Here is a 62,938-nt window from a genome sequence, read left to right on the forward strand (position 1 = left end):
AGTTGGAGATTGGGGCCTTTCCATCTCACTCCCTGGAGGATATTCGTGCTTTGCAGGAGGCTGACCCCCTCCTCAAGGATTTCTTGGTACACTGGAGGAGGCACACCCTGCCCTCTTCGGAGGAAAGGAATCAGCTCCCCAAACCAGTCATGGTTCTGCTGCGTCAGTGGGATCGTCTGGTGGAGAAGGATGGCATCCTTTATCGCCGTATTTTGCGTCCAGGTGGAGGTGAGGAAGCCCTCCAACTTGTTCTCCCAGAGGCTCTGAAGCCTGAGACCTTGAGGCAGCTGCACCAGGACCATGGGCACCAAGGTATTGAGCGCACCACTGAACTGGTCAGGCAGCGTTGCTATTGGCCCGGGATGTCCTCTGACATCAAGCAATGGGTTCAGCGTTGTGAACGCTGTCAGGTCGCAAAGGACTCAGGGTTGGGGCCTCATAGTTATATGGGTCACCTGTTGGCGTCTAGGCCAAATGAAATCCTGGCCATAGACTTCACGGTGTTGGAACCTTCCCGTAGTGGAGTTGAAAACGTCTTGGTTATGACTGACGTTTTTAGCAAATACACTGTTGCAGTCCCTACCCGGGACCAGCGGGCCTCTACTGTGGCCCAGGCCCTGTTAACAGAGTGGTTTTTTTTAAGTTTGGCATTCCAAGCCGCCTCCACTCTGACCAGGGTAGAAATTTTGAGAGTTTGGTGATGCAACAGTTATGCGAATTGTATCGGGTAGCCAAGTCCCGTACAACCCCTTACCACCCAGCGGGTAATGGGCAGTGCGAACGGTTTAACCGAACCCTCCATAACCTCCTCCGGACTCTGCCATCATCTCAGAAACGCGACTGGGCTGCATGCTTACCGCATGTGCTCTTTTGCTATAATAGCACGCCACATCAGGGCACCGGAGAGTCACCGTTTCTCTTGATGTTTGGCAGGGATCCTAGGCTGCCTATTGATTTCCTTCTAGGCCGCGTTCAGGACCCAGTGCCTGGAGAGGTACAGGACTGGGTGGCCGAGCACCAAGCCAGGTTAATGGTGGCTTTTGAGGGAGCTCGGGCACGGTTGTCGCTGGCCGCTGACCGCCGTAAGGAACGGCATGACCAGAGAGTCCACCCTGTTCCTTTAAAGGTCGGTCAGCTGGTGTATCTTCGAGATCATAGCACCCGGGGCCGGCACAAGATCCAGGACCTTTGGAGCTCTGTGGTCTATCAGGTGTTGAGGGCACCCCAAGAGAACGGGGCTGTTTATACCATTGCCCCCGTGGGAGACTTGGAGAAGGTTCGACATGTCCATCGTGACATGTTAAAGGCACAGGTCAGCCTAGGGCCACCTACACCTGGTCCACCGGTTCCACCCCCACCTGTACCCGCTGACTCAGAGCAGACCTCTCTGAGTGACGACGAGTTGTGGCTCCTTGTCCCTGAGGTACCCTCACACCCTGTCGCACCTGTGGTGTCACTTCCCGATGCCTCTAGAGTTCCATCGGTGGAGCTCAGGTCTACTCCCAGTGTGATTGTAGCACCCTCGACCTCTGCTCCCCCAGGTTCTTCCTCAGGCTCTGTTGAACAGTCTGAGGTGAGTGGGCCACATTTGCGGAGAACAGCACGTTCAACAGCTGGTCATCACTCAAATGTTTATCACTTGCCACGTCCTGTTGAATCTGCGTCAGTTGCTAATGCTCAGCTTGCCATATTCAGGCCATGGTGTTAGGTTCCTTGAGTTATTGTCGGGGCGCCAATACAAAAAAAGGGGGGTAGATGTAGCCAGATGGGCTACTCGCCTTCAGTTGTTTTTCTTCTCTCATTCTCTCTCTCTCTCGCTCGCTCTACCACCCTCGCTCTCTTTCCACTGCACTCGCTCCTTGTATCAGGTGATCGGGTTAATTGGGAACCCACCTGCACATTGATTGCAGGGTGGCGCTAGCCTGTATAAAGCTAAGCCGATGTCTTGTTGGATTAATTCCTCCCGAGCTTCTGGTACGATACAGCAGTAAATGCTGGCGTACTGCGACGGACTGATCAGCAAGAGCCGATTATATGACAGCTACAGCGCAGCAGTCTGTTTAATTCTGCCATTGCGGAGAGAGGTGTTCGTGGTATCTCCACCAATGAGAGTATAGTGCCTCCGGTCCTGGGGTAAGCTGTTAGAACTACTTTTATTAGCATTCATAGCTATAAGAGTTTAAGGTTACACTTATCTGTTTCAGGGTTCACTGCTGTACTCACCTCTCCATGGTAAATTGTCCAACCTAAATTGGAAGAGTGGACTGCCTTCTCAGTTGCTGTTGTGAACTCCTCCTTGGTGGAGTCTGCTGTCTTGTCTTGTTTTGTCTTATCTTGTTTTTATTAAGTAGGCTTACCTTTTTTTTTGGGTTCGCCTGGTGTTCTATTTTACCCTGGACTGTTGCTCGTACCCACACTTCTGTGATCGGGCTGAAGTGATTCTCTGCCCGAGTGTCGTGCTGGGACTCTAAATCGCCTGGGTGGCCGGTCTCAGCCGGTGGGGAGCCAGACCGGCCTACGCCTGAGAATAATTATTACCAGCACGAGTGGTAGTTTGACCCGTGGGGAATAAGCCTTTCCCGTGTGTGTGTGTGTGTGTGTGTGTGTGTGTGTGTGTGTGTGTGTGTGTGTGATTTCTTTTATTAAAGTGTGTTTTAGTCTTTTTATGATTTGTAGCGAGCCTGACGCTCAGTGTCCTTTTATTCTTTTAACATACTTTTCTGTGTTTTATTTCAGTGAAGGAGGACGAGCCAGTGGCCCCGGGACCTCAGGTGGTGGGTCGTTTTCACACTTTCTTTTGTACAGCACTGGGTGGTCTGCAGTGATTCTTTTGGTGTGATTTTCTTTTGGTTCCACGGCTGCTGGTAAGTCCAAGTTCCACGATTGTTTATTTTTACTGTAGGACACTGTCAATAATGACGCTACATCTTGACTTTTAATATTTTATTTATAAAATATTATTTATAATATTTTATTTCTATAAATAAAACTGTTTTAATATTGGAAGCCAACCTGCCTCAGTGTGCATCCTTGAATCTGTGCGGTCTTCTTTTATTCCTTTTATTTATTTTTCTTAAATATATTTCCTGGGGGTGTAATTCCCCTAGGTGGCGTTGTCAAGTTTATTTATTTTGTTCATAACCCTGCCGACCACTTGGTCACAGTAGTAATTCTAATAAACGTGAGCACAAGAGAGAGGGAGACACCCTACAATGAACTGAAACATTAACTTGTTATTTATTCCTGCTTAAAACAGATTATCATGGATTTTGAAATCTTATTTGATTTTCATTTGTACTTATTGTACAGGCCAAGTGTGTCGCCAACCCTCACACTTTATCCTGTTTTGTTTGCTTGTTAAGTTAGTATAAGATGTAATGACATGTGCTTTTGTATATTGTATATTCTGGTACTTTAGCACAAGAAATATCATTTAGTGTGCATATTAGGGTTTGTTTAAATGAAATGGACAGAAAAGGTTTTTTAAAAATGGAAACACAATAACGATGTAGACTGCGTTATGAACAAGGCAGGAACAACTTTGTGTCCTATTGTGTTTCAGCTGCTTTGTTTTCATTTCTGTTGCAATGCTTTCTGAAATTGTTTACACCTCAGGGTCATCGTATTACCGGCACACAATCGATAATGCGTCAGTGTGGTGTGACCCCCCCCCCCCCCCCCCCCCACATGAAAGGCTCACCCAGGAATATTTTATGGCAGGAAGCATAAACGCTGTTCCACCAGAAACATGTTTCTAAGGGAGGGGAGGCGGCCCTTAGATATAAACAGTGGAGTCATTCTGCTCATTTCCAGCTTCATATTTTTTATTTTTGGTCCTAGAGTAACTTTACATAATTTCCAGATCATTGACTCTTGGAGCAACCCTCAGTTCATCCTCTGTTTGGAAAAAAATGTTTTTTTAGCTCCTCCCCATTTTGGCCAACTTTCTTTTGATTGGCTTCCCCTCATAAGCAAAAGGTTTGAACAGCAGGTGGATAGGACTTAGCTGTGTCTGGTGTTCACATGTATCTGGTTGATGTTAATTTTCACTGCTAATTTTCCTGTGATTGTGTGGACTCTACAAGCCATTACACTAAAATACAGCCACTACGCATGTAGCCTTCAGACTGACTCTAAAGAGAAATTCAAAAAGTAAAACAGGAAGCTCTCCATTTCTGCAGCTGTATAATCCTGTACTTAGAGAGATCTGGTCTCAGTGACATCAAACAGAGCCACACTGACTAGGATAGAATAGAATAATCCTTTAATTGTCCCAAAGGGGGAAATTTGGAAATTTGACCACATGATTTGAAACTTGCTTTATGTTTCTTTCTACATTGAGAGTAAATAGAGAAAACTACGACATATCCCATGCAACGCTATTGAAAATTCACCCTAGAGACTGTGTGTTAGAAATTATCAAACTGACCTAACTTGAAACATTTTGTAACCGGGCAACACAAAAAAATCCCAACGTTTATTAAACTGAGACTTCAGTGGGTTGCAAAGATCTCCGAGATCCTTAAAATTAGAATATTAAGTCAGGCTGGTGCAGTTTTACATTTAAAATGATTGATACATGTCCACGAACGTATCAAGACTCAATATGTTCGTACTTTCATCAAAGAAATGTAATTCCCTAAAATATCTTTGATTTCAGTGATTTGTTTGAAATGCTTACAGAATAAGTCAGAGGTTCAGCCGGAAATTTGTAGATGCTCTGCCCTGAGCGTGTCTGCACCAGGCGGGAGGACACTGGAGAACAGATGGCAGCTTCAGTTAAAAACACGACTGAAGCAGGAGACTGATGGGAAGTGCTGGTAAATGTTGAATTCACTCTCTGCTGCCATAGTTGGTTTTGTTTTGTTTTCTTTACACAAATGACGTGTCCATCTTACATTGATGACGTATTAGGGGAAATTAATTGGTGCTCAAAATTTCCGTTTTATTTGTAGTACTCAGACTCAGTTTATCCTGCTGTTACATTTCTACCTTACGTGACCGCTGTCCGCACTGAGGGCGTCCACACATGGCTATTTAATTATTCTCAGCGGGGGCGGGAGCTGGGGGCGGGAGCTGGGGGAGGGTGGGGGGTTCATGCCCTGACAACCTGCTTCCCAGAGGACACGATGGCCTTTAAAAGCGTCTAAAGAACAGATGGTAGCCACTGAGGTGCATTATGGGGGTTGTAGTTTTTGAAACTTGGTCCAAATCACAGCGTATTATTTCTTTATCCTGTTTTTTCAGCTTTGGTTGATTCGCAGGTGTAGATTTTGGGCGGTGGGGGTGTTGTCTCAGCATTTAGACGCATGAAGCACATGAATCTACAGCTCCTCTCCCCTGTGAACGACGCAGAGGAATTACCGAAGAGACAAAGACTTTTTTTCATGCGTGGATAAAGACGCTTTCATGTCAATGCGGAAAATATGCAATAATTAATAAAATCAAGTGTCTGGCAATCACAGTTTCCTGGGAGATGGATCTACACCTATGGGTGCAAAGGTGCATTTCACTATAAAAAGCAAAAAGGGTGAAGCAGGATGAACAGATCCTGCGGAGCTGCTGTGGAGTCACTTTATAAAAACGATGCTCTCCTTTGATTCACTCAGAAACATTCAGGAGGTCCAAACCCAGCATCAAAGAACTCTGATTTTTTTTTTCCTTTCGATTTTTACACTTTGTGCTTCAAGGTAAATGTGGGACCAGTGAATTTTCCTCCTCCTTTGTGATGTTGTGAATGAGACCGTACTTTCTTAAAGTCAGAAGTAACTTTTCTCATAACCTCCCCCCCCCCCCCCCCCCCCCAGAGTTTATTTCATGTCTTTAAACATGTGCTGTTATCTCAGCTCTACCTGGGGGATATTTCTAATTTCTGAAATTAGTTAGAAATTAGAAATTACTGCATGTCAACTAATCTGCCCTGAAATCTGTTAAGATAAACCTTTACTAGTCCCACACGTGGGAAATTTGTTATTTTATGTTGTTAAATTTGTTGAAATCTTTTGAGTATTTGTTTTTCAGGTGGAAATCTATGTCCTCTTTGTAAAACAGTTATTAATTGTGTCTAAAAATGGCATTTGTTCAGTATATTTACTTGTTTCTTATAAAATAATTAAAATGAAAACGGAAAAAAACCCCTCTCAGTTCTAATAACATCTCCCGGAGCTGGTGGGCCATCCGTGGGTCTCGGGCCCGGGGACACGAGGCCTGTAGGGCCTCTCTCCCTCGGTCATCCACAGAAACTCAGTCAGAGCAGCGGAGGGCGGGGCCGGGCGGGCCGAGCAGCCGCTGACTGACACAAATTAATCACAAGGTGGAAAATCAGAACAAGAATTGCGGGGCTCGGCGTGTGCGGGACAAACACCGTGGACAAAGTGCGCGGGGCCTGCGGACTCTGAGTCTGGACACCCTCTTCGCCCCGTGAACGAGGCGACAAAATAAAGTCACGTGATCCAAAATGGGCAGTCCTCTGACGGTGCTGAAAAAAGCCATTTTCTGGCGCTGCTGCAAATTCTGTCCAAGTCCCAAATAACTGAGCCGCCCTGCGCCGCGAGGACGCGGACCCTCGGAGGAGAGACCAGGTAGGACCGCGCGTCGCGGATCGCTTTTGTTTATCGCGCTCATCGCGGCTCAGTTTGCTGAGGCGCAACGCGAGGCGCACGGTGTCACATTCGAGTCTCCCTTGTTCGCCTCCTGGTACAGCAGCCCTGTCAGTGGATTTAAGATGGCTGCTTTGTGTACCAGTGTGCTTTTCTGCGGCTCGGTGCCCCCCTCCGAGCCGCCGCTTTCGCCCGCGGTGCTGGGTTGAGGTGCGGGCTCGGACGGCGGAGCTCCGCGGGGAGGGGAAACGCTCTTTGTTGGGCTGGAGGAGATGAGCTGGTGCACGAGATGAGGCCACACAGGGGCGATCGAATAGCCCGCTGCCTGCCGTGTGCCCCTCACAGTCTGCGCTGAGCTGCTCGGCTCCTGCTCCCGGCTCGTCCCTGAACCCAGCACCGGGATTTGTGGGCTTTCGTCGGCTCCGTTTGTTGTGGTTTCGCGAGCCGCTGACGCGGTGCAGACAATGTGTGAGGAGATCCGGGCACAATGTGGGGGATGACCTGCAGTCTCCAGCAGTAAGCGCTCATAAAAACCCCCTCACGTTCTCTGCTTCTTCTGCAGATCAGCCCAGATGGATAAAATGCAGCCTAACCGGATCAAAATCACAGATCTGAACCCACACCTCACATGCCCTCTGTGCGCCGGCTACCTGATTGATGCTACGACCATCGTAGAGTGCCTGCACTCCTGTAAGTTCCTCACATGAATGCACCACCTTACATGCATGCACACCGTTTCCATCAGACCTCTGCTCATGATGATGTTGAAGGGAGGTGAACAGGCGTGATGTTGAGTCACACACTCCACCTCAATTAGGCCTGTAGGAGGTCCACTTCAGGGACCACACTTGCACAGCAGCACATGACTGCATCTTCTGGGTTGTGTTGAAACTGCTTGTGCTGGATGTTCATGTTAAACGTGGGCAAAGTTTCAACTGACGGTCAAGGAATCCCTGTGAGCCAAAACGCCAGGCTTCACACTGACAGACCTTTCTAATCTTGGATCTGTGTGATGTCACAGAGAGGGGATATCCCTAATATGGGTTTCAGGAACCCATCAGAGCTAATCTACGGAGAGCCATCAACTCCTTATTAATGCTGCTGTTCTGAAAATTGCTGCAGGTAGCCTCAATGAATAAGAGCAAATGGAGCTAAATGGCTAAAATAGGTTCTTACACCTGCTTCGAGAACACTGGTGGGAAGCCGGTTTCATTCAGAGAGCCGTACTTACTTAAATGATACAAAGGACTACGCAGAGCTGAAGCACTGTGCGCCACATTTGCTAAACTCCACCACTTTGGTAGACATAAGGATAAGAATGAGTCCCACAACTTTCTGACAGGTTGGTCACTCTGTGACCGTCTCGAGTACCACGACATAAAATAATCCACTGAAAAGCTGAATCAGTGTTTCCTTTTTATTTATATTCACCATCTGAGTAATAGACTAGGCCTGGTTTAGGTTTTCTTTCCGTATGTTTGAGGCCGGTTTGAGACAGAGGGCTGGCCTCCTCTGGGACTTATTTTGCTTTTTAAAGCCATCATTTTCTTTGTTTTTGTAAACGTGGTATCAGTTGTGTAAATGAATTTCAATGACTGCCCCTTTTCATTTAATTTTGCCTTTAAAAACACTCTCGTCATACTAGATATTCAGTCCAGGCTCATGTTCTCTGGATGCTGTTTGTTTATAAGCAATAATTAAATCAGACATTAAAAAAAGTAATTAAGAGGTTTCCGTGTGTGGATAAGAAGGAGCTGCTTGTGGTGGTTGATGGAGACGCTATCAGGAGGCTGCTGCTCGCTTCGTGCCTGAAATCAAAATGGCAGATGCCATAAAGCTGCTCATGGTGCTGTGATGTCACTAAAATTTACAGAAAGGTATTTTACTGCAATCAAAACCCATAAAAGAAACTCTTGATCATTGTCCTTATTTCTATTGTCACAGACACGAGAACCAGTGTTAAAACAAAAACCAAAGAAAAGCCGACTGCAAGCGCAAACGCACGGTTCCCACCCACCTGTGCAAGAGTAGCCAATCAAAAGAAAGATGGCTGGAAGGCAAACCGGCTTGTTTCAGACAGAGGAAGAACTGAGGGGATGCATGAAGGCTCAGAATAGGTAGATAGGGATTATTATGAATTGTGGTTCATGCAAAGCTGCTGTAGTAGAGTCAAAGAGTTAAACTATGAAGCAGAAATGTCTCGTTTCATTGTATGGCATCAAAAGCAGTCAAGAACCTGTGTTGACTCCTTATCACTGAGTAAATGAATAAAGAGAACGCCATCGGCACCAGGGAAGCGTGTCCTGGTATAGAGCGTCAGCCTGTTGCTATGCAGAAAACAGCACAAGCATAAAAACAATAATCATCATAAATTATTGTTATTTATTTACCCAGTCCTTTAGTCTCATCAGGAAGTGTCCCAAATCCTGGAAGTGACCCAGGAATGTCAGCTTAGCAGCTTTAATAAGACCTCTCTTGAATTCTCCAGATAGTAAGGAAAGGTGCTTCAATGCGTCCTTTGTTACCTCCTTTAGCAGAGGACACACCGGACCATCCTTTATGAAAGGGGAGGTGTTCACAGTTCATAGATGAGGCACCATCCAACAAACAGTCGGCGTGACTGACAGGTGCTGCAGAGCATCTATAAGTTTATACGTTTGTTTCCCAGTTCCTGGCTTTATCAACTGGTGCTAATCTTGGTTGAGGTGTTGCCTCACATGAAGTACATGTCTTTATATGAGCTCTGTCAAACTAGTTTGGAAGTTTTATTAAAGATGTCAAAGTGTGTTTAAGGTTCTGGATAATTAAGCTTGAATGCCTGTTGTCGTATCGCAGCCTTTCTAATTATCATGAAATCTTTTCTTTTTGTCTTTTGGCTCGCTGGAGGAAGTGATGGATGGAGTGATTTAGACAAAGATGAGGAAAAGAAAGATTACTCTGAAATGTGTTTTATTTTATAGGTTTTATGTTCTGTTTTTTTATAATGAAGAGATATTTTTCACTGGTGGCTCTGCTTTAGATGACCTGCATGAGGCAGCGTGGTGAGAAAACAGGGGGTAGTGTGATGTGTGTTTTGTAGCAGCAGACATCCTCCATCAGGCTGGTTAGCAGTCCGGTGTGAGCGCAGATGGATTCTCTGAGCATCCAGCTTCTGTGCCTGAATCCTTCGCACTTCTGCTTGACCTCGTCACACTGAGGTCACGGAAACAGAGGCTGGACTGCATCAACGCAGGGAATTTTCCTTTGTTAATGAATTTTAGGGCAAAGTCTGCAAACATTTAAGCATATTTTCAAAATCAGATGTCCTGTTGAACGTGCACATTACATTTTAAAGTAAATTGAATTCATATTATGCTTCCAGATGGCTGTCGAGTGGCGAGATCTTTTATTTACTTTATCGCGCACATACACCTGTGGAGATGTTGGGTTAATTTTGGGTGCTGTGGACACCAAACACACACAAACACACAGCTCTATGTAAGTGCTTTTTCACTCGAGCACTCACTGAATTTGGTTCAGGATCTTCCCAAAGGACACTTCTGTGTGCAGACTGAAGGAGTCGGGGATTGAACCACAGACCCATGGGGCCTGTTCAATCTCCTGAGCCTTAGCTGTTAAAGAGGCCTCTAATGACACAAAAAACCCTTTAAAATAGACAAACGCATAAAAGAAGCGACATTACTAAAACTGTATGCTTTGCACAGAGTCTTCATCCTGAGGGTAAAGGAGGAGAGTGTTCTGGTCTTTCTGCTGCTCGTCCTCTAACAGCTTGTTCTCTCTCCACATGTAGTTTGTAAAACATGCATCGTTGCCTTCCTCGAGACAAATAAGTTCTGTCCTCGATGTGACGTCCAGGTCCACAAGACGTGTCCACAGCTCAGCATCAGGTAATCCAGTCTGCTTCATGTCAGTTTTTTTTCCTAACCTCTCCAAATTCATGATGTTTCATATCTGACACGAATGTTTTTCTTTTCTGTTTTTCATTCCAGAGCAGACAAAACTCTGCAAGACATCGTTTATAAGCTCGTTCCGGGGTTATTCAAAGGTAATGACCACAGTTTTGGGAGGCAGCGAAGGCTTAGTCATATCTTTGTCATAGATTTCAGTTTCACGATGCGCGTGGCTTTCCCGCAGATGAGATGAAACGGAGGCGGGACTTCTACGCAGAGAATCGTGTGCTGGAACCGGGGGAAGTGGTGGAGACGTTCAACATAGCAGAGGATGAAATTATCAGTCTGTCCATACAGTTCTACGAGAGGAACAAGTGAGTCAGTCATTTCCTCCTTATTTTTATTTTACTCGAGAATAAGAGCGAGAACCGTTAATCTGTGGTCTGTCGCACTAAAAGCTACTGCTGAGAGAACAGCGAGTTCGCCTGCGTGTGTCCTCTGTTATATTTGCTCTTATTTAGCTATTTATGTGCATGTATAGATGGAGAAGATTTACTTCATCCTCAAATTTTGTCAATTATTTTTGTTACAGCAGCCAGAAGTGGAAAAACAACTTGGCTCAATAAAAACGTAGATTTAAAATAAAAAATCTATCTATAGATATCTAGATAGAGAGATAGATACAGATATATATCACTTATTAAATATTATAATTCATGTATAATGGGCAGCTTAGTAAGTAAAATCTTCCTTTAATGAGATAAATGAGAAAAGCCTGTGAGTGGTGCAGAGGGCGTCTCAGGTCATTTGTCATCTATGGGTATGCACAGACATTTGGATGAGCTCTGTTCAGCTGAATCCAAACAGTGTGCTGATTCAAACTGAAATCATTCACCAATGAAGGAGGAAAATTCCCCCAGCAGCTCATATGGACTCAGTCAGACAGCTGCGAGTTCAATATTCAGGCCACACAAGCAGCCAGACCAGACTTCCACCGCTCTTCCTTCACAAACTGGACATTCCCTCCACATTCCTGCTTACTGCTCAAATTAATATCTGTTTGCCCAGAAGTCCCAAAACCAGGTACGGTCAGATCAGTGCAGGCTCAGCTACGTTTCACTGCAACCGAGTGGTTCTTTTTGTCCAAACACCGCATGTTCTCCACGATGACAGCTGGATGAAATGGTTTATATTTCCTCATCTAAGATTTCCATTTAGCTTTAGCTCTGAAATCCTGTGTCCTGCTCTGCAGCTCCTCCAGGGTTGCAGGCCTCGCTCCCATCAGCGCAGTCAGCTGAAGACTCTCCATTGCTGAGAGCGTAAAAAGAAGGAAAACCACACGTAGGCATGCAGAACCTGATTTGACAAGACTTTTAAAACAACAAGTAGTCATTTCACCTCTACATAAAACACAATCTACCACAAAATATGACTTTATCTGTGAATAACGTTGTTAAAATCAGAAATAAAATGAGTTGAGTGAACAGCACAATGCAAACAGTTATGTAGAAGTCCATAAAATACTTTAAAATACTATAAATACTAATACAGTATTTATATGAATCCCACAGCTGTTAGTTAATATTAAAATAACAATATTATCAGAACAGTTTTTTCTTCTCGCTTCAATGTGTTTGTAACTGGAAGCTTTTGATCATGAAGCGAACAGAAGCAGCTTCCAGCCGGGTCCCAGATTTGTCCAGGCACAATTTATCTGCAGCTCTACGTGGAGTTTTGTTTTTGTTCCACCAGCTGCAGTCTGATTCCTGCGAAAAACTCGTAAATATCATTAAAATGTAAAGAAATTTAATTATTGTTTAACTGCTTTTTAATTTCCCCCTGCAGAAATAATGAGAGGCAGCATTCAGAGATGGAAGGAGACAAGGTAAAGCAAAGATGTTTAAAAGCGGCAGCTGAAGTTAGCCGGTGTAATTATGGTTTTCTGGTCCTCATCCTGGATTAATGCATCCCTCTCTGCTCTTCTCTTTGTTCTCAGTCCAACGGTAAACGCTTCCTGCAGTGCCCGGCAGCCATGTCCGTCATGCACTTAGCGAAGTTCCTCCGCAGCAAGATGGATATACCCAACAACTATCGGGTAATTGGACACACCGCAGCCCCGCACAGTAACGTTTGCAGTATCGATTCTGCAGACAACTTCAAGGCTGAGGTGCAAAAATATAAACGCTTTGTTGTTCCACAGTAGCTGCTACAACGGCGAGGTCATATTGGGTTGCATTTGTGGGCTATAAAAGAGTTCTGGCAATCATCGCGCTGATATGTGAGCTTTCGGTGCAACGTGATAACGAGCAGACGCTTACCTGAAGTGACACTGCTCCGAAAACTGCAAAATTATTAATGCTGCTTTCATTTTTTTATGGAAGCAATAGATCAAATGAAGTCAAAGGAAACCCACAAGCGAATTACAACCCAGCTTCACACGATTCACCTTTTTTTCGGGGTGGTCTACATGTATGTAGATCCCTTAGCTCAGATTAGCACAGTATATCTGGCTATTCAGAGCCCTGCTTTATAGGTGTGGAGGAGTTGTTCCTCACTCGTGTGGGTTTAGTATTCCAGGTATGTGCCACTTGATAATAAAGTCAGGCGGCTTGAAAGACATTTTTAAAAACACATTTTCTCCACAAAAAGCTGCTTTGATTTCTGCTTGAAGAGGAAGATGAGCCAGGCTGAAGGATTTCACACACAAGTCAAATATGTGCAACTTAATCCTATTTGTATGAAACGGTACGTGATTAAAACTGTAGAGCGACGTGGAAAAAACAAAGCTGCGCCTCAACCTCTTTGTTTTCAGAAACACGGGTGAAGTAAACCGTCAGGAGCATAAACTGGCCTAGACACAGATTCACGTAAAGCTTGGAGTCTGTTTAAATCCAGAATTATCTTATTTGTACGCAGGGAAACAAACCTTTCGCCGTGGTCGTTTATGTCGGTACAAACTTCAAACAGCTCGCCTGGCAGAGGACGTTTTCCCCCGCTAACGTGTTAAATGGGTTTCACGGTGTGTTACAGGTGGAGGTGCTGTATGGGGACGAACCCTTAAAGGACTACTACACACTAATGGATATCGCTTACTTCTACGAGTGGAGACGAGTGAGTGAAACCTTTCATGTCTTTGACTTTGAAACAAACATCAGCAGCTTGATTTGAAATGAGGAGAGTACAAAATGTATTTATTTTTTTTATTTTTTTAAGGGTCTGTTTGGATTCAATCAATATATATATATTTAAAAAATGCATTTAGGCTTGTAGACATGGTCGAGACAGTCTGCTGAAATACAACTCGAGTATCAGGATTAGGGCTGCCACGATTAGTCGACTAGTAACGATTACGTCGACTATTAAAATCGTCGATGACTAATTTAATAGTCGACACGTCGTTTGAAGCTTTGTAAGATCCCAAAAGACGCAGGAATAAGTAGTAGGATTTAAGAGTGTAATAACGGACTGAAACAGAAGATGGCAGCACTGCATGTACAAGGATGCCAGCTGCCGTTAAACCCCGAAGAAGAAGAAGTAAGTAAGTAAAAGTAAAGTAAAACTTTATTTATATAGCACCTTTCAAGATAAAAATCACAAAGTGCTTCACAGAAGCTAAAACCTAAAAATAAAAATCAACTAAAAGCAAGTTTAAAAAGATGGGTTTTTAGCTGTTTTTTAAAAGCGACCACTGAGTCCACAGATCTCAGGCTCAAAGGGAGAGAGTTCCACAATCTGGGGGCCACAGTTCCAAAAGCTTTGTCGCCTTTTGTTTTCAGCCTCGTGTGCTGGACAGCAAGCAAGCCCTGGTCACATGACCTCAGGGACCTGCTGGGAATGTATGGATGCAAAAGTTCACTTATATACGTTGGTGCTTGTCCATGCAGGGCCCTGAAAGTCAAGGTCAAAACCTTAAACTGGATCCTGAATTTAACGGGGAGCCAGTGCAGCTGAATCAGCAGGGGTGTGACATGGGAAAACTTGGAGGACTTGGTCAGAAGCTTTGCAGCAGCATTCTGAACAACTTGCAGACGATCCAAAGAGGCTTTACATAAACAAGTAAACAAAGAATTACAGTAGTCCAGACGAGATGAAACAAATGCATGAATGACAATTTCTAATTCGGAGCGCGATACAATGGGACTCAGCTTAGCAATGTTTCTCAAATGATAAAAACAGGAGCGAACCAAAGAAGCTGTGTCCCAGAATTCATAGCGCGGCCCAGCTAAGTTGTCAACAATGGCGGCAGCTAGTTAGTTTTAATGTTACTCTTATTATTCTTTCTGGGTCACAAAATAAACGTTTAACATATTTTCAGGTGCGAATGTAGCTGTGTAAACCTCAAATATCTGCTCAGTTTATCAAGACACCACATATTTTCAAAAGCGCTCCGACGTTTTCAGAGACGTCTGTTACCCACCGCTAGCTCGATAGCTAGCCGGGGGCAAGGCTAACTAGAGCCGTGAGAACACCGGACTCCCGGCAAACAGTTTTCAAACCCACCGCCGTCTTTCGCTACTCAGGTTAAACATGATATATAAGTCACTTAGATAACTTAAAAATGTTGTTGTTTGCCTTTTTTTAAAGTATTTTATTGGTTCCTGATTAAATCGGTTTGGCTGAGATTAAAGTTAAGAGTTTTTACACAGCTGAATAAATGTCAAGCAGATTAAACTCCATCGAAACAATCTGCAAATGTCATTAAAATTTAATAAACTCTCATCTTGTCTTTATTTTTAGTTAGCACATACCTTAAAAACTTAAAGCTGTAAGCTAATGATAGTTATATAAGAGCAGATGCTGCTGGTGCAATAAGCTGTATGTTTTACATCCAATGGATGCATGATCTGATTAGTCGACTAATCGCAAAAATAATCGGTGACTAGTCGACTATCAAAATAATCGTTTGTGGCAGCCCTAATCAGGATAAGGAGGAAAGGTGATTTAAGTGACTTTGGATGTGTTGTGGTTGTTGGTGCCGGGCGGGTTGGTCTGAGTAGAAACGGCTGATCTTCTAGAATTTCCCCTCCCAGCAATCTCCAGGGTTTACAAAGAATGGTCTGAAAAACAGAAACTGCCAGCAGTCGTCTGACCTGTGGCTTTAACAGGGTGTTTTTGCCCAGAGGAGAATAAGCAGAATTGGGGGAAAAAAAGATTTCCCAGAGGTAACCGAAGCCGCTGTATCCGCTGTCCTCACTTCAAAGTCACCAGACTTGTTTTGTTAATCTGGGACTTTTTGGTTTGAACAAATCCTCACTCACTACTTTCGCTAACTACTTTTACTCCCCTGTCCCGTAAGTTAAAGTTCTTGAATCCAAAGGTGTCTGGTGATTTGAGGAGAGGACTATACCAGCTTCATTTCCCCGACTGTAAGGGAAAAATTGTAGAAATGTTTTAAATGTAGTTTAAATTGTATGCATTAATCTTACAATTTAAACAAGTCTGCATCTCCCAACAAAGGGCTGTGCCGACGGCCGTCTGCTGTCTGTAATAACCGACTCTACCAAAGAGTACCTCGCATAATCCCATTTCAAAAAAAATCCAAGTAAATCCTTTGAGAAATTAAAAAAACAAGGCAGACTAAAGTCTGATGTGATGGATTACTGTCCTGAATAAACTTCAAGTCCTTACAGGCTGAACTGGTATAAACTGTAAAGCAAAACCAGGAACTGCTGGGAAGGAAACAGACGCTCCTAAAAGAACAAGCTCAAACAGGATGACTGTGTGGCCACGATGACTGTGCTTCATCAGGCTTGGGTCGAGTGGTTTGGAGAGAAAGTTAGAGAGGCAAGGCTGAGGTGGTTTGGACACGTCCAGAGGAGGGCTGGACAAAGGATGCTGAAGATGGAGCTTCCTTGAGCAGGGAAAGAGTAAGAGCACAAAGATTCATGGATGGAGGGCATGCAGAGGGGAGGCCCGGGATCAGGTGAGATGGAGGGAGATGATCTGCTGTAGTGACGCCCGAGGCAAAGCTTTTCCCAGCGACAGCAACAGTTTACTACTTTAATCAGATGCAGTGAAATCTGACTGAGCTGTTTTCAAACACATATCGCAGCCCTCCACGCTTCAAGCGACTGTGTCAGACTCGCTCACATCAAATGCTTAAGCCACCAGTTTCCCAGGTGGGGTCACAAAGCGAGCAGACACCCTCACCCCCTCGTTCCCAGTAGAGGGGAAGATCTGATGTCCAAATCTCTCTTTCAGGGTTTATTTTCCCGCACATTAAACGTTTTGGTCTTCTACCAAAGAAATGATCACTTGATGACCTCATCGAGCACAGCAACGGCATCCAGATTAAAAATTGCAACATCGCAAAAGAGGGACTTCAATTAGAGATTTGTTCTATTATGTCTTTACTAACTGTGAAACCTGCATCTCAGTTAGCATGGTTTATCCTGCTTTTCACTGCAACTAGGACCATCGTTTACAAAGTGAACTTTATGATGATTTTTAAGACAGTAAAGTCTTCAGCAAAGTGTTTCCAGAGGGAGCAAACATCTTTTTGCAACTACAGATATCACCCCCTGCTGGTCGTTAGAAAGAATGACAATCTGAGGCGTTTTTAGATATTGACGTCACTTTCTTTGAATCCAGAAGCTGTGTACATCTTTTATATACAGTCTGTAATTGTAGGCTGGAATATACAACAGTCATTTATCTGTGTTGACTGTCTTTGTGAGCAGCTGGGTGAAGCATTGCTTTGAATTTATCTTTGAAATGATCAGATCAGTCAGCCCTCTGCTGATGGAGGTAGTAAAAGATGCACTTGTTTTTTTGGGTTAGTATTTTGAGGATTTCAGCTTTTATTTCAGCTGCTGCGTCATTGATCCTGTCCTAAACAAAAGTGGTGCCCAGATTAGCAGAGTAGCTGTTGGGTTCCTAGCTATCAGAGGACAAATACCCTTTTGTTGGTTTAGTGTTTATTGTACGTGTGGGACTAGTTTAAAAATGGACTCTGTGTTTTTAAGGGATTTCTTAAGGTCCTGTACACTCCTGTAAACACATTTTCGCTCTGTCTCTCTGCGTCCGTGCAGACTGGACCCATCCCTCTGCAGTATCTGGTCAAACCCACCCGGAAACGCCGGAGGCCGTCCCAGTCTGCTGCTCAGGGCCACTCCGACGGCGTCAACACCAGCCCAACGTCGGAGAGCGACTCTCAGAGCGACAAAGTCCACAGTCCCGCTGCCGCTCAGCCGGCCCGAGCCTCCTCTCAATCCAGCCCGGCGTCCCACAACCTCTCTCCCGCCATCCAAAGCTCCAACGGTACCACTGTGACCAACAACGCTCAGCGACACGCCCTCTCCTCCAAACAGGCCGCTCGGAAGGTGACTGTCAACGGCACGAGCTCCGGGGCCAGCAAAGAGGAGGCGAGGGGGGGCGACAAAAGCGGCCTGCCTCCCACGACCTAACGCGCGCGCACACGGCGGCGAGGAGGACACTGTTTGAATTGCTTCCTTGTTTCTTTGTGCAGAGCAAAGACAGCTCGGGCCTTCGTCCTTCTGGAAATGCGGGAGGCAGATTTGTGTTATCTTCCAGCAGGACAGACTGAAACGTGCAGCCAAATAGACACTTGTATGTATGTGCGTGTGCGTGCGTGTTTATGTGTGTTAGACTAGAACAGTGCACACATACAAACTGTACAGTATGTATCAAATGTGAGCATGTGTGCGTACATATGTATAAACTTATCTTTTATACAAGATATTGTAATCGTTTTGTATTGTACACGCAGTGGGTCTGTTTCATTTCCATAAGCATCGATTTGGCCTCCGTGAAACTTGAGACAAAATGCTGAAAGGCATTGCAGTGCGGCTCACTGCTGAAGCTGGATGTAAAGACGAGGAAGAGAAACTCTTGCTTTAAACAGTCAGACGTGTCAATAACTGCTGTATAAGTGTCCAGTATAAGCAACAGCTCATCAGGTAACACATGCTCATTAAATTGTTGATGCACTTTGTTACGGTCACTTCACACAAACCGACAAGTATTTTCCCGACAGGAGAAGCATTAATATTTACAGAAGCACTACCAAGCTGTTTGTCAGCGTTCTTTCCTTCATGGCAGTCGAAGAACTCAAAAGGGATTTTTGAATATTTGGCCATGTATGTTGTAGTTCCATGCATTCCAAGCATTCCTTTGATTTTTTTTTTTTCTTCTTCTTTCCGTTCAACAATGATGCTTTGTTTTTGTTTTTTTCCAATTACAAAAAAGCAGCCATATGTGCATGTTTTAGGTCAATAAAATGTTTACTTACTAGGTTTTTCTGACCCGAGTGTCCTGTTTATGCTCCAAACAAATGTTTGCTTGACATCCATCCCGCCGACTCGTTCTCATCGTCCTCCTGAGAAGAATCAGACCGCCTTCCTTCATTTTAACGTGGTGTGAATTAAATGTTTGGCACAGCTGCATTATAAACAACTACAGCTGTATTTTATAATCTGAGATGTAACAGTGCTCATTAATTTTTTTTTTTTTTTCAAAATATTTAGGGCGACTTCTAATTAAATTCACAACATGGTGCAAAGTGGCAGGACAGTTTTTTGTTTGTTTTGTTTGCTGTATTTAATCATTGCTTTGAATGCAGGTCCTTTCTGTGTCTGAGTGGGTACTCTGGCTTCCTCCCACAGTCCAGAGACGAGCAGTTCGTGGGGTTAGGCCAGGGGTGGGCAACTCCAGGCCTCGAGGGCCGGTGTTCCTGCAGGTTTTAGATGTGTCCTTGAACCAACACAGCTGATTTAAATGGCTAAATTACCTCCTCAACATGTCCTGAAGTTCTCCAGAGGCCTGGTAATGAACTAATCATGTGATTCAGATGTGTTGACCCAAGGTGAGATCTAAAACCTGCAGGACACCGGCCCTCGAGGCCTGGAATTGCCCACCCCTGGGTTAGGCTCACTGGTGATTATAAATTGCCCGCAGGTGTGAATGTGAGTGTGATGTCTCGTTGTGTTAACCCTGAGGTTAACAGGAGAAGATGAATGGATGGATGGATGGATGACAGCTGTGGAAATGAAAGCAACACTCGATCATCTCAGTATAACACAAGGTCAGTTACACTTTAGGATCGACAGTCTGTCCAGTAGGAAGGATCAACTTTTGTGAGTCTTTGTCACTATTGGTAGCAGGAGACAATGTCTGAGCATGCTCCTGGATGGACAGTGCTATTTGGTAGCATCAGATGCATAACATCTGAGAAGTACTCAGTTAAATTCAGGACTGGGGACCTGATCCCATTCTCCTGGAGTCTGATCAGAAACGTGTATGAGCAGCTTGCTGTAGGTCACTTTGTAAAGCTCTGGTAGTGCTCCTCGTTAGCAGATACCAGTCCTGCTGCTGGGTTGAAGCTCTTCTACATCGCTCCTCGCATCTGTTTACTGGTATCTCCTTCATTGTCTTGAAACTGTGCTGGAGACATCAAACCCCATGATGGCTCGTTTAGATGTGCTATCATGGAGCAGCTGGAAAACCTGTGCAACCCGAATTGAGTGCAGGTACTGTCTCATGCTACAAGTAGTCAGAAGGACCCCAGCAAAATGCAAAACCAGAGAAAAATTAGGAGGGATGACCAGATGGCAGTGATCTGTGAGCCTTAAGTGGCTCATCTTGTTCTTGCCTCTTCAGTGGAATGTGTTCTAACTGGAGAAACTGATATCCTGAAGGGGCAGGACATGGGGCCAGAGCTGCTTTAGCAAAAGTCCTGTTAAACAGATTTCCCAGCTAGAGCCATGAGAATGACATTTGTATTATTATTTAAAACCTTAAAGACATCAGCTCAGAGTACAGACTGCCCTGTTTATTTTTACTTTACATACACCATTCAAAAGTTCAGTGGAAAGAAGAGAGTGACTTGTCTCTGTGGAGTGAGCAGTGTGGGCTAATGACTGTCACAGCCTGCCACCAACTCTTATTTCATCTCATGGACATAAAACTGGAGCTTCAAAATCAAGGCCAGCATAGCACTGCATCCCAACTTCTTCATGGAGCGCCTGCCGGGTTGTTTCCGCAGGAATCTTCGATTCGCTAAATACCCCCAGTATAAACTGCTCGCTGTTTTACCGTAAAGTCATCCTAATGTGACTGCAACAGTGTCTTTGTCATGAAAGTCGAACTGATGAAAACACTGATGGGAAACGCACCCCCCTCCACCCTCAGGACTCTGCTGGTTCATGTAGCGGAGCAGACACAATGAAGTGCTCCTTGTGCGTGCCGTCGCAGTAGGGCGGGTTGCGTGTGTGTTTGCATCCACACAACCAAACCGAGGCGTCTTTCTCTGGGACAAAGCGTAGCGGGAAGAGGCCCTGGGCTTGGGTTTTGTGGCTTCCATCACAGAAAGGCTGAAAGAAATCAAAAATTAAACGCTCATTTAAACAAGAAACAATGTGTAATGTGTAAAACTGTTTTAAATTTTTATATGCTACAGAAAAAAGCTTTCAGCGTTATAAATGGATCGGATTGTTTTGGAATTATGAAACCAATAGATCTGAAAATAATCTGAAACTTTACTCTTTAAAATGTTATAATTTATTTTTTCTTAATTTATTAAACAAAAAAACAAAGCAACATTTATGTTTACGATGCTGAGATAATGACTGAATAAAACACCCGTGAAGCTGCCATAGGCTCCAGCGTGAACCCTGAATTTGACCAACAAAAGAAAGCGAATGATTGTGTAGGGCAGGGGTGTCCAACTCCAGTCCGTGAGAGCTTCTGTCTTGTAGCTTTTAGATGCATCCCTACTCCAACAAAGCTGGATCAAATTATTGGATTACCTCTTCAGCATGCTATCACGTTTGGCAACAGCCTGGTAACAAGCCATTCATTTGATTCAGGTGTGTCGCAACAAGGATGCATCTAAAAGCGGCAGGACCTGGAGTTGGGCACCCCTGGTGTAGGGATTCACCTGCTTCCTGCTGTGCCCACAGGTGCACCACGAGTAACGCTTCCCACCAACCAGCTCCACCTTGAAAGGCTTCTTAGCTGGGATGACTGGTTCAGGAGGACGTGTGGACAGCTTGACCTGAGGAAGAGGCAAACTTCTTTTAAAATACATTAAGCCAGTTTATTAGGAATACCATCCAATGTGGTGGGGGCTTGATTTTCACTGTCTCTGTGTTAGTTTGTTTCCTCCTCATCAGCCTTGGCTTCAGCTATCCTTCCTGGGTACACTTATGCATTCACACATATAAAATCTCCACTTACATAAACAAGCAAGCTCTCATACTGATATTACTGAAGTTCATAGAAGGCTACAGGCCTTGAGGGTACATACAATACTGCTCAAAATTCATATTAAACCTACAGTTCCCCACGTGATTTCTATGTTAGTGTAAGAATGCCTGTAGACTAATTAAAATCTAACCAATGAGGCCTCTAACCTCCATTAAAGCAGCTGGAGGAGCTGCGATGTCAAACATCTGTTTTCTATTTCCAGTTTGGGGAAAATAAAAATACAAACTTGGCTCTGCGTGAGTTGGTTAGCTTAAATGTGGTACAGTTTCTCCAGTGCATTACTTTTTAATGTGTGTGAAAACAAATGGCCCGTTAACAGTGCAGCAGCAGTCTGCATCACATTTAGAGAGGCTAACATGTGCAGCGGTTACCTTGGAGACTGCCGTAGCGGCTAACCAAGGGTGCCTGAAGGTGAAACTGATCCATTTGGGCTCTAATTTGGTCACCACCGTGTTCATGTTTCCTCTGACAGCTGAAGGAAGATCAGCTTCTGACACCAGCTGACCAGCAACAATTTAAGAATCACGCGACAAACGTTGGAGACAAGTACCGCAAGCAAGGAGAGTCAAACGGAGACAGAAAAGCAAAACATAAACTCGGAGACGCAAGACAGCTAACTGAAGCTGCTAGCGTCCTCAACAGTCACGTGTTAATAGCTCAACCAATCACCGGGCACATGTCGGAGAAAGGCAGACTGAATGGAACTGATTTGGACATATGGAGGACCAAAATTGAAGTATAATGTATAGATTTATACATTATTTTACCAATATTTATAAGTCACAAGCTTTGAAAATATGAGCTATGCTGTAAGTATGTAACAAAATTTTAAAAACAGCAGAGAATAGGATGTATTTTTTACTCTCTTGAATGAAATCCTTCTGTGATTCAATGAAACACACAGAAAAAGATGAAATACGACAATAACACGTACAAACAACTAAATTTCTTTGGGGACAGAAGAAAGAAGCTAACACAATCAATAATATCAATTTAACCTATATACAAAATAAAGACTAAAAAAATACATGCTACTATGTGGTAAGTGCATTTTGTTTTTACTCTCGTTATCTTTGACTAATATTAAAATGTGTTTGATCTGAAACTTTAAGTGTGACAAAAATGCGAAACACTAAGACGTCGAGAAGGGAACGACTGCTCCGCATCCATCCTGATATTTTATAACTCCAGTGCGTGCACGTGAGGGGGACCAAGCCCTCACGTGCTGTACCTGCAGGTTGACTCTCACAGAGCATCGGGGCTAAAGGTGACTGAAGGAGGGCGCATCAGGTTGTTTGTTTGCACAGAAAAAAAAGAAGAAAGAAATCGGGAAATGTCGGCAGTCTGCTCCGTGGATGTCCCACCGTGACTCAGCATTCTTTAAATACGGCCGCAGCAGCAACGAGAGCAACACGAACAGCTGATAACACAATAATTAACACGAACACTCGGCAGGCAGACTCACTGTGGGAGAATAAGCAGCCAGGAGGAGCTGAGGTCGTCGGAAGGTCTGCGCACCTCCTCTGCGCATGGCGACTACAAACCGGGCTGTGTTCATGCTGCTGCGGGCCGCTTGTACTCCAGCTCCTGATGCTCCTTTAGAGGAAATCCGCGCACAGCTGGTTCACAAAACTTGAACCGACTTCAGTAAAAGTTACTGCAAGCTGATTGGGCTGTAAAAGCCTCCCCGCGATGAGGACACGCCCCCTGTCTCACCGCTCCTCCTCCTCAACTTCCTCCCACGCGCTGCATCCATCGTTATATCGCTCATAGCTGCAATAAATAATAATGTACACACCAGTCGTTAATGAATGACTGACTGCTTCATTACTCAGATATCAACCCTGAATGCGTGGAAGTCCACTAGCGCATTTTTTTAAAAGAACACACATGAATGACTTAAACTAGTGAAGAAATCACATATGTGAAGATGACATCAAAAGCTTTTTATTTCCAAGTGAAAACGAGATTCCACATTAATGAGAGTAAATTTGTTTTTTGTTCTTTTAAAATACATACATTTCAGGGATTTTTTCTGCACTTAAATAATTTTCATTAAAAACGTGTTTTTAATGTGGGGGACATCAGTCATATAACCATAATTTATATTTTCGTTTATCTATGGGCAGAAAAAATAGAAAAAGTAAGCACGTAAGTAGTAAGCTAACACAGACTTGGATCAGTCATGTTTAGTGACCCCCCACATCCTGATGGGCTTTCCTCAACTTAAAGCAAGAAAGTCAGTATTAGTAAATATTTTATTAACGTTCACAAACCATTATGTTACATGACCCTTATGAAGTCTAAAGCTTGCCTTATTAAACAGATATAAAAAAGGTTATTCAGTATGTCAAAATGACATAATAACTTTATATAATTGTTTTCACGGTCTGATAATAGCATCATGATGATGCAGTGCTTATGTTGGTGTGTATGTGCATGTTCTCCCTATAAATATGATACGTATTATGAGATTAATAAAGGATGAATCCTCACATAGACCCAATGAAAGGGGAAACATTTTCAGACTAAGAGTAATAAATAAATAAAATAAAAAAGTTTTAAAAGCCACGCAGAGGTCACCAGACTTACTTTCCAAACGTTGCCTGAGGTGAAAAAAAATTCAATATTTTTGAACAACGTAAACGTCATTAAATTGGAGCCTAAAATCACGTGGTGCTGATGAAACCACGCAAGGTTCGATTTCCGATCCCTTTTTATTTCTTGTTTGCTTTTCTGGTAAAACTTTACAGACTCGGTGTCCTTTCACAACGCCGACGATAAACAAACCTTCCCGTGAGGTCCGGTAGAGCCTCAGTGATGCTGGACATCACGACTGGTTCAGAAAGCAACAGCTTGGAGTCTTACTGGTTCAACAGATGACACCACATAAACCTGGGCCCTCATTTTACCACTGGTATTAATCAAATGGCCAACTGGGTGTAACCCCAAACTTCATACCAGGACTGCTGACCCCTTAAGAGTCAAACCCACATCCTTAGATCCTCATGCAGGGCCCTTCTGACTGCAAGCTTAGTCTAATTTTGCCATCAGGACTCATCGAACTGAGGACATGAGGCTCGCAGAAACCCTAAAATCCTTTAAAGCACGTCTTGAAAGTCATTTTAATTGTCTTCCCATTTTAACATGAATAAATCAGTTCATTTCTAATAAACCTCCAAAAAAGGTGAACCTTTCATAAACTTTACAGCACGTAAGATAGAAAGCATTTTTCTTCACTTTCTGTATTTCTCATAGTGGTGTAAAGTCAATGTGTTCACTTTACCTGAAGTCGATTCCTTTACGGTGAGTAAAATACACCCACAGTTAAATCACTCGACATCCAAGAGAAAATGTCAAAGAACTCAGTAAAATACATTTATTGACAAAAAAAAGTTGTCTTAATCTGTCCTTTTAATTTTACACACAAAAATATCAAAATACTTTACAGGGATTTTAATCTGAATATCGTCAAATTTGCTTCAATCGATTCTCTCAAACAAATACACTGTACAATGACAACGTGCTTGTCCTTTTAAATTCAGTGCTCATTTCATTTCCTTTTTTTTTCTCTTCAGGGAACAATGCATTTAAAATTATGCATAGCTATTACTTGGTATTTAGCGATACATTTGAGAGACATCACTGCATTTCATGCAATTCATATCCCGATAGTTAACTTTGCCGTCCATCAGACGTCACTCGGAGCCAGGTGCTTAAATGTTGCAATACATAAAAGATACACAGTACGACATTCATAACATGAATTATCTTTACCCAAACTTCAAAGCTTAAAAGAATGAATGTGTTTTTACACAAACATATTAAAGTATACAACTCGGATCTCAAAAAAACAAACAAACAAACAAAAAAAAACATTTTACAATTGGGCCAAAGCGCCCCAGTGCAACATGAGAAAGAAACTGTTTCAGAAATCCCTCGCGCCGCTCTGCACGCGATCGTGTGGTCGCGCTGGTCATACTTGGTAAATTGCAGACCTCCCAGCAGGAGTCACGTTGGCTCATGTCTTTGTCAACATTCTCCTTCTGTCATTGCTACAGTATTTATCACCAACCATTGAGCTGCGTGAAGCTTCTGATGTCTACATGAGCTGCTAACAACATAAAATAAAATAAAATAAAAATAGATATCACATGTATGGGAGTTCATGTTCAAGACTCCAAACAGAGTGACAAATGAAGGAAGGAGGAGATTAAATAATCCCTTCATTTGAGGGCGAAAAAGGTGAAATGGTGACGAGCCTTTGTTAGTAAAACTGAGCTAAGCGGAGGTGTCGCCTCATAAAGTGGAAGGAAAAGCTTATTAGGGGAGACCAGGGACACCTGTAACACCCAACGCTAATGTATCCAATCAGAAAGCTAGGGCGACGACACGCCGGCAGGATTAACGAGCTCGTGTCCAAATTGTTGCCTTTTGTCTATTTTAATGCTGCGCAGAAAGAGGAAACGCAGATCGTTCAGTCATGCTACATTAGAGCATCATTTTGACACAGAAGGAATGAAAGCTAGAAGATGAAGTTTTAAAAGTCTTCTCAAAAAACATATCAAACGTCTAGTTTCTGCTCGTCTACACCACAGACGATAAACTGGTGCAGTTTTAATTGAAACTGCAACATATGTCATGTTTTTGATGCAACTATTTTGTGAGTTGTGAAAGAAAATGTAAAAAACCCAAAATGCCACAGCTGCCCCCGGTCGCCCTGCAGCCTCCCTGTTTCCTACATCGATTCTGTTTCTGCAGCACTTTCATTACGAGCGGTTCAAACTGCTGTGCAGATTCTCTACAAGTCCTTTTTCTCAGGTCTCTGAAGCACAAACAACTCAAAAACATTCCAACACAAAACGCACAATAGAAAATGCTTTGACACTTTAGTCACCACTATACGCTTCACACGTTTTTCCACTGTTGAAATTATCAGTCAGCTATCAAAAGTATATAAATGGGCTTAGGAAGAGTGCTTTCGTCGGACAACGCGACCCTCCGTGTACCCGCAATAAAAAAAAACACGTTATCAAAGAAAGACGAGAAGAGAGTGAGCCTTTGGGCTCGTGGTTTCCTCTGTAAATCTAACATCATTAAGGCATTATCTATCCAGTATTGCTAAAAGAACAGCTAGTTGGTGGACATGAAAGGAATATCTATGTATGACAGTAAAAGACCGACACTTCAGGACAGGAGTGCAAAATACTCAGAAAAATCAAAAACCTGTTAGTCCCTAGCGACCTATGAAGTACCGAGCATCCTTTAGAAGGTACTGTGTTGATGGCTAATTTGCTCTGTTAGCTACTAACATGCAAAGTGCACACTTGTTTAGGAAAAAACTATTAATTTCTTACTTACAATTTCCAAATGTTTGGTTTCGTCCGCTTAATCTCGACAGCAACTAGAAGGATATAAAAGTCTTGAGAAACTCTGGTGGTGGTCTGGAACAAAACCCGGCGCTCGCCCGCAGACGATGGCGGCTTTCTGGACACGCAGGTGCTGTGTCATTTTTACATTTACATGAGTTAATACCTTAGAGCAAACACCAAGATATCTTTTTGGTGGGCATTTTATATCCAGTGAAGGCTATTGTGGTAATGAGTCTGCACAAAAGTCAACAATGAAAAATACAAAGTCTGAGGTAATAACTAGCTTAATGTCAAAATGCCACTAACCACACATCAAAAATGATTGTATGTTGACCCTTTACATAATAAGTGCCCGTGAGAGGCTTCACATATAGAAGATCTGGATGAAATTGAGTGGGGTGAACACAAAGGGAAGACACAATATCGAGGAAGACAGTTGAGGTTGCAGGAAGTGGCAGAAGTCCGCTTTTTTTTTTTTTTCTTGCTTTTTTTCCTCGCTGACGCACTGAATGGAAACTCTGGAGGGAATTCATGAACAGTCAGTGCTTGGGAGGTCAGAGAAGAGAGACTCAGACCTTCGGTTCATGAACTCTGCCTTCATCAGCAGCCCCATTGGTCTAGCTAACAAATTAGTGCAATTTAAGAAGAGACCACTGTATTCATGCTCTCTGAAAGCTGCCTACACACAAAAAAAACCCTATGAGAAGAACCTCTGATATCAAGAATTTCAAAACACGAAAAACTTCACCTTGACATTAAAGTCCATCCTGTTGTACATTCATAAAAGAGGGCTTAAGATAAAGACGACAGAGAAGGAGAAAGTCCTGGAAATTTGACCTCTTCAAGGCGGCACGTCATGCCTGATGTTTTCATCGGAGCTGCTCGCGTGTTGTGGAGAAACATCAGCCATTCTTGTCTCCACCTTTCTCTCCAGTAGCCTGAAAACACAGAGAGCAGAGGGTTTCCAGCACATCTTCACCTTCATCTGAAGTATAACAGGACGTCCAGATATGGGCGAAATAAATGTGGACTTGAGGCCACTACACCCCGAGCGCGTAGCTACATGAAATTCAGAGTTTTTCAGATGCGAGCTTGTTGCGTAAGCGCCTTCACACACTGAAAAGTCTGTATGAGGTTTCGTGGTTTGATCCAGGAGCTGAATCTGTATCACGGCCGCTTTCATATGTATTTCATGATGTCAGCGGGTCAGTTCGAGTTGGGATCACGTCTGAGGAGGCAGAGAAATGATTTCAGAGAGCCGACTGACCGGAGCAGCATGGAGCTGTGTGTTAAACTGTACTATTTAACCACACGTAGTAAAGTATATACAGCACCAGTGCACGTTTTGAGCTGCACTGCTAAATGGAGTGCTTTGATTGGTCAGATCTTTTTATTCACATATGAAAAATCGAGCTTTGATATAAATGCAGAAAATTTGTGAGTGTGAATGTAGGGTAGGAATAGGACAAATATTTGTAAAGACATAAAATATTCGCATGGATTTTAAGCGGATTTTAAGGACTTGTGGGACGTGTTACCGAGGTGGGTGGAACATTTTAGATTTCAGCTTCTCTTCATTAGCTCCAGAGCTGGATCTAAGGCTACGTTCACACTGCAGGTGTTAATGCTCAATTCCGATTTTTTGATCAAATCCGATTTTTGTGTCTGCTTGTTCACACTACAAATAAAATGCGACAGCAAACGCGCTCTAGTGTGAACGCTCAAAGCGGCCCGCATGCGCAAAAGAAGACGTCACACGTCACACACAACACGCTCTGTACACCCAGAGCAAACCATATTGTTTGACTGATGGGCCTTAATATAAAGACTTCGGACTTTAGAATTAAACTAATCAGATTATACAGTACATAAAATATACGTGAAAGTAAAATGTTCACGTTTCCCCAACGTTGTCTTCCCAACAGTTTCACTAACATCTACACTTATTGGCCAGGAAGCGTTCGCGATGTCTTCTCCAGAACTGATAATTGGCGTCTGTCTTGTGTCAGTGACGTAAAAGACGGATTTAATGCGACATGACCGTTCAAACAGCAGTCGCTTTCTAAAACATCGGATATGTATCGGAATCAGTACCACATACGAAAGTGACCCAGATCGGATTTGAAAATATCGAATTTGTGCCGTTCACACTGTCATACCATGATCGGATATGGGTCGCATAGGGTCCAAAAAATCGGATTTGATGCGCTTTCGCCTGCAGTGTGAACGTAGCCTAAACGGCTCCATCTTATCTTAAAGACCTCGTGGTATCGTATCACCCCAACAGAGCACTTTGCCCTCAGACTGCAGCTTACGTGTAGCTCTTTCTAAAAGGAGGATCTGAGGTAGAGCCTTCAGCTTTCAGGCACTCTTCTGAGGAACCAGCTACCAGTTTCCTATGAAGCTTGAAAAGGAAAGCGACTGGACTTCTTCAAGTTCTGCTCCGTAAATTACCTGGATGACTGAGAACCTACACAGACACAGCTCCCAGTTTGGATTTAGGAGACAGGCACCCTGTCTACTTTTAAGACCAGGCTTGAACCTTTTTGATAAAGCAGATCGTTAGAGCTGCATCAGGTGACCCTGAACCTTCCCTTAGATATGCTACAATACGCTAAGGCTGCTGGAGGACTTTCCCATGATGCACTGAGTGTTTCTCCTCTTCTGCCCATGTGTTTATATGGCACTACTTCATGTCATTAACTTTTATCTACTCTCTTGTCAATGATTGATAAAAGCTCTTGGAAGTCAGCTGTTGAGTTTCTTGGTTCCTGGAGTTTTTCAGGAGGACAATCACGAGTATTACTCACTCCGGGTTTGTGAAGCGTGTTCTCCTGCAGCCCGAAGAGCCCGCCTCCTTGGCCTCCCTGCAGGGGGGAGGCTGTAGCTGAGGACAGCAGGTTGGGTGACTGGGCAATCATGGGTGAGTTGGGGGTGGAGGTGAGAGCTCCTGTCAGCGTGAGGCGCTGCAGCTCCCGCTGACACTGCTGCTGCAACATCTGGCACACCAAGGCCTGCTGCTCCTGGAGGAGGATGAGAGGAGAGCGGCTTTAAGGGACGAGCAGAGAAAAGGCGCTGATGGGGGTTTGTGTGGGGGCTGACAGTGCTGGGAGTCTGTAAACGCCGAGCAGAAGCGGCAGACCGTCACCAGGGGGCAGTGTTGGACACAATGCTACTCTTGTTCACCTGTGTGTATTTGCCGGTCATGTAGCTCCTGCTGGGAATGACAGCGTGGACAAAGAGCGTCTCTATGTTCAAACTGACTGTTAAAAACAATGAAAACTGTCCCCTGGAGCCACTGCGTGTTTGTGATCTTTGATGGGGTTTTGCATCTTCTCCTCAATGACCTCCGCTGTTACTCCCTTTCCTGTTTGAGCCATCTGGCCTTCATCACCCTTGAGTTACATGCTTTTAGGCCTTGTAGAGGAGAGCCTCACAAGTGTTTTTCCTTTGAACTGCATTCAAGGATTTCCAGGAAATGCCAGTTTCTGTTTAAGTTTGGGGATATTTGTATAAAACAATCGTACTTTGAACAATCACGCTGCCATAACTGAGCAGCACTCCTCTGTCAGGTTTCCTGGCACCCTCATCTGCTCTGGGTTCTTTAAAGCAGCTTCCATCAAAAATAGCAGAACAGAGCACCCCGACACTTAGAAGAAGTGAAATGCTGAGGCATGTCTGGAAGAGTCCAGCTCAGGTGTCTGGGCGAGGATGCACCTGCGCTTGTCGAATTCAGGGTCAAGTAGTCTAAGCTAACTTAAGAGCAGTGGAGAGCACCCGGGGACAGGAGTGGCAGCGAGTGATTTTTACAGGGTTCCTGCCAGAAGGACAAACAGCTACAGAGGCGAGTGCACTGCCTCGCTCTGCTGTTACTGGATTGGCGTTAGTAACAGACTGATAACTGATAACACACCTTATCTCAGGGAAACCTGGAGCAGTTCACATTGACCGTACTTCATGTGTGTGAGTGGGAACTCTCACAAGTACGTTTATTTTCAAACTGCACGTGTTTTATTTTATTTTTTAAAAATTGGACGTAAAAACTGTAAACAAATGTTCAGTCGTTCTGTTTCACTGTCGCCTCGTCTAACAGAAAAGTGAAAGTATCCAGTTCCCCGCTGTCTTTAGTCTATTATATCAAAGTACTTATAGTTTACAGTCAAACAGGAAACCCACTGGTTCCTATATTTACAGTGCCTGACTGGTTTGCACCCCACCAAGCTTTCCTCACTTTGCATGTCAAATAAGGGCGGCTGGTTCACTTCGACACAAAACATTATTGTTGGTACAATCTCTTTCTTAACTAACATAATTGAATCGGTTAGTATCTCTATATGAGGTCTTGCTAATGGTTAATATCACAGTATTAATCTCCCAACTTCAAAATGTGTTACAGCAAGTTCCTGAGTTACAGACAGTAATAAATTCTTTGTAAAAAGTTAGTTTTTACTGAACAGGATTTCTGAATGAGTCTAAAAATAACGCGTGAGATTGCCCCTGATGTTAGCGCTTATTCAAATAGCCCTGATTTGCTCGGTGTTCCCGTCACGACCAAACATCAGAGAGCTGCTCCGTTTCTGAGGCATGAGCGAGAAAATATTCTGTTCCTTTTCTGATCCTAAATCAATTTAAGCCCTCGGTTAAAAGCTTTTGCAGCACAGATTTTATCGCTGTGATGGTTCAGTGAGCTAATGAAAGTGTTTATTAATGAGTCGAACCAAGCAGCAAACACCGGAAAAACTGCAGTTCCTCTAATGGCCACTTGATTTCAGCTTACACTCCCAAGTAAGTATGACCGACTTTACAGCATGCGAGTTTTTATTTAAGCATAAAGTTTGCATCTTTAGGGGAATGGCTGCTTTGACTGACAAATTGATGCAATTGGATGAAGCTGCAATAATCAGGCAAATAATATATCTTACTATGTGCTTATACGTACAAACAGACCATCCAAGAAATCTGTGGTTCAGTTTTCACCAGACGAATTCTAGCTTTACTTTGACATTTCTTTATACGTGCCATTTAATTATCAGGTACACGGGTCTGTGCCACGCGCCTCGCTAAACAAGCTTTAGCTGATATGCTTGTTTATCTGTTTCATGACATCATCACACCACGAGTCAGAAACATGTGGATAGAGAAAAATGTCAGAGAAGCTGTGAGAAAATGTAAAAATCAGAGAGAACGACAGAGCGACGAGGCGAGTGTCCTTACAGGTGTGAAGTTCTGCGAGGTGAGGAACTGCTGCAGCTGCTGCTGCTCGAGAAGAAGCTGCTTCTGCTGCTCTGACAGGAACGGCGACCTGAAACAGATGTTGACATGTGGAAGCACACCTGTCAGAGAGCGCCACCGAGTTTAAATGTTTCTCACAGATTTAGATTTTGGGGTCAGTGGGCAGGCACACATGTTCTCGCTAATCTATTAATAAACAGTGTTTATAATCTCCGACGGAGCAAAGACGTGATCATAAATAACTGACGAAACAAATATAGTGGGTCTTTCTTCCTGCCAATCAATTTCAGCTGGCGGTGGTTCTGCTGCAGCCTCGTCACGCTCGCTGTGGCGGCACATGAACCTGCTCCTCTCCACCTGCTGCAAACCTGGGGGTGGAGTGGTCGTCCATCTCACCACAGCTCCTCAGAGCAGGAGAAGAACCACCGACAGCTGCAGTCCATGACAGTCCGCTACGTCCTACTATGGGGAAGACAAGAACGTGGCCAGCTGGTGGCAGAAACACTAAAATTTAAAAATAGGAGTGAGGGGATTCTGCGCTTCAAAAGGATAGAAAAAGAAAAGAAAAAGAAATCACTGAATGCTAAAAAAATCTGAAACAACCAAAGTTAGTTAATTCATTTAGAGGCTCTTGTTTTCTTCTTCTGTGGTTTTTACAGACAGATTTTTTACGTACGGACTCGCACTCTTGGGAAGCTGAAAGCCTTGAGCCAGCGCCAGGGGGTTGAGGGGTGGAGGTTGGGGTCGCAGGGCCGGGAGCGCGGGCTGAGGAGCGTTCTGCACAGGCGACTGGATCACTCCGTTCAGACTGCCGAGCACGCCGTTCACGGCCAGCTGAGGACTTCCCGCGATAGACGCCATGAGTCCGCCCACCACGGGCAGTGCGGAGCCGCCGGCCTGAGCGATCGCCCCCAAACCGTCGTTCAACCCTCGATTCAAGCCGTTCAGCAGCGGCTGCCCGAAGGAGGCGGGGCTCTGCTGAGGAGGGGGGGTGCTCTGGAAGGAAAGAGACGAGCTGCTTCGGGACGGACTACCGGAGTGCAGCTCCTGGAACAAACACAAGAGAGCAAGCGAGGAGCTTTTTACTGAGTTTACCGTAAAATTGAGAAAATCTACAAAGAGGCTTAAAAAAGACAAATATACTTGCTAATGGTGCCTGACGGGATTGCACGGTGATTTTGAGACACAAAAGGAACTAAAGTTTCTCACCTCAGACGAGGTAACAAAGGAGGTGTCATTCAGGAAGCAGCTTTTGGGCAGGGGACTCTTATTGGTGCTCAGGGGGTCTAAGGAATGAGAGCCACAATCACAGGGTGAAAACTACCAGGTTTGCACTGAACACCATTTTCTGTACTATCAAAACTGTTCCTACGGTTAATTAACATCAATAAATCATCCGTGTGAGCGGGTGGGGCTGCAAAGGGAGGATGAAGGAATGCAGCTTAAAAAAATAAAAGAAGGCGATGGGATTTATGTGCCCTGAAGTTCGCTTATGAAAGTGGACAGAGGAGCTTAATCTGACCTTGGGTGGATGACAGGAAGTTGATCTGGGCGGACGTGTGCATGGAGCCCTGGGTGGAGTGAAGCTGTGGAGGGAAAGGCACGGCCAGCTCCGTGTTGAGCAGCTGCAGTCGCTCCTTCTTGGCCGTCAGGCTGAGGATCTGGTCCTGGAGCCGCTGGTTCTCCTGCTGCAGGGAGTGCAGCGACTGGAGCATCTCCATAACTGAGGGGACAAGAGGACACGCCACACTTCAGTCCAGTGTTTCCCACCATCTTCAAAGAGGCACACACTATTTTAAATTAATTATTAAATAATGGAGCTGGTGATGCTAGTCTGCATTCTGCGCTGCAGCCTCTGTGAGCTCAGTGCAGAATTTGGTTACGGTGGTCTTCCTGCTCAAAGATCTGCACAGTAAAAGAGGGACGACTGCCCTCAACAGGCACATTTTAAACTGAGAGTTTCTGGAGAGGCAGCTGAAACATATCAGACCCTCCCTGGCCTCTGTGATCACCTCCACTGATTCTCTCACTCTGTGGAAGATTTCTCTCTCTGCCATCTGGGGCTCCAGCAGGTGATCGCGCTCTTTTTTCTATTCAGCTATAATGCACCACGTGGGAAACGGCACCACAATACCACAACGCCCCAGCAGCGCATTTCACTATCAGAGTTCAGTATCGCCTCAACATAGCATCAATGTATGACTCACAAATGTCGTCAGATTCCCGGAGAGATGGCTGAAATTATCGGTCCGGATGTGAAAAACAATTGAGCAGGGACCAAGGACGCAAAAAAAGTCCCAGCACTTTATTTTATTTTTTTATTTACAATATAGTAACTCAGGCATAATGCAGCACACACTTACGTAGGTCAGATTGTGGGCGCTACAAAGGTTCCCCGCGCGAGTCTAAATCAGGCATCGCTCGTTTTCAACAGTCCAGCCTGAGGCTGAGCCTTCAGCTTCCAGGCCCCTCTCCTGAGGAACCAGCTCCCAGTTTGGGCTCTGGAGAATGACTCCCTCTCAACTTCAAACTTTTAGTTTTGATAGTTAGAGCTGCATCCAGTGAACCTGAACCATCCCTCAGTCGTGCTATTTTAGGCTCAGGCTGCTGGAAGACTTCCCATGATGCACTGGGACTCCCACTTCTCTCTTTCGCTCGCTATTGCATGTCAGTGGGTTTTGAGTTCTCTCGCTTCCTGACCCCATTTTGTAAGTATTTCTGGGTTAGGAACTCCAGCTGTCATCATTACTGTAAGCATTATTACGATTACTGCCTGAGAAGTTTTAGGATTGGCTCGGGTTGGTTGTTTTATCATTTTTAGCGGGCGATGGGTGGATCGGCACGAAAGGGATCCAGGAATATCAGTTAAAATTGGACCTTTCACATCACAAACACAGATGAACACTGGAGGAGTTCTGCTCTCGGTATTATTATCATAATTATTGTATTTACTGTAACAACCAGCTGGTGGTGCTCAAACAAAAAATAAGTACTAGCATTGGATGTTTCCTGCCTCTCTGCTCTCCTCTCACCCCAGCCGGTGGGGGCAGATGGCCGCCCACCCAGAGACCGTTTCTGTCAGCAAGCGCTTGATCAAATTAAACTCGCTTTGCTGGAAGAGCTGCTCAATACAATCAAGGGCACAGAGCAGTTGATGGGCGTACAGTTTTCATGTATTGCGAACAGTTAAACTTGCACATCGACCCAAAGCAAACCTTCTGTTTTTGTGTAGTTAAACATCAACACGCTGATTTACTGGACGTACTGGGATAAACTAGTCACGGCTAAACGATCGGAGATATGTTTGACAAGAGTGGACCCAGCAACCTGCACTGTGCTTTTTTTTAAAGTCCTGCACTGTCTCACAGGTGTTTCCAATTATTCTGGCAGTTCGGGCCCCCGCTTGGGTTGAAGTCGGGCAGAGTTATGCTGGAAAATATTAGAGGTCACAAAACAAAGGCTGGGTCCTGAAACATGCCACATTTTGAGCCTTTTGCACTCAAGTTAAGTCACTTATTTTTATACAACACTTTGCTGTTTAAGTAGAAATGAGTGTGTTTATTTTGAGAGTATGTCACAAGTTACTAGTTAGGCTCAAAAAAAGAAACGCACACAGAAAAATCTGCAAAATAAATGTTACGCTTTCTCATGCAGATAAATATAATTAAGGTGAGGACTGTGGGGGTATTTCCTTTTAGAGAAATACACCTAGCTGAGCGCGATGAGACCAAAAAGAGAAGAGCAGCAACCATGGAAATAAAAAGCCGTGTGCATGCAAGCGTGAGCCAAAAGCACTGACAGTGCTGGGTGTAGGAAGAAAAAAAATGAGCAAATAATAGATTTGAAAGCAAGTGTCAGCTGATGATGTCCCTGGAGAAAAAGTGAGTCAGAGCAAAAGGCGGTGAGCAATCTGGTTCAGCGGAGAGACGAGCAGAAATACAACGGCAGAAACAAAGCAGCTGCTGGAGCAGCTTTCAGAACCGAGAGCACATCTGATCTCTTGCTGAGCTTTTTTTTGTCCTCACACAGGTACATTCATCATCTGACGACAGCACGAGGCACACACAGAGGCCGGCAGCGTCTACGTGTAAGGTTCCCAACATTTCTGGCTTAAAATGAAGTGAAAGGTTCAAGCAAAGAGTCCTTTCTGTTTCTCAGATCTGTTTTTGAAGGATTCTGAGAGGCTCAAAGATCTTAGCACTGAGCAAAGTAGTACTAAAACAACCCTGCAGTTCCTCTGATGGCCACTTGAGGCTCCTGTGTTAAAATGCCCAGTTTACATCTCACTGCAGGAAATGGTCTGTAGACATGGTCCATAACAGCTTCATGCTGGAAGAAACATTTTCTTAAGTCACCTGGTTTGATTTTTTTTAATTGATAAAGTTGGTGGCGTGGCTACTCTGACTGGCCAACAACCGATTCTTACAAATAATACGACTGGCCGTGCGGCTAACTGTACAGCACGCCACACGCCATGTTAACAGACCACTCAAAGAAGCACACGCCTCACAAGTCTGTGCTCCAGCCTGCTGAGTAAAGTTCGAATATTTTACGCACTCCTGCAGTTTATGAGGCAACTTGTACATATCACTCTGTTTATGTCCGTCCTTTATGCACAGAATACACTTGCTGGCCACTTCATTAGGTACACCAGTTCAGCAACTCGATGCATTAAGGTCAAGGCGAGCAGCTGAGGTTCAACCTGAGCATCAGCATGGGGAAGAAATGTGATTAAGGTGACTTTGTTGATACCAGGCAGGCTGGCCTGAGTATTTCAGACTGCTGATCTTCCCTCATAAGCATCTCCAGGGTTCACAAAGACTGATAAAGAAAAGGAAAATATCTGTCCAGCAGCTCCCTGGGAGAAAATGCTTTGTTTACACCAGAGGTCAAAGGAGAACGACCAGACTGCTTTGAGTTGACAGGAAGGCAACAGTAACTCAAATAACTCCTGGTTACAACCAAAGCATGCAGAAGAGCACCTCGGTTGCTCTTCTGCACCTCAGAAAATTAGAAAAACGATTCCTGCTCTGATGAGTCTCGATATTTGCTGTGAATTCAGACGGTAGTCTCAGACTTTGGCGTGAACAACATGAAAATAGGGATCTATCCATGGTTCAGTAACTGAGAACTGTTCTTGACCATGTCCATCCTTTTATGAGCACAGCGATCCCGGTACCGGTCCGTGAGTTGTTTCGTACCGCGCCGCGAGAGTTGAGGCTCGGGTGTGAAATTTACGGTTTTCGGGGTTTTTATCGTTAACTTGGTTTCCCCGGGTCTTTTCCCGTGTTGTAGTTGTGTGTCTTATTTTGAAAGAAATATTTACGTGTTACCATAGCGACCAGAGAGCATTAAGGGGCAGAGAGGAGGATGTTACTCTCAGTGTTGTTGGCGCATTTCAGGAGGACGCTGCTCATAAAGTTACACAGTGAATTCGTGTTTATTATTAGTTTTTTAGTATTTTTTATTTTGTTGTATTTCTCCGCGACACCTTAAAGGCCGGTCCGTGAAAATATTGTTGGACATTAAACCTTTGGGATGTGGTGGAAAGGCTGATTCTCATCATGGATGTGCAGCAACTGCATGAAGTTATCCTGTGAATATGGACCAAAATCTCTGTTTGCATGGCACCTCGCTGAATCTTTGCTACGAAACAAGTTCTGAAGGCAAAAAGGGGTCGAACACAGTACCAGCACAGTAACTGCAGGTCCATCAAGTATATTTGCCATTTCATTCATCTTATAAACACTTTTCAATATCTAGTCCCACTGGCCTTACTTACTGTTGACTCCCATCTCTCCGTTGCTGTGTTTCTCCAGCAGCAGATCAATGTGAGAGCTGGCTGGAGGGACGTTCTCAGGACGGGCTCTGACTCCGGCGCCCAGCCCGTCCCTCTGGTCGAACAGAAGAGGAAGACAGCTCATCGGAGACCTGGGCGTGGAAGAGGATAAAGTCAACAGGAAGTCAGAAGCGACATGTCACAGCTTCTGCAGCCAAGCTGGGAAACTACCAATCATCCTCTGTGGCTGTGGTTTGTGTTTTTATCCACATAGACGCTTTGATTGTTAACCAGCTGGTATTTTCCTGTTGCTGGTAATAAAAATGACAAAGGGAAAAATCAACCAAGTGATGATTTGAACAGATGAATGATGCGTCACCAGTGGTTTGTGCATCTCTACTTGCTGACTCATTTCAGTCAGTAAATCTGAAGTGTAAGAATGATGTATTGTTTTCAGGATTTGACACTAAAAAATAACAATAAAGACAAAAAAGCAAAGACTCACTGCGAGGAAAGACTCTCTCTCGGTGAGTTCCCCTGACATGGGAAGCGACAGTCATCGAGGTCAGACTCTGAGAAAAGGAACAGACATTAATTTCATGTGCGCTCACATTTACTGAAAGGCAGCGTCATCAAAGCGCCGTGTTTACTGCGCAACAACAGCACGTTTAATGTTGGATTTCTGAAAGAGGATTTGAGCCAGAGCAAGGTTTTTTTGTGAAGCTTATCTAAAGCCAACATTCGTTTCTCAAGAAGTGCTTCCTGTCACCTGGCAGTGAGGTCTGGGCTTGGCTCAGTAGTGGCGGCAGTGTCAGGGCTGTGGAGAGACAGCTGGTGAAAGGCTGAGTGGAGGTCAGGCTGTAGGAGGCGCTGGAACCTGGATTCACCTATAAGACAGCGAACGTCAACATCTGGCTGACAAAGAAAGCATGGAGATAATCACGAAAGGATTTTAGTTTAAAAAAAACAACTCAAAACTGATCTTATTGTGAAGAAAACATCCATCTACTGGAAACGTAACACACATCTATCAAAAATAACTCGAGAATGAATTGTGCTTCCAGATTCTTCATGACTTCCACATCTGTCCGCTCATCATTGTTTATGAACACACTCACTTTCTTTCAGCTTGTCCCAGCCGTCATAGGCTACAGGGTACCTGCACAGGTCAACCAGACACACTCGCATTCACACATACATGCACATTAGAACCCAACATGCATGTCTCTGGACGCGAGGTGAAAGTATCCGCACCGCTGTGCATGATTACGCTGCTGCACTCAGTTTTGGTACAACACTCCACTTCTTTTCTTATAAAGCAGACACACCCTGTTCCACCCTGAACTGTGTATTTCAGTTCGAGCCAAGACAACTAAAAGAGAGACTTTGATGACAACTAAGGGAGTACAAGTGAAGACGTGTGGAAGGACTTTGGTGTCTGTCTGCAGCTGCTTTTGTCTCAGGATCATTCGGGGGCTCTTGCGGTCGGCTTTTGGTGCCGGGTGTCAGCTTTGACTCTGCAGCACCACCTCTCTTTACCCCAGTTGCACCCAGTGACTGTAATGAGTCATTGACCTGCACCCACAGAGATGCTGCAGTGGAGGCAGGCTGGCACCAGCTCTACAAGTAAAAACACCTGCTAGTCAGAGGCTAACTCCTCCGTTGCTGCTTACTGTAAATCGTGATTATGAATTTTCCTATAATCCTCAGGCCTGAAACTTCATGTGTCATTTAATTTTGTTGAAATGTTGTTTGCTGACACAGACGCAAACAGCACACGTCCTCTCTTTGTGACGTACCTGTGTGTTTGACACAGCGTTGACTGGTGGAAGAGACAGCGAGGAGTGGGATGGAAGGAGTCCTGAGGAGAGAGGGGTGCTACACATGCCCCCTCCCAGGGACAAGGAGGTGCTACACACCCCTCCACCCAGGGAAAGGGGGGTACTGCAGACACCCCCGCCCAGTGTGAGAGGGTCCTTGAGACTGGAGTAGATGCCTGAGAGACATAAAAGAAAGAAAGGAATAAGGTGTTTGTCGTTTTCATCTTAGAAGTCGTATGACTGCAGAAAGAGGAACACGTGAGCCAATCAAATGGAAAGTAGGGCAGGAAATGCACTACAGACACGTGCGGCGCACACAAAAACACCATGTAGGACAATATCACTGCCTCGCACAGATTACACAAACGTTCTGAAAGAGATTTAACAAATATTTTAAAAGTGGTGCCAAGAAACAGTCGACTTATTCCGTTCATTCTTAATTCCAGGAGTTTTTTTCGCTGCGCTTCTGATACAGAGATAAGCTGCTGCGTGCAATGGAAACGCACCAAAGTGCAAAGAGATAGCGCTTCAGTTTTTTTCCTTCACCACACACAGGAAGCTAGAGGGCTACCGCACACGCCCACTCGCTCAGACTCACCAGAGCCGAGCAGCGAGTTGCCGCGGCCTGTAGAAAAACTACCAGTGGAGGACGAGGAGGAGGAGAAAGTGGAAGAGGTGGCGGTGGGAGGCAGCGTCGAGGAGAAGGTGGGGTGGGGGATGGAGGACGGGCTCGGATAGAGCGACGAGGTTAAGGCTAGGGGAGGCGGCGCTGTGTGGTGATGGTGGTGGTGGTGCTCCTCCTCCCCCCTCCTCTCTCGGTTCTTGCTCCCCCGCGGGCGCCCCGGGCCGTGGCGGCTCTTCTTGTTGCCACGGTGCCTCCTCTCTCGAGGCAGCGGCGGTGGAAGCGTGACTTTGTCCTCCGGGTCGGCCTCCTCCAGGATGGGCGGCGTGCTCAGCTGGGATGGCTTGCAGAGGGATTTGGAGGGTTTGTAGTCGCTCGACGAGGAGATCTTTCGGATCTTGCTGCTGCTGCCGAGCCCCGACGACGACGTGATGCGCATGATGGACCCGAAGGTGGAGATGGTGACTTTGTTCTCGAAAGGGCTGGAGTTGCCTTCTGGCCTGTCGTGACCTTGCGACCCTGCTAGCGGGCCCTCAGCGGGGGTCAGTGCTGGTGGCTTGTGGTATTTACAGTCCTCCTCCTCCTCTTCCTCCTCCTCGTCTTTTTCCTCTTCCTTTACATCCTCCTCCTCCTCCTCCTCCGCCTGGACTGCCGGTCTCCTGTGACGCTCCTTGCGCTCCTCTCCGCTGTGGTCGTCACCTCCTCGGTCATGTTCACGCTCCAGGCGGGAAGAAGATAAGAACTGATGAAACTCCTGAGCAGACGACAGGGAACCACCTGAAGGAGAAAAACAAAGAGTTAAAGTCAGACACAAACGGCCACACGACCTCCCTCCGTCTCCAGGGTTCAACAGAACCCAGTAGAAGCTAACTGGTCATGCACAGGGCAATGACGGTGCTTCCACCAATTCCAGTTAGAAGTTTACCTGTGAAACAAACTGGCTTAAGTGAAAGCTTCACTAATGACAGTGTTTTTTAGTACGAGGCCACTGAAAGAAAACCAACTGGTGCAGGACTCTACAGAGCGAGCGTTTCTCTCATATTCGAGACAGAAATGGATCCGTGCTGAACGTAAATTGAATTTAGGGGCACGTGTGTGGATGAAAAACCCAGCGAGCTTCTGTTTTTCTCAACAACACAACAGCAGCCAAGATGATGCAATCACCCCTGTTACATCTTAAAGTGGAGCAGCAGCCTCTCCTCCCACAGAGGCAGCCAGCAGAAGTCCTGCATAACTCCACCTCATCCACAAGTTCCCAGCCGCTCTGTTCGTCCTACAGAACCACAGCACGGCTGGATGAAGATCAAACTAAAACTCTATTTGCTTTACGTTTGTTGGTCTGTATTTGCCGGGGACGATGTAGAGCAGGCAGGAAGACGACGTGGGGCACACTCAAACTTTTACTACAAATGATACTGTAATTATAAAATATCATTCGGCTAGTGTATACAAATAATTCAAACTGTGCTGTCGATGTACCGGGCTGCATGGGCATCGATCACATCTGAACTCGAGAAGAAATCGAGCGCTGACCCTTCATGTGGTACCTGTGTTGAATGGACTGGAGGAGCAGGACGATGAGGAGCAGCTCTTGCCGGTGCTTCCGGTCTTCTTGCTCCGATGACTGTGACCGTGCGAGCTCAGCTTCTTGGACTTTCCCTCGCCGTCCTTGCTGCTGTGGTGACTTGAGGAAATCTGTCCCAACACAGACGGGTCAAAACCATTAAAGCACTGACTGAGACATCGCGGCGTCTCTCAATCACTGTGTGGTGTCCTCGGATACCTTTTCTATGCCGCTGGATGTCACAGCGGAGCTCAGGTTGTCGCTCGACTTTTTGTGGCGCTCCTTTTGCCGAATCTTGTCTTTATGACTCTGAAAAAAACAACAACACACACATACAAATACACAAGCTTGAGCCTAGAATCAAGGCTGCAGAGTCAACACTGGCACATTACACAAACGCAGCGAGTGGAATATAAGCGAATCACATTTGCTACAGTCAACCAGCTTCAACAACAATGTCTGCAGGGATACGCTAACAGCACAGTCAAATCCGTTTGTGCATCACTGTAACTGCATTTGATGAAGATTATTCTGAATAAAAGCGTCTGGCTTTCTGTCACAGCAAAAACTACTGATTTATTTTTTTATATCAGAATATCCCAGACAGCCTTTTTTATCATATCAGACTAAAATCAATGATTACAAGCGAGCCTGCGATCAGTATGACTCAGTGCCACTAGCTAAATGATAAGAAATACTGGTCTCTTCTATCTGCTACTGGCTTAAAAGCAGGGTGTTAGATTCAGTTTCACAGTGGGTTATACTGAAAATGGCATCATGTAGCGCCAGACGTTGACTGAAAATATATGCTTCACACAGCCGTCTCACACACGCTACTGTGTCAGTCTAAAACCTACAACCGAAAAAGTGCAAACAAGTGTATTCCTGCAAAATTCTGTTCATAGCAACAAGACAACCGCACAGCCAACTTTTAACAGCCTGAATCCGCCAGCTGCCGCCAACATCTACGCGACACTAGATCATATATTTAACCAGTCCAAGGTTGCCATAAAACCGAGCTTTCTGCAACAAAACCTGCTTTTACAGCTCAGCTGAGATTTGACTGGAAGAAACACGCTTTTCTTCTTCATCTCTTTTTCAGTTCAACAACTGCGTGAAGCGTCCGCTCCCTGACTGTGGAGCCATATCTCTGCCAGAACATCAAAACGATAACAACGATGACATTCTTTGAAGACCGGAATTGTCTGGTGGCGAAAAAATATGCGGGTCTCTTTTTACACTTGACAAAGAGCTGCTCAGCTGGAACCGTGTGCCGTCAGCACTATCTTTCCTGTCTGCTGAATTCTCTGCTAGCTAGTCTGTTAGCTTGCAGGGGCTTTGAAGGTGCACCTGTCTGCTTAGTTTTGCATGCGTGTGATGGGGTCACGTGCACGTGAGCACCGCACCTTCACAGAGTTAACTCGGCCCATCTGAGAAGTGCACGTTAGGTTAATTGTTTATTCGAGTGCACAGAATAAAGCGCTGTATGAATGTGTGTGGAGGAGGTAAATGTGGCGTGCAGTGTGGAGAGCTTTAAGTGGTCAAAACGACGAGAGAAGTGTTACATGAATGCCGGCCTATTTGATTTCAAGTGTTTGAGGCTGAGAGGATGTAATGGCGCAGAGAGATCATGATGTTATTTCATGATATGTATTTTATAATATGGTTTTTTATGTCTTTATGACCAGAGGCAGGGTACGCCTAAATGCGTTAGCTTTTGTTTAGCCAGGCTGTACCTCCAGGTATCTCTCTGAGCTCATAGTTTGTATTCAGATTAGAGTTTGACGTCAAGGGGTCGAGCTTATCACTGCCTGAAATGATGACACCCGGAAATCGGGAGTGATGACTGAACGTTCCCCAGGAGCCAACAGATGGAAGCTGTGAGGTTGAAAGCGTAGGACAACTGGGTGTGTCTGGTGTATGTCTGTGTGAGGCGTGCTTACACAGTGTAGCTCAGCTTGCTCACGCCCATGCAATAAAATCTAAATTAGCTCTCTGCTTATTTGATGATTTTATCAGGAAGAAAATGCATTAAAATTCATCCTTTTCTTCTTTGCCAATTCTGCTGTTATTCAATCGTTTCAAAATAAAAGAGTCTGTGTGCCAAGCTGGTCTGGATCAGACTGGCTGGTCTTATTAATCTGACGATGAATAGACAAAGTCTATTTTTAACTCTTACTTTTGGTTTTGTAGTGTACAGTTATCCACTAATATTAGCAAGCTGCAGACACAAACTGCGCAAATACATCCTGTTAATCCTGTTAATTAGTGCTACAAAATTATTAAATCCTAGCATTTCCCAGTTCCAAACAGTAAAACCTTATTATTTGTCTGATAATTCAATAAAATGCTCCAAAATGATTTCTTTCTAATCACAATCACAACAACATGTCACCTAAAGTCACTTCATATTGTAAAAAGACCCTATAGTAATACAGGGAATACCACAGCAATAGATGACCCCCTATGAGCAAGCACTTGGCAATAGTGGGGAGGAAAAACGCCCTTTCAACAGGAAGGAACATCTGGGTGACGTAAGCTCGGGGAAGGGCAGCCATCGACCAAAAGATGCCAACAGAACAAAAATAGTCAGCAGGTGTCTAGTTAGCGGCTCTAGTTAGCTGAGGTGAGGCCTAGCTTGCAGCCAGCGCCTACATGGCGCCTGACTGGTTGTGCCACAATTTTCTCCAGCTAAACAAAAACAAAACTGAGGTAATAGTCTTTGGCGCCAAAGAAAAACGATTACAGGTCACCAGAGAACTTCAATCTATAGATCTAAAAACCACAAACCAGGCGAGAAATTTGGGTGTAGTGACGGATGCAGACCTAAACTTAGAAAAACACATTAAGACAATAACAAAGTCAGCTTACTATCACCTCAAGAATATATCAAGGATAAAAGATCTGATGTCTCAACAGGACCTGGAAAAACTAGTCCATGCATTCATCTTTAGTAGGCTTGATTACTGTAACAGCATCTTTACAGGTCTACCTAAAAAACCAGTCAGACAACTACAGCTCATTCAGAACTCTGCTGCTCGAGTCCTCACTAAGACCAAAAAAGTGGACCACATCAGTCCAGCTCTGAGGTCCTTACACTGGCTGCCTGTCCGTCAGAGGATAGACTTTAAAGTTCTGATGCTGGCCTATAAAGCTCTGAATGGTTTAGGACCAAAATACATCAGTGACCTCCTGACCCAGTATGAACCTTCCAGATCCCTCAGGTCATCTGGATCCGGTCTTTTATCAGTTCCCAGAGTCAGAACCAGACACGGAGAAGCTGCATTCAGCTTTTATGCTCCTTATATCTGGAACAAACTCCCAGAAAGCCTCAGATCAGCTGAAACACTCAGTTTATTTAAATCCAGGTTGAAGACTCACCTGTTCTCAGCTGCATTTGAATAAAGCACCAAATCCACACTTTAAGCTTAAATTTCAAAACTTACATTTAACTACTGATTTTATCTACTGTTCTGATTTTATCTGTTTTGATTTTATATACTGTTGTTTGTTTGTTTAGTTAGTTAGTTAGTTAGTTTATTTGCTTGTTTTATTCAATTTTAAATCATGCTTTTTATTTGTTCTTGTTTCTAATGTCTCTGTAAAGCACTTTGAATCACCTTGTTGTTGAATTGTGCTATACAAATAAACTTGCCTTGCCTTGCCTTACATCTGACTGAGTCCCTTTTTTAACAGCCTCAAGTGGACATTAGAGGAACTGCAGCTTTTGGTAGTTTTCAGCTCTGGAGACTGCCTTCTGATCTGACCACAGCTGTGCTTACCTTCCTCTGTCTGTGGTGGTGGTGCTGTTTTTCCTGTGACGGAGAGCTGGAGCGCCCCCTGGAATGACTGAAGGAGCTACTTGTATTTTCACTAGAACGCAACTTCTTCTGCTGTAAAGTCCAAAAGAAGGAACAGCAAACAAAAAGTTAACAGCTGCTAATTTCAAAGCAACAGTTTGACATTTAAAAGGTTCTCTACAAGCACTTCCAATGACTTAACAGGAGGTTTATCTCCTGAATTATTTATTTTGGTTGGGTGTATTCCAAGAATCATTTAGCTGCCTTGAGCTGAGTTAGAGGAAAAAAAACAGCCGGGCACAGAAGCCCTTATCAATCATGTTAGCTGTTAACTGTGCAGTGCAGTAAGAAAGGCTTTTCTGGGGTACAATGTCATTGTGTTCTTTACCATTTTGTTGTAGTGATGCTTGCAGTAGCCACAATACTTCACGTTATCAGCTTCTGGTCCTTCCTCCTCACACAGCAGACCAGCCATCTGAGCACTACAGCGCAGGGTGTCGGAGGGTCGGAAAGGAGATGAAACACGAGAGCCAAGTTAGCACACGTGCACGGACTGAGACGGCAACACCTGGCCGAGTCACCTGAGAGCTTCAGTCACCGATCGTCGCCAGATTGATCGAATGTCACATTAAAATCTGAGCCTGTCAGTGTCTCGGGATTTACTTCTAAATAAATCATCTTTCTCTTGTAGTAGGAAACAAAATAAAGGCAAAAAGCAAGATGAGCAGCATGAAAGGTAAAAGACTGTAAATGAAGAAAAACCAACTGTAGCCCAGAATGTCTGTGTGAGTAAACTAAGGCTGTAGCCAAATACACATAACATATGAGCACGTATTCAATCTTGGCAATTGGAGACGGAATTTCTTTTCTATTCTTGGCCTTATTTTCAAAAATGATATGACACAGGAAACAAGACAAACGTTAACCTGCTTCGATTAGCACACAAAGTAATCACCATTCATGATATCCAAGTTAGGGTGTGAGGCGGGGTCCCTGCGAACGGGTTGCTAACGCAGACAGACGACCATTCACACTCACGTCATTCCTATGGCCAATTTAGCGTCACCAGCTAATATGCATCTCTCTGGACTGTGGAAAGAAGCTTGAGTGCCCAAAAAGGCTAGGACCTCCTTGGTGTTTGCCAACCATCACAGTCCTGCCCACAATATTAATCATATGCTGAGCAAAAAAAAGTGCCACCAGTGGAGATGTGCCCTAAACTTGCATTCTTTCTAACGGGCAGCAGGGGGCGACCCTTCAGCCTGCAAAAAAAGAGTCCAGTGGTGCAAAATCTATGAAGAGATTACTCGGTGGATCGCCTGATCTGTGACTTCAATAAAGACTTTACTGATGACTTTATGGTCTCACCTGATAGTTTTAGGTCGTATTGAAAATAACACAGTGCTGTTTTTTATGATTTCTTTTTTAAACTTCGTCATAGTTTTTTCAGGTTGTTTCTTTTCCAGGTTTAAACATGGTTAACGGGAACAGTCGGCTAACTAAAAATAACCCTTAATAAAAGTTTTTGCCCTTGAACTGCTTCTTATCACACTCGGTCCTCACGCACTGTTCATTCATGTTGATGTCCCCACACTTTCACATAGGCGCACACACACACACACACACACACACACACACACACACACACACACACAATTTAACACTGACCAGGTGACGTGGAACGCTTGTCTGCAGCCCTGTCTGTTGCAGGTCATGCACGCGCCGCAGGCGGCCTTGCTCTCCCTCCCGTGGTCCTCGCAGATATAACAAGTCTGTTGAAAGAGCACAAACGGAGAGTACAGGAGATGCAGGGACTCAAACACATCAGTCATCATTATTATTATCAACAACAGGTGCCGGGATTGCTTTTCCATCTGTCGCACGAGCAAAGCAAGCCGTCCCGTCTGACGGCCATTAAAATGAACTATTGTGATTGCGGCGCAGCAGAGATGAAACACTCCTCGACTCGAGTCCAGCTGCAGCTGCAGTGCAGATGATTAGGAAGTTTTTCTTGTCAAGACAACAGATGAGGTTTTCAAACAGAGCACAGCTTCTACAGAGAAACTGTTGACCAGATGTTTGGGGATGTTGTAAAGAAAGTTGACACAGATCGGCCTGCAAACTGCTCTGAATCTGCTTCGAAACAGACGCTACGCTTGGAGTTTTCAGCCTCCCGTTAATCTTTTTCTTTGCACCAAAGTGAGGTGGTTTCTAACGAACTTCAGGGTGCCACGGAGCATACGCTGACACGACAAAAGACTCATATCAGCCCGTCTCCAAAAGACATGTAAGCATACACACTCGAGCCCCCGAAAGCAAACAATCGCATGCACGAACACACACGCCGCTTTTGTACTTCTTGTTCAGCTTTGCTCAGCGAGCAGGCCCGACTGGTGGGGGGTAGAAGAGGCCTAGCAACAGGTGCGGGACAAAGGAACAGCAGGCTCTTTACCTTTTCACTTCGGCCCTCTCTGTTTCACCTTTTTCTCTCCCTTTCTCCTTCTCTCCATATCCTACTCAGCTCTCTGTTTCCCTTCAGAGGATGTCTGCTGTGCAATGAAAGGCCGGAGACATAACTGCACCGGGCATGTAAAAGGAAGAGTGGCTTCTTGAGTTTTCAGTGTCCATTGTAACGTTGTCTAGGAATGCGGGCAGCAAAGTCTGAATGAATGGCCCTGACGGGGGAAGGCTGCATGCAATTTACTGTAGCTGACACAGTAATATGAAACCGGGCCCTCAAACACTCACACATGTACATTTATATGCAGGCATGCACACACACACACACACACAGAGCATCTAAACGACGCACAATGCAAGATGCTCAGTCCATGAATCAAATATTGATTTCTTTGTAATGTGCTTTGCTTTGAAAGGCTTGCTCTGCTGCACACACTGCAGATGTCTTCTGAACAGTTTTTGTAACTTTGAAAACAACTGCAGTGTTGTGCAATCAAACAACCAAGATGTGATACAAGTTCAGACTTTCATCTTTAATTCAAGGAAGTTAACAAAAGTATTGCATAAGCTCTTGAGGAATTGCATACATTTTTATTGACATTCATCAATTTTCAGAGGATCAAAATTAATTGGACAAATGACAAATTTACAAGTGTTGCAGCTGTTCATTGATCCAGCGAAACGTGGCTGCAAGTAAAGGAGGCCCTGAAAAATAAACCTATCTAAGGGGTAGCAAAAGCTTTAGGAGTGGTCAAAGCAACAATCTGGTGCTTTCTTATTAAAACAGGAATGCAATGGCCAGCTCAGCAACACCAAACAGCCTGAAAGACCACAGAAGACTAAAGTGGACAAGAAAAACTTCAGACCAAGTCAAGAGCAGGAAGGCCAGATTAAATTTCCCAGGAAACATCTGAAAGAGCCAGCACAGTTCTGGAAAAATTCTTTGGACACATGAAACCAAGAAGAACTTGTACCAGAACGATGGGAGGAGAAAAGAACTCAGAAAGAGAGAAACAGCTCATGATCTGAAGCATATCACATCATCTGTCAAACACGATGGCGGCAGTGTTATGACACTGGCACGTACGGCTGCCAGTGGAACCGGGTCACGGGTGTTTATTAATGACGTGACTGCTGATAGAAGCAGCAGGGTGACGTGAAGCGTACAGGGCTGCACTCTCTGCTCAGAAAGCACTTTGCAAAGAAAGCAAAATGCAAAAGCAACTCAAGAAATGGGTCATTCTTTGATGGCCAAGTCAGCCACCTGATCTTAACCCAGCAGAGCAGCTTTCCATTTACTGAAGGTAAAACTGAAGCAGAGAGACCCACAAGCAAGCAGCAAGTGAAGGTGGCTGCAGTAAAGGCCTAGCAGAATACCTCAAGGATGTCCACGGATTACACACTTTCATCCAAGTGTAAAAAATTATGCAAAATATTTGCAACAGCCCTTAATGTGAAGATGAAGGTCTGCACTTTAATCACATACACCACTGTGGTGGTGCACAGGGCCAAAGATCCCTTCACTTTTACTTTTGTCTCAATTTTCCATTTGAAAATATAATTTAACTTCAAAGGCAAGTTTATTCTTTTTAATGAATCCACAAAGCCAGTGAGTAACTGGCTTCCTGTAATCCTGTAATATTCCTGTAATCCTCAATACGGACCAAAAGACCCGATTATGGTTTCTGCCAGTATCGGGAAGCCCTAATAAGAGAGTAAAGTTACCAGAGAGCTGATGCATGTTGAAGCTGTACCCGCCTGAAACTAGTCTGTGGTTAAACTGTTTGTGTGCAAAGTAAAAAAGAAAGAAAAACATCATTAGCAGAAAATTTCAAAAGCTAGCGTGAGTCTATGTGTGACACGTCCTCTTATCTTTGAATCTTAACAGCCGATCTGCAGCATTCATTAATTATACATGAAGAACACAGAAAACAAACCTGAGCCGAGTAAAGCAAAACTACCATCACTCTTTCTGTGGTAAGAGATATTTAACAATATAAAACGATGCAAAAAGAAAACACTTTAAACATCCATCTTCATTCAACAAAGGATGAAGATGTCAAAAAGCACCACTGACACCAGGCTCCACCCTCCCTGCACTTTCTGTTCCCTTTTAGACTCATCTTCACTACCTTGCAGCTTCAGCGTTACACCCGCCCCCCTCTCAGTCACACACACTATCTTTAATTCCTCTCCTCTCCACTGCACACCTCCAACAGCTCCCTACAGTCATTACAGGTCACAGTGTCATCTGCAAACATTGTAGTTCACAGAGACAACACTCCTACAACAGACGACTGTTTGGGCTATTAATGTATCACTACTGAAACACTGTAACAACTGTGAGGCATGAAACAGCAGTGCAGAGTGACATCAGCACACAATCACAGTTTACATCTTTCACATACCGCAAAGAGCGATTTAACCCATTCATTAACTAATCAGCGGACAAACAGGCACAGATATCAGCTAAACAGGTACAACTACTTTGTATATAAATAAAACTGCTACTTTGTAACAGCCTGATTGTTTCTTTTTTACCTTTTTTAACTTCTAAATACTGAAAACAACTTCTAAGTATGTTTTCAAGCTTTTTTTAATGTGTGAAACAGTCAGCTAATAAGACTGATCAGATAAAGAAGCTCCTTTCACGAGCTTGTAATAAGCAGAGGAAACGTTTTGCCTTCAAAAGTATAAGACAAACTTTTATGTTTTCACTTTATATTTACTCTGCTATAATCTTGGAGTACTTAGTTGACTTAGATGCCAAAAGTATGAATGAAATGAAATGAAAATGTGCTGTCAGAATTAAAAATGGTGGCCTCACATTCAAAATGACCTTTCTGTGTGACTCAGCATCCGGCGCTGTCGCTGCTCGTCGTCTCTCAAACCCGGGCTTTAAATTTTAAATCTGTAAATGATTCGACTGCATTCTGTTTGTCTTTGCGTAACAGTTTTGAAAACAGGAGAGCGGCTCGGCAATCTAACACGTTTTTCATTTTCTATTTAAAATTATTAAATGTATTTTTTTTTTAAATCCTTGAATTAAAGCTTATTGAAGAATATTTTTTAATTATTCAAATTTTTTAATTGGTAAAAGTTCAAACCATGAGAAGCTTTTCGTGTTCTTTTTCTATCATCAGTCAAAACTCCAAGAGGAATAAATACTTTTTGATGTGAAAACCAGAAAAACTTTACTTTCACAAATCACTTCAGGGTATTTTTGAATCTTTGCACTTATGGTAAATGTGCTTTGCTGTTTACTAAACATGCCACATCTACTACAGCTCGAAATCTCCCACATTTCCCAGAAAGGCTTTCAGCAGCCTCCAGAGAACAGGCGTGACCTTGCCACGCTGAGCTCCGGGTTAGTACAGGACGTGTAGGTGGAGAGAAGAACGGGGATGTGAAGCAAAACTGGTTTTCCCGTTAAGGAGGAAAGCAGTCGTGCAGTCTCCCACGTGTCGTCTGCTGCATTGCATCATGACTCGTCGAACTTGGTGCTGAGGACGGAGATGACTTTTTCTCTTTTCCCTCTGTGTGACTGCTCATTCTGAAAGTACTCTCTATGTTTTTGATGACTGCTGACACACCGTGTGACACATTTTGCATAACCTGTTTAGCAGCGTTTCATATATGTAAACACGGATGCAGCTTTCTGTGTATTTATACATTTTACTGTTGAGGATTTTCAGTATTACTGATTACTGGTGCTGACTTCTTCTACCTGTTTAAAGTGTTTGTTTATCAAACGCAGGTTTGTGGGGTCACCTTGTGCCAGTTTCAGGGGTGCGGTGCAGGTGTGCAGCTTTACACGTTATCATAGGTAAGAGGATGTGTTTACATTTTTCTCTGTGATCGGATGAGAAGCTGGAGACCCTAAATCAAACTGTATCAGAAAACCTTTTAAATCTTATTTTGGGTTATTGACAAACTTTTGTTTGTTTGTTTTAATTAAAATTTGCCTGGTGATACAGGTTTTAGATCCTGGTAACAATGGAAATTATTAGTTATTCTCTCCATTAATTTAGATTGGAGCTTTGGGGATTACAAATTACTTCATATGCAGAGGTAAAAAAAACCTCGTTTAAATCTTTAAATCAGCAAACACTTGCTGATGGGGCTCTGGGATTGCTTTGTATTAACCTCCTAAGACCTGAACTCTTTCATGGCATGCATTTTTAATTTCTCTTTGCTATTTGGGCTGATTGGGACCTGATGGATGTAAAAACAAAGAATTATCTTTTTACCTGATTTTGCCCTACGAGGGCCTCATATCCACATATGAGGACATTCGTTTTAAATGTTGTTAGAACAATGGCAGGAATAGCTCAGTAGGTAGGGTGGTTGCCCCATGATCGGAAGGTTGGGGGTTCGACTTCACTCAACGGCTACCCTGAGATACCCCTGAGCAAGGTACCGTCCCTACACACTGCTCCCCGGGCGCTGCACTGGTGGCTGCCCACTGCTTCACTGGGTGAATGGGTTAAATGCAGAGGAACTATTTCCCTATGGGGACTAACATGCACACTTTACTTTACACTTTTTTTTTGGCAGTATAATGTCCTCGTAAGTGGATATCAGGCCTTTGTAGAGCAACATTTAGCATTGTGGTCTGGACAACCCAAAATGTGATGTCCACACACGTGGATGCCAGGTCCTAGGAGGTTAATGTTATGCATTTAACTATGACGTCTGGCCCTTTAGTTGCTTCCCCCGAGAGAAGCCCACCTTCACTGAGCAGCATCTTTTAGCCCCACTGTCATCTGCAGTCTTATTAACTGCTCATCTCGATCTAATCTGGATTAAAGTGGCTTGGATGTTTAAGTTGGACCCATATTTAAATGTGCCTTTCAGTCTCAGACTGAACCTGAAGCTGCGCTTGGTAAGACCCGGTTTTACTGGCAGGATCGGAAAGAAATGGGAGTGGCCCCCCCGGATGACCTTTTCTGTGACGTCTTCTACACCATTTTGGAAACCTTGGATCTGTCGTCTTCTATCAGGGCTGTTCAGACCCAATACAGAAGCTCCTACAGTTTCTAAGCATTTAGATAGTTTTGAACGCTGGGAAAGGTCATGAAGTGTTATTCTCTGCTGATCAAGAACTTGGCTCAGGAAGGTTTTCCAGATCTCAGGAAGAACATGGGAGATGATTTAAGTCTGACATGAGACAAGAGATTGTTAATATAAATATTATTAGCAAAATGAAAATGATCAAGGGATGGATGATGAGACTTTGTTGTTATTCTTAGCTTCTTAGATATTCTTATTTATACTTGGATAAAAAGATATACTGAACTGCTGGTGAACTATAAGAAGGAGAAATTCACTCTATGCCTCAAAGTCAGGTAATAAAATTATCGAGTTTTATTACCTGAAGAGTTCTGGACTAGATTATGTGAAATTAAGATATGCTAAGGATTCATAGGCAGTCCAAGACTATTTGTTTTAGGCGATGAGACAGACTTAGTGGGAGATGACAGAGAGATTAAGCATCTGGTCCAGACTAGCATCGTGGAAGTAGTAGAGGTGGCCAGAGCTGAAGCATTGGAAAAGATGTCAGAGAGGACTTAAAGATGAATAATTATTTTAGAAATGGAACGAATATATTGTTTCCTTTGGAGGACACTTGGTTTGGGGTCGTATGGTGTGAAGAGTTCTTTGTTACCTGTTTAGCTGCAGGTACAAACAACGTAAAAATCCGTGTGCTGAATGTGTTCGCAGCCATTTTTGAGTTATGAACAAGGAAACGATTTTACCGAAGGATTGAAATGTCACCACTTTATAAGAGCACAACAACAACAACACACCCTCACAAACAAACTAACAAACAAACAAACAAACAAATAAATAAACTCCAAAGTAAACCCTTAGTTCTACTTTCAGATTAGGCTTCAAACTTTCCTGTTTGATGAAGCTTATCTTTGGGGCTGGATCTGATCTCTCTGTGCTCCTCTTTTCTCTCGCGCCTCTAACTTCCTGTAGACTAGTCCAACTTTCCCGCTCAAACAGCGTGCATCCCTACCTTGTTGTATCTCTCGTGTGGGACATACTGCAGGATGATAGGCTCCATGGTGAGGACGTTGGCGAACTGCACCTCGGGGATGTAGAGTGCGCACACGACGTGGGCCCAGCCTGATTGGAGGAGAGATTGGCAGCGGATCAACGATATGACAAGACTCGGAATGACTCGAGTGGAAATGCGCACTCGGTTATGCCCTCGGGAAGAGTGAGCGGGAACATGATGATATTTACCTCCGCTGTCTGTCCTCTTGAGGGCGCCATCTTTGTGGGGACACAGCTCACACCTCTGAGGAGACACGGGAGAGAGCGGAGCTTGTTGGAGTGGATATCTGTCTGACCATGACTCCAAACGTTAGGGCAGATACAGGAAACAGTGGGTCAGTCTATTCGATGCAGTTCTAAGCTAACATAATATAGAGGAAGTAACAGTTCAGAGGCTTTATTTTGCGCCTATGACATCAGCTTTTCTGTATATCTCTGCCTCAGTTTATGGCTTTTATTGCGCTTCTTGTAATAAAATGTGTTGTCATCAAGCTTTTTAATTTATAGTTCACTTCATCTGTCGCTACTCAGCTCCACTCTGCAGGCAGCGCATGTGCACGTGAGCTGTAACCACCTCCACACACAGGAGGAGGACAGCTGATAGGTGGGCTCAAGGCTTTATTGTTGGGTCTTTACCTTTGAGTACTGAGCACCTTGAGGCGACCGCTGTTGTGATTTGCGCCATATAAATAAAACTGAATTGAATTGAAAAATTAAGAGTAACATGTTGTCGTGTCCTATGATTTTGCTCACTTTTTTAACAAGCCCTGCCCTTATTTGGTGTCTATATATATGTAAAGAAGGAATCAAACAGCTCTTGCTGTCCACAGACTGTAAAAAGGAGAATCAGGAGAATCCAGAGTCAGCTGATAATTGTGACACATCAAAGTTAAAATCCGTTTTAACTAGGGCTGAACGATATATCGCATTTGCGATAATATCGCGACATGATCAAGTGCAATTTTCTAACCGCAAAGGCTGCGATTATACTCTGGACATGTCCAAATTCATGGGCTGCATCCTCCTGAGGCCGCATTTGTAGACCGATTACGTCACAGCGACGCGCCGAAGGCTGTCCAAATTACTACCATATCCCAGAATTCATAGCGCGGCCCAGCCAAACTCCAGTTTCCAACAATGGCGGCCGCTACTAAGTTTTAAAATTACTCATACTAATCTTTCTGGGTCACAAAATAAACTTTTAACATATTTTCAGGCGCGAAAGTAGTTGTGTAAACATCAAATATCTGCTCGGTTTATCAAGATATCCCATATTTGCAAAAGTGCTTCGACGTTTTCAGAGGCGTCTGCTACCCACCAGCTCGACAGCTAGCCGGGAGCTCGAGGGTTACTGATGCGGCCGAGAGCGGCACAACTCCCGGCACATCATTTTCAGATCACCGCGGAGTTTCGCTGCTCGGGTTAAACGTGATATATAAGTCACTTAGACAACCTAAAAATGTTATTGTTGGGCTTTTTTCAGTGTTTTGTTTGTTCGTGAGTAAATCGGTTTGGCTGAGATTAAAGTTATTAGATTAGATAAAATAAAACTTTATTAATCCCCCGGGTGGGTTCCTCCTTGGTTTTCACACAGCTGACTAAACGTCAAACAGAAAACTGATTAAACAGAAGTATGAGACAGTCGAGAATTTACGCCAGTGTCTGGTTATATTTTAGATAGCAAGAAGCAGACGGCCGAGTTTATTAAACTCCACCGAGACAGCGGTGACGCTAATCAGAACTAGACCGTCCAATTTCACGCCTTTAAACTTTAAAGGCGTGTTTGTGTGTGTGTTTATACAATTGCTATTATGTTTGCACTTTATGTGTAATGTTACTGACTGCAGAGATCAGTAAGATGTGTGTATTTTTTATTTATTAGTTTTATTTATTTAATATTATTTTTTAATTGAATGACTGTCTAGTAGTTCACAGATGTCGAAAAACTGAGTGTGGTAAAGCCACTGATTTTGTTTATGTATATTTCTGCAATCTGCACATTGTACTGACTTTCATTTTAATGTTTACACCAGGGTTCCTTGTCAGCACTTTATGCTCAGATGTTTGTAAGCTAAAAATAAACTATTGTGTATGTTCAAATATACTGTTGTGATTGAAGAAGTTAAATAAAAATGTCAGTCATCAATTCATGCATCACCTCATGTCATCATAACAGAGGTCTGTCTTCCAGGAAAGAACAGTTTAAAATTAATGTAATATAGTATTGGCCATACTATATGATGTATTGCTTGTCTTTGTTTAATAATACAGAAGACAAATACCTTAAAAAATAATCGCATATCGCATCGCAATCGCAATATTGGGGCAAAAAATCGCAATTAGATTATTTTCCATAATCGTTCAGCCCTAGTTTTAACTCTTGCAGATGCAAAGACAGTTTCTATTTTATCCTCTACGATCTTCTTCTTTCTCCCCTCGCCAGCCCATCTGGTCATGGCAGATGGCCCCGCCCCTCCCTGAGCCTGGTTCTGTTGGAGGTCTGTTCCTGTCAAAAGGGAGTTCTTCCTTCCCACCGTCGCCAAATGCTGCTCGTACGGGATCATCTGTTAGCTGTGGGGTTTTCGCTCTTATATTATACGGTTGTTACCGTGTAGTATAAAGAACCTTGCTGTGGGAAGTGTTGTGAGTTGATGTTATATGAAAAAAAAATGAATTGAAATGAATAGACTAAAATCAGACTAGTCCAAAAAAACCATGAAGGGAGAAAAAGTCCTCACTGAAAGTTATTATTTAATAATAAACACAGTTTCAGTTAATGTGTACATTTCTTTTATGTTCGATTTTACTTAAGAAAGGTAGGAAAGCAATGTTTAAATCACGCCTGAGGCTGCTTCACACATAAACACAGAGGAATCCAGCTTATTCGTTTAACTCAGCTTTAGGGCATCAGTATGGGACAAGCTGGCTCAGTACACCTGAGGCAGACTGCTTGTAGGTGAAGGTGAAGCAGGAATGAATGAATAAATTGTGTCATTCGTGTTGGCGTACTCACCACACGTGCCGCCCGCTCCTGTGACTCACACTTCCGACAGAACCACGGGCCAGTTGGCACCTGCACGATGCCGTAGCATGCTGCGACAAACACACAAGCACGGGAGTGTCAAACTGGACCGGCACGACCCACGGTAACACACCTGTCTTTTAATGTAAACTACAGGTACAAATGAAAACATGCACATTTAATGAGTCATTCATTCATTCACAGGACAGATGTTGAACAGCCCGAGGGTCAACAATTTGTACCTTTAACAGTGTTTAAAAGTTTCACGTTTTCTGGAAATAATATTTCACTTTTTATGATTGAAACGACTTGCCAAGCTCTATAAATACTTTAATAAATACTAGTAAAGCTGGCAGTACCTGTCCAAGAATACTACTCAAGATAATACTGACTTGACACTTGGCACAGCCATCCTGCTTTAACAGATGAATAGAAAATGATTTCAAGCTGATTTTATGTTTTAACTTTTCTCTTTCTAAGTTTAACATCTCTCCCTGTCAGTGGTGAGAGGTGCTGCTGTCATCCTGATCGGATTAACCTTATAATCCTATTTCATTCCACTTTGACATAAAGCTTTAATTTGACTGGGACAGCCCTGAAATCAGCCTCCTGCATCAGCACCTCTCTGGATCAGAATCTTCTTCACTTTTTCAGTTTGGGCACAAATTTCTTTTTGGCACATTTGTGCACCAACACCGTCACAGCATCACTGAGATCAGAGGGCTGATCCTCACTCAGAGTAGCCATCCTGCGTGAGGTCCCACTTCAAATCGCTCGAATGCAACAAAGCAAGTGGACACGCGCTGCTGTCCGAACGAACACGGCCTCGCGAACGCGTCGCAGCGTGCCGCACGGTCCGCGACGCACGGACCTCGAGGCGCCATCCGGGCTCGGTGTCACGCCGCTCGGCCCTGCGCGATCAATCAAGTGTGCGGAGAGGAAGCAACAACAGCACGCTTACCTACCCGCCCCTCCCGCACGAACACAGAACACGCACGTAGGCAGGGAGGACCAACGCCTCCGGCCGCAAGCTAGAGCCGCTCCGGCTGCCCGGGAATCACACGCTAACAGCAGCTAATGTTACCTTGGTGAACGGCGACGCTGCAGCCGTGTCCATCACAGTACACCAGCGGATTCTCAGCCCAGCCTCGCTCGTCGGAACACACGCAGCAACCTCCAACCATTTCCCGCATGCTGCTCCCATATGAAGAAATAGATTTCCCCTCCCGGCAACGGCTCAGACCCAGGCCAGGCCTGTCAGGCGGTCGTCCCGCATCTTAACGCCGCTCTAGGCATGGTCACGGGCCGCCCACGTCGTGCAGTTTTAGTGCAGCGGAGAGCCGAAATCTCTGCGTTTGTGGTGCTTCTAGTAGATTTTCCGTGATGTCCTCCCCGTCCCATACATAAGTGCGCATGCTCAGATCTTCGCCGGAGTAAAAGTCACAGCAAAGGTAGCAAGTTATTGTTGAGCAGGAAGCGCCTTTTCAGCGCGTGTTTTCAGGCAGTGACGACTCGATTTCCACGAACCCGAGGAGCAGACGCCCGCACGGCCTCCTGCCCCGGTCCACTGTGTTCTTTACACGAACCCCGCGCATCACGTCGGCCCAAACCGCTGTATGCGCCCGGCATCAACCGCGTCTCAACAGCGCCATCTGCAGGACATCTTGGGGGTGGCTAACAGCAGGAATTACAAGCTATTTCACCATCCGGCGTCCGGACCTAAAATAAATAATGAAACATTAATAATAAGATAACAAAAGATGCGAGATTCCCGTGTGACAGCGGCCAAAACAGGTCAACACAATATCATAAAATATTAAAAGACAAAAATGGTCATAATGGGAAAAAACACGCAAAAGAAAGGAGCTCAATTAAATAGAATAAAATATAAACTTTCATTAAAAAAAGGGGAGCTCAATAAGCGCAAACCTACATATAACAAAATAGAAGACAAAGTAAAAAGTCAAGTATAATACAAACAGGAGCTCAGTAAATAAATGTACCATTTGAAATTCATAATGTAATGACAACGTTTTATTTTTGCTCATTTGCTTTTTTTAAAATTATTATTTACTAAAAATGAGTACCAAAATAAATACATAAATAAATAATAACAATAATGGATAATGACAGTAATGACAATTTAATTACTAAATAAACCTGATTACATAGAAATAAAATAAAAAAAGACAGAGAGAGAAACACAAACCCAAATGTTTCGTAAACAACGCTAATCACATCTCAGTTTGTAGCTCATCACAACTATTACACAAGTTTAACACTTTGACAGATAAGCATCTACTTTCTGTTATTGGTACCGACCCTGCTTTTCATACGTTCTCTCTCTGACTTCAAACAGCTTCTTTCAAATATTTTTCCATTTCTTTGTTCATTATCAGTTTAGTGCATCAACGAAATCATAAAGATTTAAAAACAGGCAGCATACAAACGGGATTTGCACAAACCTCACCTTCAAACCACCAGTGTGAACCATCAGCGATGTGTGAGGGCTAACACCCTCATTTCCAAGGTTTTACATATCAACACATAAAAAACCCCTCAGATGAACAGCAGCACAGCATATTATTACACGGTATTATTACACACAGCTCTCTGAATTTTAGTTATAAATTGAATTATGTAGACTGGGAAGACTGGCAGGTGTCATCTGCGAATAATGTTTCTCACTCTAGAACGATGGATTTCAATTTATTTGGAGATGGTCTTCGAACTCTTCCCAGACTGATGGATCATTGCTGATGTTTGTCCTCTTTGGCACTGAATTAACACACGGCTGAATGATCTAAAACATCTGCTTTAACACAGGTGTTCATACAAGCACCTGGGTGCTATTCTTAGTTTCCACAGAAATGTCATGTGTTGTTCTTTATCAGAAATGATATTTATCTAATTTTAAGACATGCTAAGGATGAGATTAGTTTTACGTCCTGATATGTAGGATTGGAGCTGAAAGAAGAAGAGGAGGCGTATTTGAAACTTTTACAAGCTCTAACTGGGCTGTTTATGAGTGTGACACCCTGGATTCAGAAAAAATAGTTTGAATCACAAAGACATAAAACACTTTTTCCTTCGGCGGAGCTCATTAGAGGTCACCATATATATCATCTATTCCCAGCATCCTCTTCTGTCATACCAACCCTTCACATGTCCTACATACATCTTCTCTGAGGTCTTTTTTTCCTCCTGCCTGACAGCTTCTACTTCAACATCCTTCATCCAATATATTCATCTCAGCCTTGCTTCCCTAACTTTATTTTCTATTTAAGAAATCTCTATGTGTTTTCCGGGTTTCCCTTAGAGATCCATCGATATCAGTGAATTGAAAATGGCAGCAGTCTCACCATTTGTGGAAAAACTGAAGAGTGTAGCTGAAATCACATTTTTTAAAGATTCGTGCTGTGTGTTCATAATGCTGTTGTGAATGGATGACTCAGGAGACTTTATTCAAAGAAAGAATAAAGACGGGTGGGTTTTTTCCATGCAGGTTGTTATGTAATAGCTTTTGCGGTCTAACCCAGTTGAGATCAAATTGGGCTGTTTTGTGGTCCATGAGCTAAAACGAGACGCATGACGCCCCCGATCTATGGGAGCAAAACTGAAAAGTACTAAACATGTGAAATTTAAATTTGAATCCAGTTTGTCCATCTGAAGCGCCCTGAGGTTTAATGACTCAAACTTTACTGGCTGTCTTTCCACTTACACTAACTCCTGTAATTCAGTCAGCAGATGTCACCAAAAACATCTCATTTTGACTGGTCTTGCGTCATGGATGCTTTATGACTCCTATCTCGTCTGGTTGAGTAATTCTGTCTTTAAGGTGAAAAGGGGACCTCACACACACACACACACACACACACACACACACACACACACACACACACACACACACGGGTAGAAGCTATCTCGACATAAGCCCTATTCCCGTTTTCCCACGTTTCATTTTAGCTCAGACATGATTTTTCAGAAAACATTCATATCTTCCTAGATTGCCATAATCTGACATGTCTTTCAGCCACAATCTTACTCAACACCATCAAACAACTCGGAAGACATATGCTGTTAACTCAGTGTCTTATAATAGGAAAAAGAGAACCAGCGCAGTTGTACTTTTGAAATGGATGACTGGGCTTTTTATACTGACATATGGACACAAAGCTGTGATGACAGTTTGTCTCACAAGTGTCATTTCTCTTCAAACCCAAAGAGAGAAAAGGGAACTGGCGCTGATGGAGAGGACAGATAGCGAGGTGGCAGCTGGATGAAGCTAACACCCTCTGCTGATCTGAAGGCAGCAAGGCGTAGCCGAGTTCCTGCAGTAACATGTGGGGGCGAAGTGCATCCACATTTGCGCGCGCGCACACAGACACACACACAGCCCCTCCTGCACTCATATATTAAGTTAGCTAGTCAGAACTCATTTTGTGTGCTCACCAAAACTTCCCCAATACAAACAGGAAAGACAGATTTAGCTGTCAGAGGAGGCTCCTGAAGTTTGTCACAAAGAAATTCCCACAAATTTCACATACATTTGTTGCACCTTTGAGATCCCATATCAGGGAGCTTTACTGGCACACGTAATTGATTTCTCTCCTTGCTGTGGGTGAAGTGAAATATAAGTGGGAAGTGGGATTTTTTTTTAAATTTGCATATTCTCTCATTCTTTTCTGGCCCAAAAAATGTAAAATTAAACTATTGTTCACTTTGCTTGAAATCCCCTTCACCCTCTGTCCAACAAAACCACTTTCACATAGAAGCTACACACACAGAAGACCACGTATGACACATTCGCCACATAGACGACATATATGTGAAGAGACATGTGACTCGTTTTTGTATTTTCTCAAGATGGAGTCAGATTAAATCCTGCGATGATCCCGTTACAAACACCACCATCTCCCCTCCATCCATGGATGGAGGGCCAAAACTGCCAAAATCAAAGATAATTAACAAAATAATTACAAACGGCGTGAAAACTTCAGTTAGAGGAGACGAGCAAAAGGGCGGCTTTGATGCATTTGTAGGTGTTTTTTTTTAAGCGAACATCTACATTTGCTTAAAAGTCCTGATGTCATGTTTGCTTCTTTACGCTATGTTTTGATCGTGGCTGATTCTGCATCAATGCACCAGAATCTCTTTAATACATTTAGTGAAATGAGCAAAGGGTTTACTTCCCAAATGATCCTAAACAATACAAGGAGCTGGATTAGCTCAGACCGTCAGTTCTCTAGCTGTTCCTAACTGCAGACTCTGGTGTAGCTCTGGCATCCATCGTGAAAGAAAATATAGAAATAAATGAGGACATAAACAGGAAGGCGAAAGAAAATATACAGAAATACTTTTAGAAATTATATTAAAAAAAACATTCAGAAGCAAATTAAAATAGAAATATTGGGTTGTGTTGTGCAGTCCCCAAAATAAGAAAGGCCTACATTTATTTTCAACACATTCACCACATTAATTGAGCC

The 62,938-nt window shown here is 43.9% G+C and overlaps 3 protein-coding genes across 5 annotated transcripts; 1 reads left to right on the top strand and 2 right to left on the bottom strand.

Moving 5' to 3' along the window:
* Window positions 1-6,521: 6,521 nt before the first annotated feature.
* On the top strand, window positions 6,522-18,729 carry LOC146631240 (polycomb complex protein BMI-1-like). Its single transcript, XM_085356455.1, has 9 exons — window positions 6,522-6,581; window positions 7,162-7,289; window positions 10,390-10,486; window positions 10,589-10,644; window positions 10,734-10,863; window positions 12,335-12,374; window positions 12,486-12,584; window positions 13,520-13,600; window positions 17,521-18,729. Exons 2-9 carry the CDS (start codon window positions 7,172-7,174, stop codon window positions 17,893-17,895), a joined length of 996 nt encoding a protein of 331 aa, XP_085212581.1. The 5' UTR covers window positions 6,522-6,581; window positions 7,162-7,171; the 3' UTR covers window positions 17,896-18,729.
* Window positions 18,730-20,278: 1,549 nt separating this feature from the next.
* LOC146631241 (uncharacterized) lies at window positions 20,279-23,284 on the bottom strand. 2 transcript variants are annotated; one of them, XM_085356457.1, is made up of 3 exons: window positions 23,181-23,284; window positions 21,387-21,503; window positions 20,279-20,820 (listed from the first exon to the last, which is right to left on the bottom strand). In XM_085356457.1, the coding sequence occupies exons 1-3, from the start codon at window positions 23,271-23,273 to the stop codon at window positions 20,635-20,637; spliced, it is 396 nt and encodes a 131-aa protein (XP_085212583.1). In that variant the 5' UTR covers window positions 23,274-23,284; the 3' UTR covers window positions 20,279-20,634. The 2 variants fall into 2 exon arrangements, with proteins under 2 accessions (XP_085212583.1, XP_085212584.1); XM_085356458.1 differs by lacking the exon at window positions 23,181-23,284 and adding an exon at window positions 22,087-22,280.
* Window positions 23,285-27,975: 4,691 nt separating this feature from the next.
* Window positions 27,976-58,880, bottom strand: LOC146631242 (protein AF-17-like). Of its 2 annotated transcripts, none has more exons than XM_085356459.1 (20): window positions 58,537-58,880; window positions 57,444-57,523; window positions 54,620-54,674; window positions 54,390-54,499; window positions 47,573-47,676; window positions 46,293-46,386; window positions 45,887-45,997; window positions 42,324-42,413; window positions 42,088-42,235; window positions 40,517-41,317; window positions 39,898-40,094; window positions 38,868-38,985; window positions 38,604-38,670; window positions 38,102-38,250; window positions 33,842-34,042; window positions 33,529-33,605; window positions 32,996-33,366; window positions 32,302-32,389; window positions 29,898-30,110; window positions 27,976-28,025 (listed from the first exon to the last, which is right to left on the bottom strand). In XM_085356459.1, exons 1-20 carry the CDS (start codon window positions 58,643-58,645, stop codon window positions 27,990-27,992), a joined length of 3,219 nt encoding a protein of 1,072 aa, XP_085212585.1. In that variant the 5' UTR covers window positions 58,646-58,880; the 3' UTR covers window positions 27,976-27,989. The 2 variants fall into 2 exon arrangements, with proteins under 2 accessions (XP_085212585.1, XP_085212586.1); XM_085356460.1 differs by having other exon boundaries at window positions 32,302-32,361; window positions 32,992-33,366.
* Between the last annotated feature and the right edge of the window lie 4,058 nt (window positions 58,881-62,938).

Source organism: Diplotaxodon limnothrissa, linkage group LG6, assembly GCF_057381915.1.
Source record: "Diplotaxodon limnothrissa isolate DT_005_m linkage group LG6, D_limnothrissa_male_GT1.1, whole genome shotgun sequence".
NCBI classification, from domain to species: domain Eukaryota; kingdom Metazoa; phylum Chordata; class Actinopteri; order Cichliformes; family Cichlidae; genus Diplotaxodon; species Diplotaxodon limnothrissa.

Coding starts and splice junctions, on each gene's coding strand:
- LOC146631240 (XM_085356455.1), top strand. CDS start 7,172: ATGGATAAAATGCAGCCTAACCGGATCAAAATCACAGATCTGAACCCA. Junction 10,864..12,334: donor CAGTTCTACGAGAGGAACAA/GTGAGTCAGTCA, acceptor TTCCCCCTGCAG/AAATAATGAGAGGCAGCATT. Junction 12,375..12,485: donor CAGAGATGGAAGGAGACAAG/GTAAAGCAAAGA, acceptor CTTTGTTCTCAG/TCCAACGGTAAACGCTTCCT.
- LOC146631241 (XM_085356457.1), bottom strand. CDS start 23,273: ATGAACACAGCCCGGTTTGTAGTCGCCATGCGCAGAGGAGGTGCGCAG. Junction 21,504..23,180: donor TGGCTGCTTATTCTCCCACA/GTGAGTCTGCCT, acceptor CCTCTTCCTCAG/GTCAAGCTGTCCACACGTCC. Junction 20,821..21,386: donor GTGGGCACAGCAGGAAGCAG/GTGAATCCCTAC, acceptor GATTTCTTTCAG/CCTTTCTGTGATGGAAGCCA.
- LOC146631242 (XM_085356459.1), bottom strand. CDS start 58,645: ATGCGGGAAATGGTTGGAGGTTGCTGCGTGTGTTCCGACGAGCGAGGC. Junction 47,677..54,389: donor CACACGAGAGATACAACAAG/GTAGGGATGCAC, acceptor CTCTTTCAACAG/ACTTGTTATATCTGCGAGGA. Junction 38,986..39,897: donor ACGCTGTGTCAAACACACAG/GTACGTCACAAA, acceptor GCTGTCTTATAG/GTGAATCCAGGTTCCAGCGC.